The following is a 72,089-nucleotide window of genomic DNA, read 5'->3' on the forward strand; positions in this document are numbered from 1 at the left end:
TGCTTGAGCTACAGCTGGGGTAATAATATCCAAGTCCTTTGGAAGCACATAGAGACGTTATTCAAAATTTGTTATGCGCTATACGAGAAATGACTATTCTTATTATTATATAAAAGCGGATTATTATTCATTTCAGACATTGCTTTCCTCTCTCACATCACTCTTTAAACCAAAGCCCTAATTATCATTATAAGCAATACCTGCTTATTATTTCCATGAGCATAATAAAAATTGAAAATTCTTGATTTTCTGATCTGTCATCCCGGGGGGCCACTTACATTGACGAGTGGATACCATGCGCGACCAAAAAAACACGTAAAAAGGATGTCTTTTTCACGATAGGGCACGTTACGTACGTAACGTGATAAGGGTGTCAAAAACACAAAAATAATGAAAAAAGGGTATATATTTCGCTAGGAAAATTACGTGTTTAGGGTCGAATTTGCGGGGATGATAAAACAAAATTAAAATGTTTTCTAAAGGATATCCTTTTTGCCCCAACACTTCGTGTTTAGAGTCCGATTTGCGCGAGGTGTAGAAGGTGGGGTCGTACTTAATAACGTAAAGCTGACGACCGAAAGACCCCTAACAATAAAACATTCATGTACTTGTTTAGGGGTTCATTTCAGGGAATATTTGCCAAGAGTATAGTTTTGTTTCCAATCCTTGTTAAGGATAGGGTTTCACACGCCAATACTTGTTGTTAAAGGGTGCATTTTCAGAATATGGAAATTACGTGTTAAGGGTGCTTTCGAGACCCCATGGTCGCGCATGGTATCCACTCGTGAATGGAAGTGGCCCCCCCGGGTCTGTCACACACACACACATAGAGGGCAGACCCATGTGCAACTTGCCAACACTATTCAGAATGCACGCATGAACTACATCTGGAAAATTACTTACTGCGTTACCACAAGAGTAAAGCATTGGTCATTTTTAGGGTAATATCCTGTCATTGGCCATGTCAGTTTGCTCATTCAGTAGGTATCTTAATACTTCTAGCACTTTTTGCGGTTTAGATGTGGTTTCGGGACAGGTCGGGTCAAGTAGGTAATTCAATGTTGATGATTCGGAAATAACCGGAAAATGCCCTTCCACACAAAAACGAGCATTCACAGACAACAGTCGTTCTGAAAGGGAGAATGAAGTATCAACATTCTACATACAGTGAGGTTGGTCAAGGAACATGGCAGAAGAAATTGACAAGATCAAAGGGAATATCTACAGAGACCCCCACTTTCCATATTCTAAAATGTAAATTCTTTTTTCTTTGGCGTTCTTGAAAGGGTATTCTGGGCTGAAATATCAATATTCACTGAGAAAAATGCTGAAATTTCATCAAAATCTGAAGAAAAACAACAACAAAGTTATTGATTTTTTTAAAAATACTATTTTGTAAAAAGTTATATGCATGCCTTCATGAATATTCATTAGGTTTGCTGATGATGTCATGTCCCTACTTTCCTTTTTCCTTTGTAATTACCTGAAATCATCATTTCTTCATACATGTGTGTATGCTGTGTGTCAACAAAATAAATTGCAGCAATGATTAGCATGCTCAAACATGGTAACAATGTGAAAAAAATTTGTGCATCATCATTGGACATCTTTTGATACTCAGGTAAATCGAGAGTAATTTATAGAGGAAATATGCAGAAACCACGAGTTCAACCCAGTTTCATAACAATCCTTGTGAATTTGGGTCTTTTTGTCTACATTGGGATATAAACAATTTTTTCATTTTGTCTACACAGAGAAAAATAAACAAATTCTACTTTCAGTTGGATATAGCCGACAGATTTTCGGTGAATGCCGCTTTTCAAAATGGGAAATTGCCCAGGTACTCCTCTAGAAGCGGTGTGCCAAGGTTTAGAAAGTAGGATCTACATGTAGGGAGCAATTATAGGTAGGAGTATAATTGAAGACAAGTAGTGCGAACTTTGACCAAAACTAATCCTATTTGTCATATTTTCTCTCTCTTTCCGTCCCCCTCTCTCTCTCTCTCTGTTATTTCGCAGGCTTGCTCTTAACTAAATTCATTCAAATACACAAAATTCATCTCACTAATATAAGCAGAGCCTTTTGGCAATACTGAATACTGATGAGTGGAAATTTCAGCTGTAATTTTAGTTTTGCTAATTTTGAATAACCACCATTACATGAAAATCCCCAACTTTTTATTTCAGCAACCACCAGAATCTTTAAATAATAACCCTTACAAGTAGATATGCTGAAAACAATTTGTAGAATTATCTGAATGTTAAAATATTGGTGTAATAGATTACTCATTACTTTTTTTTTTGAGGGGGGGGGGGGAGGGTATCATCCTCTTAACAAATCCCCATTTCATTCCTCTCTCTTTCTCTTATATCAAAATTAATTTTTCTCACATTTGTTTCCTCCAAATATTTCTTACCCAACGTTAAAATACTGCCCACTATCAGACAAGGCGGAATTGGTAAAACCCTTTGTTGATTTTCTTTTGCTCATTACCATACAAGAAGAAAGAGACAGATTCAAAATACATCCCCCCCCCCCCCCCCGGATATCGCTCACATCAACACGGAAATGCAGGAATAGAAAAAGACAAAATTAAACAAAAGCAACTAAATTTAGGTGAGTTTTCGCATGAACTTCCCCTTAACCGTAGCGATGAGGAATAAAGGTATTTAAATAGGGCACAGCCATCCTCGCAATCCAACAGAGATCTAGAATAGATAAAGCAGTGTATCCTTGGAAATAATGTTGAAGATAAAGCAAGATAAAATACCCTTTTCTTCTAGCATTAACAGTCTTTAAAACAAAGTCCTTCTGAATCTCGGATTCAAAGGAATATACTACATGTAACAAATCTCTTTGTTAATAGTTTACTCAGCTAACCTCTCAATTTTGTTAGAAAAAAACATCGATTCATCAAATCTTTTCTTTTTCATGCCAACCAAAAGAAAAATCAAAACCTTAAGTGGTGAAATTTTTAGGATAAAGGATTTAAAATCAGCAAATGCACTCTGCCTATTCTATGCAAACTCAAGAAGGAAAAACCTTTGAAGATTTTATCATTACAAATAAAATTGCAAATGCATTGAAATCTGTTTCCATAAGAAATCCAATTTTAGGGAAAAGGAATTCTATTCATGTATCAGTACACAGGTGCAGAAGGGATTAAATGAAATCCTTTAGATGTTTTCTAAGTTAAGCAGAGGTTATAATACTATTTCATCATATAAATGTATGATGTGATATTGATAGCGTATATGGTTTCAATGCAATGAATACCCTGAATTAATGTCATATTATCTGGAAAATCCAGTAAGGTTATTACCATATTTTAGTTTGAAACTTTTTAAGAGTTTATTATTCAATCCAAGCTCTCAGGCAAAACGGAAAAGACACGTTTCCATTTTCTTAATGCAAATAAATTAAGCTTAGGGAGTGCATGCAATAATATAAATCCATAAACCGCTTTACAGAAACAAAATTATAAATTGATAGTCGAAAAAATAATTTCCTTGTACATCATCGAGGTGACTGCGTGTAGGAGGGAATATTTTCTATTTAAAAGGGACAATCTTTTTCTTAGATTCTGTCCAAATTACTTTTGGTATAAATCTAACTAAATTGAGAGTTACAGGGGTTTTTTTTTGCAATAAGTTATAAAGGTTCTTTTTCATTGACATTTCAACAAATTCAAATTGAATATTTACTGAATCAAATACGGTTACATGTGCTTTTTCAAGGATTCTTTTATAGAGTTAAAGTTGCTTTTTTGCATTAGGTTACAACATTATTTTTTATATATTTTATTGGCCTTTGTACTGAAGTAAAATAATTTACAATGACATTAATGTCCAAGCCAAATTATATTTTATACTGGATCGACAAGTGCTTTCCTTTGCAATTTTACTACGGCTATCATTGGAAATGTTTACTTTAAGGAACAACCCCCCACCCCTTATTTATCTCTAATCGTGGAATGTAAACCCTGTCCCCCTTACTTTCTTACGTTCATTCAGTCCTAATCGAGGGGCTTTTAATTCAATTTTAATAGGGCTATTTTTTATTTAAGGGCACCCCCCCATGTTTATCTCTAATGGTGGAATGTAAACCCTGTCCCACTTACCTTCTTACGATCATTCAGTCCTATTCGAGGGGCTTTTTATTCAATATTGATAGGGCTTTTTTATTTTAACTATTTTAGGGGAACCCCCCCCCTTATGCTTATCTCTAATGGGGGAATGTAAACCCTGTCCCACTTACCTTCTTACTATTATCCAGTCCTATTTGAGTATATCCATAGTAGTCCAAGATTCCTGGGTATGTACAGATAGCTCCATAGAAGGCCTTCTGAGTTAAGCGAGAACAAGAAATATTAATTTCAAGATTAAACGGTGAGCGATTTTGAACAGAAACAGAGGAGAAAAGCAGTGAATATCCAATCCCAGTAGCAACAACCTTTGCACAGAGAATATGGAGATATCGGAGCAGTGTTCTAGCTAAGGCTGCTTTAGAGTTGGTCGCTACGTGTATTTCACGGCAATACAAAGTTTTGTTCGGCCAAGAAGAAAGTGAATGAACTCCATGTAACTATCTGACATTGGCAAACATTTGAAAATAAACTAATATTCATCAAATATAGAAATGCTTCTCTTAAATTATGAATATAAAAAAAAGATTAAAGACAGAAATGAGTTCAATTACAATTCTTCTTTGCAAGGACTTGTTTTTTGAACACTTTTCTTTTTAAATCAGTTGTAGTCAGAAGCAGTGTTCTCATAATACGTGGTGGTCAGAAATTTTCTGTACCAGTTGGGCCTGACCAGTGCCGACCACTATCGACTATAGCTCCAACAATGTTTGGAAGCATTAGGCATCATTGGCTGCCAACATAAAACCTAGCAGAGTGAATCAGTCATAGGAACCTACATTAAACGTTTAGAACGATTCACATATCTTTATACATAAATCCACCTGCCTATAGAAGATGCAGTATCCAAGCATAGTATCCACAATCAAGTTGGTACAGTGGTCTAAAATCCTTTAAAAGCACTCATTTGCAAACAATCACAAGCAGCAGATTGTCCGTCAGAACTTTCACCAATAAGAACTTCATGTGGTACCCAAAGCAAGGTTTCCCTCGCTATGAAGCTCTCTAACGAAACCTCCTCGCATCAAAACAAGTTTCCTTCGCAAGTTCAAAGAAAGGCCAACTCCCAGACCTACTACTGACCTACACGACCTTTGACCTTATGTCTGCTGTCATCGAGGACAGTGAAGTCACCCTCATTTGGCACCAGATTCCCTCCCCTTGATGATAGTCTTTATTTTCAGACTTTATTTCATGGAGGATGGGTGATAGGACACAAAACAAATGTTTTAGTCTTGTGCCAAAAAACTTGCAATCAGAATTTTGCATCTAGTCTAACAAAACCAAAGTAGGCCTTACAACTTCATGAGCTTTAGACAGGTGAAAAAAAATTCTTTAAAAAATATCTGGAGCAACTTTTTAGCTCGCCCGCCAAAATTTGCTACATTGTGTAAAGCTTACAAAGGACCTGTAGTAAAATAATTAGGATACAGCAGCTGTGATTGATTGCAAAGTTGCGATTAATCTAAATTTACCTCAATGCTTTATTTCACAAGTTATTCCGCAAGCCGCAGATTCTGTACTGTATATAGTCTGTAAGATCAAGTCACCTTACTTTGAACTTTAAAATAGGGCTAAAATGCAATAATTCACCCAAGCACAATGAACGCATGACAGACTACGTGGTAGGACGATTCCCACATCAAATGTTCTAAAACTGGATCAATTCCCTGAACAATCGACAGATCTGGGTTAAAAATTACTCATTGTTGACTTTAATTGGAGGTTAACGCGCTCCATTTACTTTGAATAAATCCCTCAAGTGACCCACCTGTGTGGGGTATATGATCTACACCTCCTATACACAGTCCAAGTTTCTGAAAATTTGTAATTTTATTTCGCTCAACTTAAGAAATTGCAGTTGGCACTTGTCTAAAAAAAGTTTTAAAAACATGGTTAAAAGCGAGGTTGAAATAGATTTAACACAACTGTATTTTGAAATAAACTAGGGTTTAAAAAGTTGACCAGTTACAGCCCTAAACTATGACCCTGAACCGATTTCCTTAAACCAGTTTATTAAACCTAATTAGAAGATCGCTTTGCTTGCATTCTCATCACCATCAGTCTCCTGAACTGGTTTTCAGAACCACTTCTCGTAAAGCAGTCTTATACCAGAGCCACATTTGCTCTACGGCGGCCGTACAGCGAGTCAAAAACAACCGTTTCAACATTTTTTGTAATAGCTCGATTATGGCAGTTTGAATAAAACGGCTGTTTTTTTTTCATGTGCTGTACCTGTACGGCCACCGTAAAGCAAATTTGACTGAGGTATTATTGGTACGGGAATGCTCTAAGAAAGTCAAATGTTTCCCACAAAATTTGAAACTGCAGGATAATTTTTTTTCCCAAATTTTCCAGGGAGTTTTGATGGAATTTATGGAAACTTAAAAGGTCACATTTTCTACACAAATTCGCAAATTGCTTGTCAACCTCAGTGAATTTCTGCTGCATAAATTTCACAAACTAAACATGTAGTGTTGCCAATTTGAAGAATAAACAAGTGGAATGCCTCTGGCCGTCTCACCTGCATCACGCGGTTCAATATAGCAGCAGTGCTGACTTTGAATACTACTCTAACTCGCACAAGATGTTCAGTGATACATGGTTACTCTTATGTCCACTTTTTATGAACTAGACCAATAAACTTACAGAGATATGATGGTTATTCACCAAAAAACCCCAACATGGCCAAAGTTCATTGACCTTACATGACCTTTGACCATGATCATGTGACCTGAAACTCAAACAGGATATTCAGTGATACTTGATTACTCTTATGTACAAGTTTCATGAATCAGATCCATAAACTTTCAAAGTTATGATGGTAATTCAACAGATACACCCAATTCGGCCAAAGTTCATTGACCTTTGACCTTGGTCATGTGACCTGAAATGTGCACAGGATGTTCAGTGATACTTGATTACTCTAATGTCCAAGTTTAATGAACTAGCACAATAAACTTCCAAAGTTATGATGGTAATTCAACAGATACCCCCGATTCGGCCAAAGTTCATTGACCCTAATGACCTTTGACCTTAATCATGAGACCTGAAACTTGCACAAAATTTTCAGTGATGCTTGATTACTATTATGTCCAAGTTTCATGAATCAGATCCATAAATTTTCAAAGTTATGATGGGAATTCAACAGATATCTCCAATTCGGCCAAAGTTCATTGACCCTAAATGACCTTTGACCTTGGTCATGTGACGTGAAACTCATGCAGGATGTTCAGTGATACTTGATTAACCTTATGTCCAAGTTTCATGAACTAGGTCCATATATTTTCTAAGTTATGATGACATTTCAAAAACTTAACCACAGGTTAAGATTTCGATGTTGATTCCTCCAACATGGTCTAAGTTCATTGACCCTAAATGACCTTTGACCTTGGTCATGTGACATGAAACTCTAATAGGATGTTCAGTAATACTTGATTAACCTTATGGCCAAGTTTCATGAACTAGGTCCATATACTTTCTAAGTTATGATGTCATTTCAAAAACTTAACCTCAGGTTAAGATTTGATGTTGACGCCGCCGCCGCCGCCGTCGGAAAAGCGGCGCCTATAGTCTCACTTTGCTTCGCAGGTGAGACAAAAACCTGAGGATTATTTCATGAAGTTAACTTTCAAGTGATTTTTCTCCGACTAGGCCTATTGCTATAAGCTGTCAAGTTGCTTGCATCTGAGTGGTTCAGAGCAACTTTGTCAGTGAAAACTACTATTTGCCTCATCAAACACCCCCCTCCCCCTCCCCAAATAGAGATTCAAATAGCTCATTTCTCTGAATGGTTTTTACAGAGAGTGAACACTTACCTCTTTACTATAGTGGGTTGTTTGGCAATAAAAATAAAACAGACATTAAGACCTGATTTATTCCACAATAAATTCCATTAGATTCCAGCTCTGGAATGGGATCTGCAAAGAAAAAAAGTGAAAGAGAAAAACTCATAAGTGAAATGGTGGGGAATGGTACTTTATAGAATATATTGGGAGAGGTATTTTAGAAATGAATTCCATGAGATTCCAACTCTAGAATTTTAATTCTTTCATGGGGAAAGCAGTACGAAAAATCATGTGTTATCGTCACATGATTAAAGAAAATAGGCTACATGATCTATATCAATGTGTGTAACAATGTTTAAAAACAGATAACGTCCTAATATAATCATCTCAGAAGCATATCAGTGAACTCCAGAATGGAAACAAAAAAGGTTTCATGACATGTACATAATAGTTCACCAACACATAGTTATCATGCATTGCCATCATGAAGATAGATGATCAAGTTTAAAGAAAATACTTTGATAACTGAGAAGTTTAAGCAAATTGCAATTGCATGCAGTTATTATTGAGGTAATTATGTCAAGGAGTGGTAACTCTCATGGTCATGATGCTCTACAGCCAATCAAAATCAGGGATTCTATGTATAATACCATGTATGATAAAGCAAATGCCAGGAAACCTTCAAGTCACAACCAATCTTTCACTCATCTCTTCCTACCCTATCTTCCTTCAGATCCATCCTTCCCTTTATCACTGATCCTTGATTAATAGATAATCGCTTCAATCTTATGCCCATTTTTCCTATTCTATCCATCTTTCTTTTTACTATCCATCAATCCATCCCCTTCTTGCATCGACCACTGAGCTGGATGAATCAAATTGTCCTTCAAACTTTTCCCCTCTCTTCCTTTCTACCTCTTTCTTTTACAATCAACCCTTCCCTTCATCCTGCAACTGACCTAAAGAATCCGATATTTCCTTCAATATTTCACTCCATCTTTCTTCCAATTCTGTCCATCGCTCTTTCACTACCTATCCATCCCTTCTTCTCTCGACCACTGAGCTGGATAAACCAAACTGTCTTTCAACCTTATACTTACTTATCTTATAGCTTCCACCCTTCCCTTCAACCTGCACTCACTTACATGAAGAATCTGTAATTTCCTTTAATCTTTCACTTATCTTTCTTCCAATTTTATCCATCTCTCTTTCATTATCCATCCATCCCTTCTTCCCTCAACCACTGAGCTGGATAAATCAAACTGTCTTTCAACCTCATACTTACGTATCTTATAGCTTCCACCCTTCCCTTCAACCTACACCATTGATATGAAGAATCCGATATTTCCTTTAATCCTTCACTCATCTTTTCCCATTCTGTCTATCTCACCTTCCCCCTCCATCTATCCCCCCATCACTCCTTCCCTAACTTTGATCTGAACTCTTGTTTTTTCCTGCCAGCCACCTTCTCACTCGACTGCTCCTCACATCAGGCGCGCTCAAACGCTTCCTTCCTCAAAACATATTTTGCAAACCTGGAGGTCCGCGAAGGGGGAGCGCCCCACGAAAAGCAAGAGTCTAACCTTCTGTTTTATTCTGATTTCTCTCAATTTTGTTTTATATTGTCATATTATCCCTTTCTTCAGAGTTCTCCAGAGCGAAAAATAGAGATCAAAACTACAAGTACATTCTGGGGGTCTGTAAGGGGAGTGCCTGACCAAAATTAAGAGTCTAACTTTTTGTTTTTAATCTGTTTTACCTCTACATTTTGTTTCAAATTGTGACATTGTCCTTTTCTCCAGAATTCATTAATTGAACCATGACGGGCATTTAACATATTTTGCAAGCCTGGGGTCTGCAAGGTGGTGGGGGGAAGTGATGTTGATTTTGATGTTGATTCCCCAACATGGTCTAAGTTCATTGACCCTAAATGACCTTTGACCTTGGTCATGTGACATGAAACTCTAAAAGGATGTTCAGTAATACTTGATTAACCTTATGGCCAAGTTTCATGAACTAGGTCCATATACTTTCTAAGTTATGATGTCATTTCAAAAACTTAACCTTAGGTTAAGATTTCATGTTGCCGCCGCCGTCGGAAAAGCGGCGCCTATAGTCTCACTGCTATGCACGTGAGAAAAAAACCAAGTCAGTGAGGAGGGGTGTATTAAAGGGGGAGTGCCAGGCCAGGTTTCTTTTTTTTTTTTTTTGGGGGGGGGGCTACTTTTCATTTATTATTGCCTACATCTGCAACATTCCCAGGGCTCCCTTTTTTTTAGGTTTCCATGGATCTTTTGAGCATTTTGGGGGCTAAATCACCCCCCCGCCCCTGTGTAATTCTTTTTCCTTCAGGGAGTGCCCCATGAGTCTAGATACTGTTTACCATCTCATTTTTTTATTGGGATATTACCTTTTTCTACAAAGCTTTTAATATATCTCCCATGAAAATTTTATCATGAAGGGAACAAAACATCATATTTTGCAAGCCAGTTGAAAGGGGAGCACCCCATGAAAAATTAATAAGACTCTGTGAGTAGCATATTCCATTCTCTTATTGCGATCTCATCCCTTTTTCTTGAGTTCATGGGATTTCCTTAATTAAATTTTTACAACGAAGGAACAAGCCCGGGGGTCTTCAAGGGGGAGTACCCTATGAGAACAAAGGGATTTTCCGTGTCAAATTTTACAAGGGAATGGTCAATGGATGATGAAAATAGAGGATTAGTACATTTTATGCAATCTACTTTTTACGAGATTTCAGTAAAAACCTATGAAAGTGAACCTCCAGTTTAACTCTGCATCAGGATCATATGCATCACAGATTCATATCTATTTTTCTGTTTTTGTTGTTGTTTAGTTCAGTATATCTAATTCTGTTCTAGTCAAAGTAAGTCCTCCCAGATTTAACCAATGTCATTTTTATTTAATATATACAAGCACTGTGACCTTCTCCAGGTTCTACACGTACGTAGCAATTGTTCTATATAACAATTTTACATTAGAGTAAAAAAAAATGCATGTTATTTGAATGACATGTGTAGAAGTAAATACCACTTTCCTAAAGCACTTTTCAGTTGGAAGACCATGTAGTATATAAAACACATACAAATTATGATGTTAGTGGTATAATACTGCATTATCAATATTGACTAACTACCCATCTTAATTTAACCAACAAAAAAACAAACAAATGAGACAATTTCATAAATGTCGTTCCGGTCAAAGAATGTTTGAATAATTTTTTTAGTGAGTACAAAGGCACTTCCTATGAGGGAGTTATATTATGAAATTTCTCTTTCGCATGCTATACAAAAACCTGGTTTCAAGAAACAAATAAATGAATAAGACTGAAACTGAAGCTTTCAGAATAAATGTAGTTCGGGTCAAGCATTGTCTTTATGTGATTGGCAGAGCTACCCTGGCCAAAAACCTGCCTACATCATTATTGGTTGGGTAGTCTGGGCTCTAGTTTACCAATTTTCTGTGTCATCTTCCTTCTACTCGGAAAAAAACATAACCCATTGAACCCCGATACATGTATGAAAAAATGACAATGTGATTGTAAAAAGGTACACTTTAAGCAGAAAAAAACTAAATATAAAACAGTCACCCCCCACCCATTCACCTTCTACTCTTTACATCATGTCTATCTTTTTCCCCTCCCCTTCTATACCTTTATCCTCTTCTCTTCCCCTCTCCTCCTCCTCCTCCTGCCTCTTCATTTGCACTTCTCTCCCTCTTCCTCCCCCTCCACAGCCCCATCCATTCCTCACCCCCCCACTCTCCCTCCCCTCATCTCCTTCCTCCGTCTACCCCCTCCCATCATCTTCCCCTATTTTCCTTACGCCCCTACACAGCCCCCATCCTTCCCTCCTCCTTTCCTTCCTCTCTCTACACCCCACCCCCATCCCTCCTTTTTCTCCTCAACCCCCCCCCCCCACTCTCCTTCCCTCCTCCCCTCATCTCCTTCCTCCGTCTACACCCCTCCCATCATCTTCCCCTTTTCTCCTTAGTCCCCTACACAGCCCCCATCCCTCCCTCCTCCTTTCCTTTCTCTACACCCCACCCCCCATCTCTCCTTCTCCTCGCTCCCCCTCCCTCCTTCTCCTCACCCCCCCTCCTTCTCCTCACCCCCCCCCTCCCTCCTCCTTTCCTTCCTCCCTCTACACCCCACCCCCCATCCCTCCTTTTTCTCTTCACCCCCCCCCCCTCTCCCTCCCTCCTCCCCTAATCTCCTTCCTCCGTCTACCCCCTCCCATCATCTTCCCTATTCTCCTTACTCCCCTACACAGCCCCCATCCCTCCCTCCTCCTTTCCTTCCTACCTCTACACCCCACCCCCATCCCCCTTCTTCTCCTCACTCCCCTCCCTCCTCCTTTCCTTCCTCCCTCTACACCCCATCCCCCTTCTCACTCCCCCTCTCTCCTTTCCTTCCTCCCTCTACGCCCCACCCCCATCCCTCCTTTTTCTCCTCACCCCCCCACTCTCCCCCCCCTCCCCTTATCTCCTTCCTCCATCTACCCCCTCCCATCACCTTCCCCTATTTTCCTTACTCCCCCTCCCTCCTCCTCATCTTCACAAAGTTGTCCTTAATTCATCATCATCTACATGTACACTGTATATTTCTAGTAAAAAGACATTCGAAATTCAAACATTAATAAAACAATCCTATCATTTTCTGGTGCCCGGTTTCATAAAAACAATTGTCTTTAAATAATTAAAGTTGCCACTATTGTATAATCCTCAAGGAAATATTGATAGTAATTCATGGCTGCCGAGCCCTGTTAATGGCAAAGTTACAATAATTCTAACTCTTGAAACAGGCCCCTGGATCCACTTATGACATTTATGCGAACTGTGCCACCTGATAGGCCTAACCCATTACTCCATATTGGAGACGTCCCACATTTGATCAAAAACCTGATAAATGATATCACTGTGAATTGGCCTGTAAATATACAACCTCATTTCTGCATGTTGTGGGCGTCCCGCTTAAATATATATCACATGATCTAAACCTTGGCAAATTATATCATCAGGAGTTGGCTGATAATGCATGGCTGGAAAATGGAAACCAAGGGCCCATCTTACAAAGACTTATGATTGATCAATCGCAACTATGGAAAGACAGCAAAGTCAACATATAAAATGCATGTCTGTTCAAAAAAAATCTAGATATGAATGTATATCCATAAATTTATTGATTTCTTGACAATTTGGTGTGATCTCCTATTTTCAAAGGACATTTTGCAAATTTCCTGTAGAAAAAATTATAACACTGATGGATATCCATAGAGTTAGGATTGGAGTTGCGATTGATCCAATCAACCACAACTATGGTCGACCAGCAACGTCAACATCTAAAATGCAAATTTGTCCAAAATATTTTCTAGATATGATTTACATTCATACATTCATCATTCTCGTGAAGATTCAGTGTGATTCTCTTTGTTTACTATGGAGATTGAGCAAATTTCTTGTAGAAAAAAATTATGACGGTATGGATGGATTTCCATAGAGTTGAGATTGATTTGATCAATCGTAACTCTTTGTAAGACGGGACGCGGATACCCTATGTTTGATTATCATTGGTGGGTTCATACAGTACATTTCAAAAACAATTCCAGTTTTGGTAACGATCTCAAAATGACTTTTTACAAAATCTAATATAATGACCACCCAAGTGTCTGTTTGTATGAATAAAAAATGTGCCAAAGGATTCTGGAAGAAATTGTGTAATTGCTGAGAAATAAGCAAAATAAGCGCGGATTCGGTCACTTCATCGGGTCTTTATTCCAGCAAATAATAATACACTGTCCCATGTGTGCCTATCTGTGTTGGTGATCTTCAGTGTGAACATTTTTCAGCGTAGATTTCAAGATTTCACAAAGTTCAGTTTATGTAATTGTACCAGATCTAGATCCTCGATGATATTCTGACATTTAAGCCTGGTTTTACAGACTTTCTCATGAAATCAGTGTTTACTGCATCTACTGGCATTTCTCTTTAATTTGACAATCAGACATGAATCGGGAGAAAGAAATTCATGCAAATTTCTCTATCATAAAATTATCTCAGGATGAGGAAAAAGGAGGAAGGATGAAGGAAAGAAAGGAAAGGGAAGCTTGGTCATTTGTACCCAATTTTAATGAAATACAAATTATATATTTGCAATTTCAGCCCCTCCCCTAAAATGGAATACCCTGGCATTGCCAATTAAATTGTTGCATCGATTTTTCTAATTTAAAAAACAAATAAATTACTGGCATGACATGCAATGGTGTAATAAGGAACTATAACGTCAATGCAATATTCGCTCATTCATGAATATTTCGGTGAAAAAAAATTATTCTCTTTGTTAAAAAGATTATTCTTTTATAATCTAGACCTATATAAGGGCAGTGGATTGAAAGTCATCAAGCTACATGTATACTGCAAAACCTGTAGGATATTCATGACATTTAAAATAAGTATTCTAGCTTGGATGTAGACAAAATACAGCTTAGAATACAATGACATTTCTGATGTTTCATATGATCAGGGGAACCGAACTAGTTACCCCTATGCAAATGATCAGCAGTAATACTGACAAATATATAGCACATCCCCACTGCCAGCAAAACGATGATTACCCTAACCAGGAAAAAGGAGTGTTTATAAACTGTTAATAGGGTGTTAAAACTTACACCAGTTGGTTTCCCTAGAGGACCACACCTTGAGGCAATAAAATTACACCATAGAGATTGAACATAACACCAAACAATGTAAAATCAATTATCCAAAGTGTGTAATAACACAGAGTGTTCAATTAAAACCAATAAATTAACACCACAGTAAAATGACTAGTGTTGTGCTCTGTCAACTGTACACTTGGTGTACGCAGTTTTTGTTGTCAATGTTCAAGATTTGGCAGTGTGAACGGTGCAGGGTAGATCACTCCCAGTAAAATAGATTGTCTGAAGCTAGCAGACAGTCTAAGTCGAGCAGGGAATAAAGCGAGCGGCCAATTTCAATCTGGAGGCAAACATAGTCGATTGTTCATGCTCTACTTAACAGCCTCATACTGTGATGGCCTACAAGACAGCCGTTTTTTTTTACCATTTTTTTCTCTCTCTCTCTCTCTTGCCATGTTTCCTTTCTCTCTGAATAATGCAAAAGTTCAGATTCTTACTCCATAGCTTTTCTCTATACTGACAATATTTCTACATTGTTTCTTTTTTTTTCGTTCATATTTCTTTCATTACGGTATATTTTGTTTATTGTCCTTTCGTATATATATTCATATTTTGTTCAGTAATTGTAAAGTGCATATGGAACTATACTAGTTAATATGCGCTAAGTAAAATCCTTCTATCATTAATTTCTTCCCTCTGATTTTTGTGCCCCATCTTTGTTGTTACATCTTTTTTTAATTTTCCTATTCCCCCTCCCCTCCCCTGATCCTGTTATTTTCCTTCCTTTCTTTAATCATACATTCCCCTGTTTTATCTGCCATATTAGCACATGCATTTCCAATATACCGCATGGCACATCATATATGATCCCTCTTATTTTTTCCCCTTGATTACTTGCAACTTTTCCCCTTGAATACTTGCAACTTGCAAAGTTGCAAGTAATTCCTCCATACCCCTCCCCCTCCCTTTCTGTTGAAACTCTGTTGTACAATGTTTCTTTTCATAAAGCCAGTTTAAAATAAAACATTGTGCTATTCAATATTCATGAGGGTATATTATTTGGACATATTTCTCTCTGCACTCTAGATGTTTTTTTTTTTTGCTTCAAAATTCTCTCTTATTTTATAATCAATTTGAATACATCAGACATACATGTGTATTGACAGGCCATTCCAACTAAACAGTGACATTTTTCACTAAATCATTTCATGTGAATGTAGAATACAAAGATCAGTTGGTGTGTCTAAAAGCAGGCTGTTTCAGCTAAACCAATGCAATTGACCAAAAGGCATCAAGGTGGAGCGTCATGGCCCAGTGGATCAGTCTCCAGACTTTTAAACAGAGGGTCGTGGGTTCAAATCCCAGCCATGGCGTAATTTCCTTCAGCAAGGAATTCATCCACAGTGTGCTGCACTCGACCGAGGTGAGGTAAATGGGTACCGGCAGGGAGTAATTCTTCAAAAAGCTGTGTGCACCGAGAAGGTAGCCTAGCTTAGCCGGGTAATAATAGCAGGGCCCGCTGGGAGAACAGTTTTCGGAACTGAAGTGGCTACCCTGGGTAAATATACCTTTATTATTATTATTATAAGGTGTCAATTGAAAGAATAGGGGGTCTTCCTCCCTCCCTCCCATCACCCCCTCCCCATCTCATTTCCCCCATACTAAATTACTAAATGAATTTAATTACATTTACCTCCGTGTTGACATCACACTGTTGTATGCTGCATACCTGACCTAGATGCCATAAAATCTGGGTTTAAACCACTAGCATTATAAGGGGGGGTGTTTCACAAAGCTGTTCGTAAAATTACGCACAACTTTACACACGACTGGAACATGTTCTGAGGTCATAACTGAATTACACAGGGATATGACATAGCGCAAGAAAGGATCACCAGTCGCGCATCATGGAGTCATTCGTATCTTACGAACAGCTTTATGAAACACCCACCAGGAAGTACAAGGAGGTGGCAAGAAAGTACCCACTTGGTTCAACCTTTTTTTTCACTACACTCTCTTCCCGCTGGAGTCTACAAGCCTGTGTCTTTAATTTTTTTTCCCCCATGTGATAGTCAATAGCTCCCAAAGCCACCCTCACCCACCCCCACCCCCTCATTCAGAAAATTTCAATAAATTGCCCTTAAAAGGGAACATGGAATTCATGAACAGAAAATAGAAAACTAGCTAGCTATTTTAGAATAAGTGAAATAAAAAAGATACCCCTCCCCCTTGCAATAGAAAAAAAGTAACTTTATATTGGTCTTGTTGTCAGTCTGTTGCCCCTACCTCCCCCCCCCACCACTCTCCACCCCTCCCCCTCATACTAATACCTATTTCTCTCTCTTTCTCTCTCACACTCTCTCTCTCTATTTTTCAGTGTCTTTCTCATTCCCTCCCTCTTTATAACTCCATAAAATGATTTATCTCTCTACAATACAAAAGAATACCACCAAGAGGGAACATAAAAGCACACCAGACATTACGTCAGCGCCTTTTTTATCATGTTCCCTTTATTCCTATTTTCATGTCTGTCACAATAGAATAACCTTTTTCGAATGTGAAACACTGTTTTCTTGGATGCACTATCAGGCGACCTACATTCTAAAAAAAATATGTCAGCTGAATGAAAAATAGAATGAACAAAAAATGACCAAGAAGATTCCATATCAAATGATTCATCTAGTATCAACATTAAAGGACAAGTCCACCCCAACAAAAACTTGATTTGAATAAAAGGAGAAAAATTCAACAAGCATAAACACTGAACAAATCATCAAAATCGGATGTAAAATAAGAAACTTATGACATTTTAAAGTTTCGCTTCATTTCACAAAACAGTTATATGCACATCTCAGACAGTATGCAAATGAGGGAACTGATGACATCACTCAATATTTCTTTCTTTTGTGTCTTATTATATAAAATATGAAATATTTTGATTTTCTCGTCATTGTCATGTGAAATGAAGTTTCATTCCTCCCTGAACACGTGGAATTCCCTTATTTTAACATTTTGTGGTTCAGGCAAGGAGGTCCTAATAGTCAAATTCGTAAAAATTGAAATATTGTATAATTCAAACAATAAAAAACAAAAGAAATAGTGAGTGAGTGACATCATCGACTCTCTCATTTGGATGTAACTGGCTCGTTCATATAACCATTTTGTTAAAAATACGCGAAACTTGGAAATGTCATAACTTTCTTATTTTACATCCGATTTTGATGAAATTTTCAGCATAGTGCTTGTCTGATTTTTCTCTATGGATTCAAATCAACATTTTTCTGAGGTGGAATTGACCTTTAATGCAAATGAAGCTGAAATAAAATCAGCTTTTTAGTAATCTCTTGAAAATAAAATCCAAGGTCATCACAGGAAAAAAAAAATCATTACCATTTTTGGTATCTACTTATCACAACCCAATGCCTAAATCTGCAATACTGGATAAGTTTCTACATTACAGTAAATCTGGATTTTACAAGGCTCTTTTGACCTTTTTTGTTTGAGCTAGAATAAAAAATGTCTCTCTCTTAATAAAAGTTAAAAAATACAATTTATTGATTAAAGCATCATAAATTTCTTTTCCCTTCTCAATTGGTCGAGAACCGAAGGGGGGGGGGGGGGCTTCTCAGACGGGGTCCCTTCATTAACAGGTTATTTGTTATGATTTCTTCCCCAAGTAATTTAGATGTTCCTATGGATGAAACTTCCTTAGTACATATGTAGGTTTGAGTGCAAACTTTCAAGATGCAAAATACAAATAGAACCAACACAGATAGTCACATATGGGGCAATAGATTGCAGGATAGTCTTCTCTCAAGTCTTACCAAGCTCTATGCCAAACTTTTGTTCACCCTTGAAGCAAGTTCTGATCATTTCTGTCCAGTCAGACTCATTTCAAATTTCAAAGACCCCTATTTAATTTTTCTTTATTAGCTTTTACACCCGAAATTCTCTAAAAAAAAATCTTAGAATTCAAACAAGAATTTGAAACCTACCAGAGAGGCTGAACCAGAAAACAACAACAAAAAACTTGAACATGGCGCGATCGATCTCAGAGATTATGCTGACGGCTTGTAACATATGACCTATTGAGCATTGTTATAATGCAAGCTGGATCTACCCCTTGTGAGCCCCCTCAGACAGCGTTCTGAAGCCTGTTGTTCAAAGTTTACATGTCTGGCTTTAAAAATAGTACACGGTGTGCCAACAAAAGGGAGCCGTGAATATTTGATCACAGTAAAGATTGCAATGCAAGCCTGACATCAATCTGGCAAATGTAAATCTGGCCTTTAAAATTATAGGCTTTAGGGGTTGATCATGCCCCCCCCCCCCCCCCCTTTCCCTTTCCAATCAAAATGTACAGATTCACAATCAAATCAAAAAACCTTGAGAATAATACGTCAAGAAACTTGAATTGAATGAAAGTTCTATTCAACTGTGATATGAAGATGTTTGCTTTATAGGCTGGTTGTAAAAGCCTGCTTAATTGTTTTTTGGCCTTTCTCCCCCCCCCCCCAATTTATGACAAAAAATCAAGAGGAATATGCTATTCGGTCAGTATATGATTCTATTGACCATAACAAAGATCTACCCAGAGTGAATGCAGTTTCTGGAGTGATTGGATATATTTTTTTCATTTATTTTCAAGGGCTACTTTTCCCATCCTGTTTCAATCTGCAACATTGGAAAAGTTTTAATATTGCAGGGAATAAGGATTTTCCATGATTCTTTTGAGCATTTTTAGGGATTAAATTGCCCCCAAGCCCCCCCCCCAACCCCCATGTAATATTTCCCCTGAAATGGAGAGGTCACATAATTACAGAAACCCTGGAGTTGCATAGCCAATGAACATTCCAAAATAGAAATATTCTCCAAATGAAATGACCTTATCAACAATTAATCAAGAAGATAAAAATATAAATCATTAGGAAGATTGTCACCATTGAGGTTGTAATGTACTATTCTACAGCTATGTCTATTTTGGTTACCTACATGTATCTGGAATTACTGACTTTATCGCCACAGAATCATACTGTGGTCACAACTATCCAAGATTATTGTTATCCCATGTATAAAATTATTGTTCTCTTCTCCTTTCTTAATTTTCAACATATAGCATTTATTTTATTACTTTTATATGTCATTTTGTTATAGCAATTGTTATTGCATATATTTTGTATTTTACCTTGTACAGAATTTCGCAATTCAGCCTTTGGCTGCAATGAAGTTTTCTGAATAAACCATTTCAACAATTTCAATTTCAAAAAAATCTCCCATGTCTATTGAATAACAATTTCCAGAAAAAAAAAATAGTGATTGACTTTTCTAAAGTAAAATTTGATGTATGATTGGGATCATGATCTGATTTGCACCAGAAGGTTGTTACTGTAATAGATGGATTTATGCCTTTTAGGTTCTGAATAGATCATAATACAATAAAAACGTCAAATGTACCATATGGGACTAATGGATCTCAAATTTCAAGCCTGGGTTGCATGTCATGTACTGAAGCGAGTTTTCACTGACAACTGTTATAAGCTACTGAAATCCTTGCATCTCATTGGCTCAGCAAATATAATAAGTCGGTGAAAAACCTCTTCGCTGTTTGCTTCATGAAACAATCACCAGGTGAGCGTTTCATGGAGAACTTTTCACTGAATAATATGCTCTATGCCAATCGGATGCAAGGATTTCAGTAGTTCATAACGTCAGTGAAAACCATTTGACTATTTGCTTCAAGAAACACCTCTCCAGCTGAAGGTTTCACGAAGCAATGAAGTTGGCTATTTCATTGACTCATTTGCTCTGAACCAATCGGATGCAAGGATTTCAGTAGCTTATAACAGTTGTCAGTGAAAATCCCTTGATTATTTGCTTCGTGAAATGCACATCCCTGATCACCGAGCCGTGAGACCAGACATGACATCATGGCTATTAAATCTTGTGTCAAAATGCTAGACATGTTGGTAGCTAGACAAACACTACTGAAGGAACAGGGTCCAACTAATATCAATTTATTTTGAGCAAACATACAGAAGAGAAGAAAAACAAGGGGCATATTCACCGACAGTCTGCTGGTTTAATGGCTTGATGCTATTACGGGCCTCTTAAGGGGAGGAGTCTGCACAATGACGCTGAATTAATTTTATCGCAGCTGAGTTCTGATGCAATTTTGCACCAAACAGCATCTAAAATTAATGTGTCTACAGCAAAAAATATTAGAAATCATACATGTACTAAATTTTCAAGCAAACCCAGAGTACTCCTGCAAGGTTTTAAATTATAACCACTTTAACAATGAGAAAATTCAAGAAATTGAGAAAAATAAAATGTTATCTGTTATTAGACAGATCTGGACTCAAAATTTGATTTTAAAAAAGTATAAATGTCGCTGTTTGGATCATACAGTCGGGAATAAAAGACTTGGGTTGTGTTCAATGGTGAAAAATCAGGATCTAGACCAACACCTGCGCATACCATAGAGTAAGTCACATCAGGATGATCTAGCAGGAATTGACCGTTTTTTTTTGCCTTTCAATGATCAAGTTTTGACATTTTCCACCGGAACTCTACTAACTTCATCTCGGTGATGATCAGCCTCGGTTTGCTCTTTATTTATTTTGTTTTTTTCAATCACAATCACCGTTGCTTCGTCAGGCAAATTATGAAACTGAGCACGAGGGACTGAGCGGTGAAATTATAAGAGCCAATGAAAAAGGGCGAGAATGGGGACCACGGACGATTGGGAGGGCGACCCCACGCGCCGAGACTTTTTAAGCGATCTTTTTCCCAGACGAAGGGAAGAGAAGCCCCTACAACTGGCTCAGGACTTCTCCAGGGGAGTGACAGAAAGAGAGAGGGCAAGGGAGAGAGAGAGAACATGAATGCAACGTACATTCCAACATGTTCCGGCCGCATGTATGTTCACCGCGACCCCAAGCGACACGCACACTGATTTGCCTCATTTGCATATTACTAGGGACAGACACACACACACACAAGTCAGTCTCAAAGCTCTGTTGCTCTCTCTCCTAACCTAATGCCTTTACAGTGCCTGACTAGCTCGCTGTCTGGCTTTTACTATTGCAAGCACTCTCTTCCTCCTCAATTCGCGATTTTACTATTCTTTTTCTTTCCGAGGGTCCTACAGGCAGGCGGGTCACCGTGCCGAACGTTTGGCCGCCATTTTGAACACCACGTGGACAAATTCGCTAAAGGCCTATGATATGAAAGAGAATTCGTCTTTCAAAAATTACAAGCCATAAAATTTATCTTTCCAATAATTTTTTTTTTTAATGAACAGAATATAACAAGGAAACGTTCTAAAGTGTTATAAAATGATAAACGATAAAATGTGTTTCACGTTACTATTCTGACATGATTTCGATGGAAATGGGAGTTGTCTTCTTTTTCTTCTTTTAAAGAAGGGTATGGGATATTTTTTTAGTTTTGCTCTTTTTTTGGGGGGGGGGGGGTCTAGAAGACATAGAGGGGCACTTTTCATGCATTGGGGGGAGGGGCTGTGTCCCCCAAAATAATCAGAATTAGGAGCTATACTATCAAACCACACATTACACATTTCTTAGCCAACTTAATCATAGAATATTTTCAATGAACCCATTTCATAGGCAAAATTATACTGCGTTATCAAATTTAACGATTCCCTTTTTAGGATTATGTCATGTCTGCCCGGGAGTGCAATATGTCATGTTAAAGCCAACTTTACAAATTAATTTTGAATTATATACTTTTTAATGATAAACTCTGCATAAAATGTGTGGGTAATATTAGGGCAGACCATTCGGAGCTAAGTAATACTTGGTCTCTAATAATTATTTCCCGAACAGCATATATAGCTTGAATTATATACTTTTTAATGATAAACTCTTGATAAAAAGTGTGGGTTATAATAATTAGGGCAAAGCGTTACGAGCTTAGTAATACTTGGTCTCTAAGAATTATTTTCCTAACAGCATACACTTTGAAAAGGTACTCAGGGATAAGGTTGAAAAGAATTTGATATCAACGTTAAGAACTACCTGTGTCGTGGTGTTGGTGTCCTATTCTTGTCTCGTACGATTACAAGCCTCTCATAGCAGCCAATTCTGCTTTTTCTTTCTCTCCCTAGCTTTTAATAAAGCACCGTTATTGATGGTTTCAAATTTCCTCCAATGGAAGATATCATTGTATTGAAGTCAAGAAATGGTGGAGTAGAAAGTTACATCCCCTTCGCACGTTCTGGTAATAAAAGAGAAAAGGCCCGAATCGCCGACTGCATCTCGCGTCCCTATTCGAGCTCTTGCGAAAACTACTGTGGCACTTACAAACTCTGGGACGCATCCTACGGAAATAATCTCCTTGACAAAGATTGAGGAAAGAGGAAAATGACTACTTGATCCTTATCCAAACCATTCGCATAAAAATGACTTAACCGAAAAGATGCATAAATTTTAAATATCCGCTTTAAAAAGTTATAATTCCAAGCCAGAAAAAGAGGTAGGTTAAAAATGAAAAGAGCCAGATAATTGAAGCAGTTTATATATATATGTCTTTATATTCCTCTCAAAATATCCAAATAACGGTTCGCGTAGGAAAAATAGTCCGTTTTTCGCAAACATCGCCGCCAAGAGTTGAGACATTGACAACCTTTAGTCAGACTGAAGACATTCCGACACATGCGCAATAATGTTAACGTTCGGGAACTTTCAGACATGTTAATTTCTGATCGCCATCTTGGAATAATATGACTGCCACACCTTCCCGACAAAAGTGAGAGATACCGAGCGAAAGAAAGAAAAAAATAAATGGAATCACGTACATGAGCACATTAATGGTTTATCTAGGGGAAAAACATGCATAGAAAGGGCAGACAAGATTATAGAAAGGCCGTTTTTCAGAAAGCCTGAATTTAGGGCGCAAAACGGGGGAGAGAGCGCACGCCATGTGTGCGACGACAAGTCACGAGAGCAAAAACCCGCCATGCCATAAGGGCGTTGTTGCCCTGCGTCATGTCTACTGTCTTGTGTGCGTGAGCGCCATTTTCCTTTTCAACAAAGCTATGGCACACTGTCTGGCTCACACCCTAACCGACCCATGCACTATGCTTTATGGCGGGCGCCCAGAATGTTCCAACAGAAATTCACATTGCCTTCCAAAATCCCTGAACTTTGTCCCAATATAATCACGAGGAGGGAAAGAGGGAGGGGGAGATGTAAGGAAAAAATACAGCACATAATGTCAGACTAAACTCATTCATGTCACATATTCTGCTCACCTATGGGCCGGCTTTCGACGTATAAGGCGACCGAGCAAAAGAAATTTCCCAGACAGGACACAGTGTATAGGTAGGTCCATAGGTAAACGACACAATTCAGCATAGCCTGTAGTAGTCTCCATATAACATTGTATCCGACATGGCTGTGTGCTCGTTGGCCAGCATGCTTTCCTTGCAAGAGATTGTGAGAGAAAAGGGCTACCCCGCACTGCCACTCCGGCATGCTACACATGTGGCTCACACGGATAGAAAAGAAAAGGAGTCTGAATGAACAGTAAACTTAGAACATTCACAGAGAATTCATGTTACCTGACTTGCGATCGTCTCGACGGCAGCACGCGCCTTCCACCCCCAAAATGGGCGCCAATTTCCACGCCGGGCAAGAGGCAGAAACAACCGAGTTCCTTTCCCCCGACTGTGTGTACTGGAGCACTCATTGGGGAGAGACACGTAGAGAGGTTGAATAGAGAGAGAAAGAACGAAAGAATGAGGGGGGAAAAAGAGACTCGGCTAGATTGAGCAGCGAATGCTCTGAATGCTAATAGTTGACCTCAGGTCAGCAGACGTCTAACTCAAATCCGGGGGTCCACACTCCTAGACTGCGGGCCGGGTAGCTGCGAAGCAGCAATAACCTGGTAGAGCTGCGACCTGAATTTGAACATTACACCAACCAGAGGGGCATTTTAAGGTCCCTTCTCAGAGAAGGCTATCCTTCGAACCTGTCTTGTCCAGGCTGGTATAGCAAGATTATATTCAATCCCCTCTCTCTCGCTTTCTGTCATTCTTGTTCCTCTATCCCACAACACACACGCACTCAGCATATGTACAAGCAAGCTCTCAAACGAGGTGCAGCTACTAGCTTCTCACATACTCTACATACATGTACTATATACGCACAGTTTCAACACTCTGGAAATGCGACCGGGGACTTACAGTACGAGCGGAAAGGAGTACATATTGAACGTGTCTGGCTGGCTGTGTGCAAAAGTGCACTTGGATTTCAAATACAATCTATCTCACTCTCTACCTCTCTCTCTATTTCTCTGCCTCTCACACACACACACACACAAACACGCGCCACACACACCTAGTCAAATAATAGTCTAGCCAATCGTCTTTATTCGCTGCCTAGGCGAGACAATACGTATTTACAGTTCAATTCAGCCAGGTTCGATGTTCAAGCCGCACTCTGGGCACAGCCCAACCTCGGCCAAATGCACAGAAAACCATCCAGACACCTTTAGAATGGCAATAAACTCTTTACAATCCAACGAAATAGGCAATGCATTGACAGAATCTGAAAAAAAATATACATATAATAAATATGATGGATTGGTGAAGCTCAATAGAAATAAAATCAATAAAAGGCCTATCAATGCCATTACAGGAGGGATGTTTGTACAAGTTCAACAGAATAAAAACAAGCTGATGTCATAAAGGATAATAGTAGATGTAATCAACAAACTAGATGCACTAACTAAATTGAGTGTGTCATGCCTGAATATGTCATTGACGAGAGTTTATTAGCATCAGACTTGAGACTGAAGAGCGAGACTATTTTCCACTTGAACTAGGCAGTCTGGGCTGAGGGACTGTGCACATTGCAGTGAATGTATGCACATTGATTCAGGGATAAGGAGGCCTCCAATGCATTAAGCATTCTAGCCTTTCAACAATGCACCATAGTAGTCTCTATTCTCAGGCTTGTTACACCAGACACCCTGCATCTATCAATAAAATGCTCTGCATAATTTATACACTAGCTTCAATACAGGGACGCACACTGGACAACTCGGGTTAAGAGTGGTTGGAAGGCAAGACTAGTCTACCTATTTGCAAAGGAGTATCTTACAGCGCTTGTCTACAAATCCAGACTCGTGTGATTGGTTCATTCTGGGCTAGGCTAGACATGTACACGTAAATGTACATGTACATACAACATGCACAGAAAACATACATACATAAAAGAACAAAAACAAACAAAAATATTTTACAACAGAAATGTCTTGGCGAAATTGGATTAATGGACGTTAATAATACCATTGAAATAAATTGCTGCAGGCCTAAGACGTTGTGTGTTGTCATCATAAAAAATTATTTTTCCCTCTTTTTCATAAATGAATTATTTACTATCTACATGTAATATAAATCTGAACGTGTAAAATCCTAATGAATGAATCGACAATTAATGAAAACTTATCGGTGAAAATGCAGACATTGATGGAGAGAATTTTCACGAGTCTCTGCAATAATAAAATAAAATGAAACATCGCTAATAAAGACAGGATTAAAAAGAATCATAACAGTCCAAGGACTCATCAACGCCCCTTCCCAATACCCTTGGAAATTTTTGTGTGCTTTTTAATTTTTTCCCCCATTTGTACTGTAATTATTATTAAATAGCAAAGGACCCTTTACCTATGTAAATATTGATATCTCAGGCCCATAATGTTCATTGCCTTAATAACACATCACAGGGCTCAACACTATCTTTTATTTTTTTCTACTGGTCTAACCTGCTCATGTCAGACCAGTTAGATACCGGTACCCATTTTCCCCCCAATTTTTCACTGGTCTGGACCTAAAACATACTGGTCCCTGAAAAAAAAGACTTAGTTTGTTTTGTTGTCTTTTATTGCTTTATTGCCCCCCCACAAAAAAAAAAAACATACAAATAAACAGTGCACACACAAATCATAATATGAAAGCCACAAATTTTAGAGACATCTTTTAAAGCTTGTGTATAGTTTTGGTAAATCCACCAAAATGCACCTATCACTATTCCAATTCATTGCTAGCTAATATGAATGGATATGCCCTATAACAGTTATGATGTGGAGGATATGAAATGAAAATGTGTTTTACAGGATAAATTTTGCGATTTTACATGGAAATTTAACTTGATCGGGTCACCCGATCAAATTAAAATATCTGTGTGTTTTTGTCTTTCAATTAAATCCTATTCCAAATCATGAAATGGGCTGAAACTTTCAAGATATGTTCTTTGTCTGTAACTTTTGGATATCTAATCACTAAATTTATAAGATAAGTGCTTGAATGCCCATTTTTTTATTTAAAACAAGCATCGCCGAGAGAGGGCGCTATATATCCAAGATTTGAATATTTGAAATTTTCTCAGAGAAGTGCAGTTGGAAAAATATCTAACGGTCTCTACTCTTCAGTAAGACTGTCATATTATACAGATATTGACTAATGGGGTGTGTAATATAAACATTCTTTGGACCGCCGGATTTATATTTTCCCGAGGGGTTATATTTTCCCGAAGCGCGCAGCGCTGAGGGAAAATATGATCACGAGGGAAAATATTAATCTTTAAGGCGGTCCAAAGAATTTTTTTTTACACATCCCATCAGTCAATATCTGTTATATTAGATAGCCTTTAATGATGTAGATAAAAATGTCCTAACGATGCTTGCAGCCTGTTGTTTACGATAGTCACAGTGATTGATGGAACTGGTATAGATCTAGATGTAACTTTAGTCTACTACTACTCTAATGCAGTGAACGGCCCTTTTCTAATCAAATCAAGTTTGTTTTAGGCCTAGCCCTAGATCTAAGTTAGAGTCCAGTTCAGATACTTTAGTCTCACATATTTCATTTCCGTTTAGTTGGTAACATCTAATCCACAAGAGGGCGCCATACACGTAGAAAAATATATTCACGGACCGGTTGGTCAATATATTCATCGAAGGTGGACCGGCTGGGAAAATACACGGATTTCGATCATATCACGTGACGCGCAATTGACCAATCGCGCTTGGCTATCTAATATTCGGAGATGATATTCGATTATCAATCACATTATTGACCCTTTACCAAAGCTATACACAGGCTTTAAAACGCCAGAGCCACTTTCATCATTTGCAAAATACAAGAATATATTACTCGTGTCAGTTTGATATATTTTATACTGATCATGGCAGACCAGTATCTGGCTATTTCTGAAAGGTTACTGGTTCAACAGGAATTTTTACTGGTCTGGGACTGTCGGACCAGTGCCAGTGTTGCTCGCTGCATATTATATTATTTGCTTCCATACTCTACAGATTTAGTTATTATAAATGCATGTGAACTGAATCCTACAAATGAAAAAAAAAACATTTTCAATGTTCATTTCATAAAATAAGCTGCAATAAAAAAAATCCACTATTACTTGAGCACATCCATAAGGCGATTAACTGCTTTTAATCATCTCTTATATCACATTTTTTAACTTAAGAATGTAAAATCGTTCTTAATTATTCAAGGATCATTGTCGAAATACTTCACATCTAAAATGGGGCTTTACTTTTCACATAAATACACTGTTGTTAATATGTAGATTAGTTTCAAACAGGAAATACAAATATAGGAAACAAAATGGTTTTAATACAAGCTTTCAAATAAATAGCAGCTGAAGAAAAAGTTAGGTCTGAGGCCCTAGACTAGGGAAGGCCAGACATAATTCCAGGGTATTATGTTTGACCTTTCCACAGCCTTGCCCTGGTTTTGACACTGACCATCCACTCCACTGGACTGGTCAGTCAGTCTTATTTTCCAGACTCATTGGTCATCCAGCTCTGACCGTAATCAAAAGGCTGTACAGCTTGTCTATATTTGGGAGTCCTCTTGGGAGGCAGGAGCTATATGAGATGGGAAGGGTTTTGCAAATTGACCAATGGTCACTTATTGGTCATTTATCCTCTTGTCTGCTTAAAAAACTTTATTTCTAACCTTCTAAATCAGTGTCTTTTGCTCTGAAATGCGGAGGGAGTGACTTGGACAATGAGGAATTAATTGTTCTTTATTTCAGTTGGTGTAAAGTGACCATTTGAAACAGTGAACTGGTCAGTTTGTCATTTTGCCCTGGCCTATTTTAAAGTCGTATTGTTTTCATTTTCTATATTAATGAAAATTCTATGTTCATCTGTGTTCTATTTCTTGGGTGACATGTAGATTTCATATTGTAGAATGGTTATTTTGTCATTTTGCTATTTTGTTTATTTCCTATGACTTGTGTTTTCTTCAGGTGTTTTACATTTTACATCTAGACTTGAGTTCATTTGCATTTCTTTTAAATACTGCCCTTGCAGTCTGAACTTGGGTTATTTGAGTTTAATGATATTCAGTTGTCATTCATTCATTCCACTCTGAATGCCTTTCCTGTTTCTCTTTTGTCATCTTCATTCCTTCTCTATTCTCTTTTCAGGTGTTCCACTCACTCCATCCCTCATCTGACTCCTTAGTTTCTACTTCCATTATTACATAATCACCAGACATCTTTGTCATCTCATCTCATTCCTTATTGGTTTATCTTATGAATTGGGTTCTTACATTTTAGTTCGATCCTTCCATTTTCTTTAGTTTGATTGGTTGTTATTTCTAATTTAAATATTTATGTAAATTATAGAATGATTTGATTTTAGCTGAGGCAAAGCAGCCCAGATATTAAACAGTGCACTACCAGACTTCATCGGTTTAAGTTCTCTTCATTTGCGTCTTAGTTTCACTATTTCCTCTTTCAGTTTGATAATTGAGTTTGCTGACTTACAACTTTATTTTCAACTCCCAACATATAATTTCTCAAACTTACAATATATATAGTGAAAAAATCAGAAAAAAATTAGTTTCCATAAAGAATGCTGAATGCATAAGCTTTGTAACTAATGCTAAACTCTGCAAGTAACAGGTTCATAAATATCTTCCAAAGCTGTCCCATTTATTGGAACTTGTTTTGATTTTCACTATATTATTAACAATTCAAACATTGGGGGCTTGAATAATTGCATTTTCTGTGAAGTTCAGCCAAATATGAGTTCATCCTGAATTCCTTTTTTTTCCATATTATTCCCAAGTATAGGGACAGTGATTTTCCGCGATCGCGGAAAACGGACGGAATTCACGGAAAAGGCCTTTTGAAACGGAAAGTGGCATTTCAAACGGAAAATCACGGAAAACGTATTTTCCCTCAAAATACACAGAATAGCAACAGAAATTACTCCAAAATAACAACAAAATGAGAATATTAAATGGCCACAAAACCCCAGAAAACATGATCTCACTTCGCTACAATCATGTCAATTCACACATCGTGATTGCTCTCGACATCAGCACACTCGATAATACCCCGCGATCGTACCCGGCCGGCCGGGTTGAGCTTCACATCGCTTCAGATCGCTCAACTGCACGGTCGTGTGTTGCTGCCCTCTACGTTTGAAGATGTAACAGCACGATATCGTGGTCTTAAAATCCAAGATGGCGGATTGGCGAAAGTCGTTGACTGATGATAACGATGTCCAAAAAACCCCAAAATTATCGATGAAATTTAATTTCACCGTAAAATAATGCTAATTATGTGAAAGGTGAGGATGTATGCATGCTAAATCAGTTTGAAAAATCATTAAATACACCAGCATAGATCCGATTAGAACGGATTCTATTGTGTTGTTGGTACAGTAGCAGATACAAATTTTGGCCAGTGCGAGTGTATGCGCTTTGATTTTGCTATTAAATGTGTAAACGGAATTGTCACTTTTCCGTGTGTACAACGTCTATGGGGAAACGGAATTTCCGTTTTCTGACGTGCTGAAACGGAATTTGAGATTTTCTGAAACGGAAAAGGCCATTTTTTGAAACGGAAAATCACTGTCCCTACAAGTATAATGGAAAGTTTGGGACAACATTCAAGAAAGATGATTTGGGTGGACCCCCACCTCATCCCCACTCAATTCTTCGAAATCTAAATCGCATTCTCTTTCTCTCTTCCTCTGTGCATATCTCTCCCCCCCCCCTGTCCCTAAAATCTCTACAACTGCCTTTTCTCTTTCCTGCCCTCTCCCTGTCTGTAGGTGGTTTCAGACCGCCTCGAAGTTCGTCAGTTCCATGTATTCTCTGATCGGGAAATTTACCCCGATCAGAAAATACCAGGTATTTTGGCAATGTGAAAGCAAACTACGCGTAATTTCCCCGAAAGAAAATACCCACTAAATGTAGTAGGTACTTGGCAAAATTACGAGAACTTCCGCAGGGATTTTCCCAAGTTCGCAGGTATTTTGGCAATGTGAAAGCAATTTACGGGAACTTTAAACCCAGCGTGTCGTTGGGCACGGGAGCCGTGGGTGGCTGCTGGGCTAGTGATTTTGAATCTCGCGCCTTGCCTGCTAATCAGACCATACTGCGCATGTTTGTAACTTCAGTAACCTATCCCGAAAGGTATGTTTCGGGGCGGTGTGAATGCAGGAATAATTAATGGGTGTTTTTTAGCTGAAAAAAAGTTCTCGTAATTTGACGGGGATTCTTATGATCAAGGCGGTTTGAAACCACCTATTGTCCCCCCTCCCCAGTTCATCCTCCACTTCCCCAAGATCTCTTTGACCAAGATTTTCATGTAAGGTCACAGAACATGGCCGAAAGCCAATGCAGGGGTGCTTTCCTATGTCCCCTTCAATTATCTACCAAGAGAGACACATGACAAGTATATCACTGCTGAGCCATTCTGATTGGATGTAACACTGTTCGAGTAGGTGACAGGATCTGTCCAACTCCTATCGCTTTCCCATCTAAGTCAATTAGGCGGCACCAATCATAAGGCAGGCAATATTGATCTCTCAGCCACAGTGATCTTTCGGCCGCCAAATTTATACCTTGGCCAGCCTAGAGATCTTTAGGGCTGGCCATAACCATCTTCCAGTTGGCCATAATCATCTTTAGGCTACATGTGGCTGAAAGTCATCTTTGTGCCAGTTAAAATCATTGAACCGTCCCAAAATGATCTTGAGGCCAGTCATGAGGATCGTAAGGATGACCGTCGTGATCTTTAGGCGGAACCGTAGTAGGGACACCGACGGTGATTTTCTGCGATCGTGGAAACGGACTGAATTCACGGAAAGGGCCTTTTGAAACGGAAAGTGGCATTTCACACGGAAAATCACGGAAAAACATATTTTTCCTCAAATCCAAAATCTCAACAAAATATGAATCTTAAATGGCCACGAAACCCTAGAAAACACAATCTCACTTCGCTACAATCATGACAATTCACACATCGTGACTGCACTCGACTTCATCACACTAGATCGTACCCCTTGCCCGTACCCGGCCACGCCGCCAGGCTGGGCTTATCGAAAACATTCACATGCACACAGCCTTTGAACAACACGGTCGTGTGTTGCTGCCCTCTACATTCAAAGATAAAACAGCACGTTATAGAGGTCTAGAAATCCAAAATGGCCGATAAGCGAAAATCGTTGACTGATGAAAACGATGTCCTAAAAATCCAAAATTATTGATGAAATTTCATTTAACCGTAAAATAATGCTAATATTGTGAAAAGTGAGGATGTATTCATGTTAAAAGTGTTTGTCAAAATATTTTGTGTACCTGCATATATCTGATTAGAACGGATTCTGTTGCGTTGTTGGTACAGAGGCAGATACAAATTTTGACCAGCGCGAGTGTTGTGATGTTGCTATTCAATGGGTGAACGGAATTGTCAGTTTTTGCCGCTACACAAAGTCTATGGGGAAACGGAATTTCCGTTTTCTGAAATGCTGAAACGGAATTTAGGATTTTATGAAACGGAAAAGACAATTTTTTAAACAGAAAATCACTGTCCCTACCGTAGTAGTATTCACCCCAGTTAGCTAAAAAAAAAAAGATCTTCAGGTCAACTATGATCTTTCAGCCAGCCATTAAATCTTTAGGCAAACCATAATGACCTCTAGGCTGACAGGCCAGCAACAATGACCTCTAATATTATGCTTTTCACACTGCACTTCTTTTCCTTAACCCTGAGAAATTGGTGGGATAAGGGGGAGGGGGTCTTAGCCCCACCGATTTCCCGGGGTTAAGCTTAGCCCACTTCGTTTTCAGACTACGTTTTAGCAAAGTGGGCTAGCACGGTAAATAGTAAGTTACTAGTATGCTTTTCAAATTGCATTTCCTTAGCCTCATGCTATCCTTAACCCCGACTATCCTTAACCCCATACTATCTTTTTTTGGATTCACACTGTCTTTATTAACCCCATACTATTAATAGCAGGGGTTAACGCCTTAACCCCAGACTATCCCACAGCTCATGAATATTGATGATTTTACCATACAGAGCATGATTAACATGCAATTACGACTTCTGTGATTGGCTATTGCTTAGCCCCACTTTTCCTTAGCCCAGTTCCGTTTCACACTGCATCTCTTAGCCGGCTAACCCTGCTTTTTTGCTGGGCCAGATAGTACCATACTATTTACCGTGCTAGCCAACTTTGCCAGAACATAGTGTGAAAATGAAGTGGGCTAAGCTTAACCCCGGAAATTGGTGGGGCTAAGACACTAGCTAAGACCCCCTCCCCCCTTTAGCCCTACCAATTTCCTGGAGTTAAGGGAAAAAAGTGCAGTGTGAAAAGCATATATCTGGCCCTGCAAAAAAAGCAGGGTTAGCCGGCTTATTGTGGGTGTAGTGCAGGACAATGTGGGTAAATTTCTTGCTGAAGGAAAACCTGCCACGGCTTGGAATCGAACCAACGTCCTCCAGGTTGAAAGACAACAGTCTTAACCACTAGACCAAGACGCCCCCACATATTTCGGGGCAAAATCCAGCAAGCCCCCATGTAATTTTTCCCTGGGAAGTTAGGCCCTATGCTCCTTGTATATACTCGATATCAATGAAACAAACCCAAAACCCAAAGCAGGCCTGAAACAAAGCGCTGCATACATTGTACATGTACATGTATGTGGCAACAAAGTGAACTTTTCTCACAATATATAAAAATATTAAATTGCCATGAGAAAAAAATTCAAGTCATTTTGTTAGTATCACTTCCTTTTTATGTGTAAGAATACTTTCTAAACTACCACCAATTTGAGACATTCACATTGGTCTTTTGAAACTACCGTATTCATGATAACCATTCAAAAAATAAACAATGTAAATTGTTTTTTCTAATCTAACAAGGAAATTGTAAAAAGCATTACAGTACACCATAAGTCAATAGAAGAATGATATCATTTTCATAAAAATAATATTCCTGTTAATCAGTGACACAGACTTTCAGATATTTTCAAGCATCATGATGAAATTTTTCCTTAATCTAGAACTGTTACCCAATAACCTGGAAGGAGAATGAAACATTTAGGACAAGATAGCTTGTGTGAAAACAGAAAAATCAAAGAAACAGATCAACGAAAGTTTGAGAAGAATCAGACAAATAATGAGAAAATTATAAGCAATTGAATATTGCGATCACTCATGCTATGGAGATCCTCACATTGTCAATGCGACAAAGATGTGTGATGTCACTTGTGAACAACTCTCCCTATTAGCATTACATTAGTACATATTACGCTTAAATTGCCTCTTTTTTCACATCTATCAGTAGGTCATGTATTCTTTCTATAGAAGAGCATGTAATACAGATTTTTAAAGAATACATCACGGATAAAGAGTTTGTATCACCATAAGAAAACGCAAAAAGAGACATTTGGGGGGTATTCTATAGTCCATCAAAGGTAAAGTTGTTCACATGTGACATCACACATCCTTGTCACATTGCCAATGTGAGGATCTCCATAGCATTAGTGATTGCAATATTCAAACTCATAACTTTCTAATTGTTTGTCAGATTTTTCTCAAACTTTTGTTGATCTGTTCTTTAATTTTTCTGTTTAGACAAAATCCTACTTATTCCTAAGGTTTCATTCCCCTTTAAAATGATTGCATGCATGTGTGCAATGGGGGGGGGGCAACCTTTTCTTTTCATCAAAATGTCTTTAAACCCTTTTTACACAGGCTAAAATTTCCTTAACCCCATACTATAGGTGGGGCTAAATTGCCATTTAGCCCCACCTATAGTACGGGGTTAAGCTTAGCCCACTTTCTTTTTACACAGCATTTTTGCAAAGTGGGCTAACCCCACCTTTAGTACGGGATTATTTGGCCCTGCAAAAAAGCAGGGTTATCCCAGCAATTGCGGTGCTAAGAGCGATAGTACGGGGTTAAGATCGCTAGTGTAAAATGAAAGTGGGCTAAGCTTAACCCCGTACTATAGGTGGGGCTAAATGGCAATTTAGCCCCACCTATAGTACGGGTTAAGGAAATTTTAGCGTGTGTAAAATGTGTACGAGTGAAGTACTTGTACTACATGTAAATGTTCGACAAAAACCACTAGTCCGGGGTTAGCGAGTTTCGTGTGTGAAAAGCAAGCATTTCTTATCCGGGGTTAGCAATAACAATTTGGCATGTGTGAAAAGGAAAAAAATAGTACGGGGTTAAGGATAGTACGGGGTTAGCGATAGTCCGGGGCTAAGAAAATCCTGTGTAAAAAGGGAATTACACACTTACATGTACATAAAAAGTTATGGTCCCCCTGATAAATTTGTTCTTTCCATGTCAAACCCACAGATTTTTGGTTAAAGAAGTGATCATTTCCTTAATCATGCAGATTTCAGAACACTTCCTGAAATTTAGGCCCAAAATGTTGCAGAGAAACCCTGAGCTCCTCCGACAGCATTTTTCATAAGCATGTGCTTTATACATCCAACTATTGTTAACGTAATAGGATAGACACCTGCAACTGGCAGCGTGTTGATGAAAGCCTTTTGTTTTTCGTCTGCCCTTGTACTTTATATCTGTTCATGATAATTAATTGCCCATTCATCATCACTTGGCTCCGGTGATAATATTAAAAGAGGAAGACAATGATGAGAACACAAACTTGTCTACCGTCTGTTGCCAATTTAGGGATCTTAAATAGCCCTGACAATGTGCAGCGGGACAGGATAAAAATAAAACAATTACTGCTAACCCGACGTTACGATTTTTTGGAGTACTTGTCGGGTCATGTGATTCAACACTTAAAATGATATTATCAATGCCAAAAAGGCCCTGGAATCGTCTGAAAATATTTCAATATGGTAAGTTCTTCCTCTTCATTTAAAGGACAAGTCCACCCTAACAAAAACTTGATTTGAATAAAAAGGGAAAAATTCAACAAGCGTAACACTGAAAATTTCATCGAAATCGGATGTAAAATAATAAAGTTATGACATTCTAAAGTTTCGCTTCATTTCCCAAAAAAGTTATATGCACATCTCGATCGGTATGCAAATGAGGGAACTGATGACATCACTCACTCACAATTTCTTTTGTATTTTATTATATGAAATATATTGATTTTCTCGTCATTGTCATGTGAAATGAAGCTTCATTCCTCCCTGAACACGTGGGATTTCATTATTTCAATATTTTGTACTTCAGGCAAGGAGGTCCTAATCATCAAATTCGTAAAAATTGAAATATTGTATAATTTAAACAATAAAAAAACAAAAGAAATAGTGAGTGACATCATCGACTCTCTCATTTGGATGTAACTGGCTTGTTCATAAAACTATTTTGGTGAAAATAAGCGAAACTTTGAAAATGTCACAACTTTCTTATTTTACATCCGATTTCGATGAAATTTTCAGCATTGTGCTTATCTGATTTTTCTCTATTGATTCAAATCAACATTTTTCTGAGGTGGACTTGACCTTTAAGCACAGATCTACATTTCATTTTGACAAGGTGGCTTTTCTAATGTGTATTTGAAGTACTGTCTATGAATTATAATTATCAATGTTCATACATGTTGTTCATCTGTTAATGTCAGTTACATTATCAAATGTAAATATAAATGATTTTTTAAAATATTTTTCTGCTTGAAATAAACACAATTTTTCATTAAAACACTTGTAAAATGTTTATAAACAAAAAAGACAAACAAATAGTTTAACAAAACAGTGCCGACACTCACAAACACCATGGTAAAACACTGTACAAGAAAACAAAGAGGAAATCAAATAGACAACATGTATACAGCACAGTGTAAACACATTCGAATAGTCATGCATGACATGTAATTTGTACTACTGATGATAAAATATTACTTTCGGTTTAACACTTAACTTTAACCATTCAATATTCTGGTCTACATATTGTGCGGATGCATGGGGCCAGGGATGGGGGTGACTGAGAATTAATGACCAAGATTTTGTTCATTTCTATCTAATAAATTTTGCTCATTTCTATCTAATAAATAAAAATATGAGATGGAAATATGGAAAAGTGGAAGGAAAATTTTTTGTGTGTGTTAAGAGACGGCAAGCCCTCAGAGGTAGCTACAGCTACACACCTTGATGAAAAGCAAGTGAACATCACCATAAGATGTCAATTGGCATGGATATGTGTTCATCTGCCTATTCAACACAGTGGCCCATACATGTACATGAAACCACATGGTGTATCGATACATTCATTGCACTATGCTATACCAATAAATCACATCTCTCACAATATAACCATGAAACAGAACATCAACTGATTTTCCATCTATCTCTGCAGTCGACCCCTCTGCGGTTCGCACAGCTACACATTCAATATCGCCCATTCGGATTGAGGAAAAACAAAATGGCGGCCATAAGGCACTCTGAGTAGCCTGGCGGCAAAAGGTTTGCGGGCAAGAGTCATGTGGGGGGAAACAGGCCCCGAGACCATGGGTTCGTTCGCTCTCAGGCAACGTGGCTGGGTTTAATACATACCTATGATGAATATAAGAGGTGGATGCCCTTTACAACACAACACAACCAGTGAGTATTTCAAACGATCGTAAAGTCAGAATTTATTTGCAGCACATTGAAGGGGTGAACAATGGTTTAGCAATCCAGCATCACATCACCTCCCCAAGCTTTCAAATTCTTCTCACACATTGGCCCCATTCATGTGCCATGCCATGCGTCTTCTTTCTGTTTTTTTACACTGACTTACCTCAAAGCGAACTTTGACCCTTCACGTCCTCGTAGTAAATGGGAGCGGGGCTAGTCATGTGACCCGTTTGAGAGGCCCAGGGTTACCCTAAATGTACAGCTCATACAGGCTGCTTGCTGTCGTCTAGATTCTCTTCTTCGTGTGTTCCACGGCACATGGTGTGATTGTGACTGTTCTGAAAGTCGGCGTGCGATGGCATTGACAAGTTCGTTTCCTTGACCGACGCCTCGGTCCCGAGCACCGGCGACCTCTAAAAAAACTCCTTGTCGCTTTCCCATCGTCCTCCATTCAGCCTCCCTCTGATAAAAGCACCCCTCAGACGTTTTTTACGAGGAAATGCAGACGCATTAGTTCCCAGACACATTGTCAAAAGCCAGACCGCCATTCCAACCACACATGATCATCCCAAAGCATTCTGGGATTGTTATGTATTCATGAGATGGCAGGCGACGAGCGCACTGATTTTACGAGGTGTAGTCTGCGATTCGGTTCAGCTTCTCCATGGAAGTTTTCGAACGATTTCTGTGCGTGTCTTCGGTTGCGTTTTAAGGGCGGTCCTTGACTCTTTGACGAACAAGCTTCCACGTCAACACCTGTAAATATGGCGAGAAAGAAAAGATACATAAATTAGCTGAATGCCGCATCAGTACGACAAAAACAAATTACAATCGATTAATAATCAGCAAAATACATTTTTCACGTTTGCGGGGAAAAATTTTGCTTACCATATTTGATTAGCATTTTCATATAAAGAGAAAAGCATTCTACTATTAACTTCTGTACAGTATGCGCATTCCTGCAGGTAAGTGAAAATCCCCAACACAAGTAAGTCTCTAAGAACAGTCTCGAGAAATGTTAAGCAAATTGCTATGTGCTTCCAAAGAATTTGTTTTTATTTTGGAATTTCAAAAACGGTGTTTCCTTTCCAATCTCTCCTGACCTGCGTTGAACTGAACAAGGACCAACCCCACCCCCATCACTTAACATACCACACCACTCTCAATTATCAAGAATATCCCTTTTTCCCCAAAAATTATTCTAAAAATCCAATATCAAACAACAATCGGGAAAGAGAAAGAGCTCTTGCACTTATTTCTCTATATAAGAAGTTCCCTTGTCAATTACATGTACATGTACCCCCTTCACTTCAAAGGGCATCCATCTAAAAAAAAAAAAAAATTCTGGCAAAAATGGAATGTACATGTATGCACTTAATAACTTTAATTTTCAACGCAGCTTACAATGCATATTTCCCATGAAGTGAAGCGGGAAGGAGAATTGTGGAGAACAAAAGATTCTCAAATTTTTCTATTCTTGCATAAATCAATGGTTAACAAAAAAGTTACAAAATAACAATAGGGCCCGATCAGTACAAAATATTCTATATGTAGTTCAAACATACATGCAGCCATTACAGATGTTTTTCTTCATGTTTGTATAACTTCCCTTTAATTAATATTCAGTATCATGCATCCATGTACATGTAAAAGATAAAAATTACAAAGGACGAAATGCTAACCATGTAAAGTAAACAAAAGCACCACGAAGTCCCAATTCACTACAATGATAAAGCTTTCATGTTGCAGATTTAGGCCGCAAGTTCTGAAAAGCAGCACCATGAAATTTAAACTTTTGCTTGCCATATACTCACACTGCCCAACAAAACAAGGGGGTATGGTTAAATTCAACAGTAAAGATGAGCATTATATGTATTATGACAAGTGGTAGATAAAATGCTTGTGGGACTCTTTAAAAATTTGTGTATATAATCCAAAATAATAATATACAATTACTGTAAAACACTACGGAACAAAAATTGATCTACAAGTATGTGAATTCAAACCTGTCAACCTACATTTATGCCATCAAAGGGAAGCACAAAAGGTCGCCACTAGGGACAGATAGCCTTTATATACAGGTTCTTTTAACATATTCCTTTTAAATGGGAGACTTTTGATAGTGACAAGACACATGCTTCAACGTTTGCTCCAGTCTCAATATTTGTTTGTTTCATTTATCACCATGCATTGAAAGAAATATATTGACAGAATGTTACATTGGTAATAATAATACACAGTAGGAACTATTACAGCATAAACAAAAAAAATGTTTGAAGTGCAGAGTCCTTTAAATAACATCGTGCGTAAGTTACTCGTTGAAGTAAAACATGGCTCGAAATAAGCATTCATAAAACCAGAACAAAATATCTCAGAGGGCACAGGGTTACTTTAATAGAGGGAGGAGTGTCATAAGAGTTTTTGGTTCAGAATAATGAAAAGATGATTAGGGTTTATTTACTTTTGAAGGTTAGGCATGCAAGTTTTCAATCAGAGCAATTGTCGCCGGAGCATATGTCATGGAACCATTTTGATGGCCACTAAAGAGAGGTGTTCACTATAGACAGATGGCTGATTTTTGTATAGAGTGAAGCTAAACGCATCAATATTGTAGTGCCTTAAGGCCTACTTTTTCAATTCCTTGGCCTTGGCCTCGAGGCTTTGGGCCTGACTACAAACACTGGAATGCTCACACATGCCCAGGCTACAGTAATAAGCTAGAGCTAGTTTCTTTCATAGCGCCACCTTGTGACAATGGAGTGTATGCTTGTTCACAAGGAGGACATACATGATATAGCAGACTCCTGTGAAGAAATACCGCACCATAATCATTGAAAATCTTGCTCCATGCTACATGTTTGTGATCTACTGTGTGCATGTAACTTCCATAGTTTCATTTCATGGCTTTGAAGTTTGAAAGTCAAAACTTCAAATTTAAATGTGGAGCGCTTAAAGTGATTGGTTAACATTGGTTTGACTTTCAAAAAATCTGAGCTAGAAGGTTACACTTGTCACCTGTGTCTGTGATATGTTACAAAAATGAAGCCCAGAAAAAATTGCGTTCGAAAATCATTATTTAGTGCTTCAAAAATTGAAATATAACGTGACCGGAAACACCATCTATATTTCATCCCATACACTTATGTGTACTATTAAGGTGTCTATAAGACGCCTATTTACAAAATCGAGGTTTGCCTTGTAGTTTTAGCTTTTCATTCTCAATAATGGTTGTTTTCAGGGTTTATTAGTTCTAATACATGCACTTGTACACATGTTTCATCTTGGTTTGAGAATTTTTTAAATCGGCTGCTCACAAAGTTAAAGAATACCTTTAATGTGAAAGTGGAGCATTGTTCCGACACTTGATTCTGTGAAACAGAGGTTCGTAAAGAATGTAAAGATTAAGAATCTTAATCGTAATTTTTCCTTTTTCCAGGTCACCCAACATAATGTAGGCCTATATATTTACTGCTACCAACTTTCCTTTTGAAAAAACAAAAATATTAACAATGACATGACATATAACTGATTTGATGACTTGGTTTGTGATTAAAAAAAATGAATAAAATGAATTCAATATTTGAAAAGCAGGCGCCCCACCAACTTTTGTTGTAGGCCTAAATGTTGTATGTGTAAAGTAATTTTAACTCTCATTCTGAGAGCTACAACAAATCAATCATGATGGACATACCGATTATCTTCTACATACATGTAGGTATCCTTCTAAAGTCTAATTCGTACCAGCGAAATAGATGGTCATGCCCCTCCCCCCCCCCTCCATAAAATCTTGAACCTGCTTTAATTGTTCTCAACTGGAGTGGAAAGAGCATCCTTAATTTGAAATGGCTCAAGTGTCAAGAAATCGTCTGGACATGGTTGTGGATATGAGGGACTAAGGGGTAAAATTGTCTGGTCATAAGTGATTGCAGGCTGAGTAGCTACAAAGAAGCGAGGCCCATATTTGGGGTTGCCATTTTTTTTTTTAAAAAAGGTTGCCATAAATCTGCAATGTAAAAGAGATCCCTACTGGATATATGAAGAATTATTTTTTCCATTTTTTCATTTTTTCACAGCATTTAGGATTTCATATTTTTGCTGATATTAATGATATTAATTGTGCTTTGACAAGCTTGCGTCATGTGCATCTATCGCTACAGAGATCTCCTCTAGTTGATTGAAAGAAATATATTTAAAGCCTCCATATAGTATGTACTACTACATTGTACATGTATTTCTTCAAAAAAATGAAATATTCATAGGCCCTTTCATGTATATTTTATTCACATAAAATGTGAAAGTAACACAATTTTTCTTTATTTTTTATGCTTAATATAACTCAATTATTTTTGTTTAATCTTTCAACATTGAATATGACTGCTATATTCACTTCAGATATGTGAAATGTGATCATACATGTAGTTTTCCTTTGCTCTTTAGATGCTATCACACGGCCTAACAGCTGAGATGTTTGGAACAAACAATTGGCCATACTGTACCTCTAAACCACTTGTTCACTGCAACCATCCTGCCTGTGGGGAATCTACAGGTAGGACTATGGTATGCCGATGCTGTACATAGCACACACTTTGAAAAATCATTAAAATATCACTTTTGTCACCAAAATTACTCATTTCCATACAGTTGCAATTTTTTTTTTCATTAGTAACTTGGGAATAATTTTTGTATTCACCAGAGCGCTAAAAAACTTGAATTTTGGGCATATTTTTGTGTACGCCCTCTTTTGGTGGAAAGTTATTTGGCAATAAATTTTTCATTTTTCAATCTCTAATTTTAATTAAGAAAACTAAAATTCAAAGAATTAGATTTGCATAAGTGCCAAGTTATATGAATAGCTGTAATGAAAACTGACATTGTAAGAAAATCAAGCATTTGTCCCATATAAAAAGAGAAATTAAGCCAAACATTGCCACCATTATTTTGCCACACATGGGGATATAACTGAGAACAAGGTTATATCATAACCTTGTTCATTGAATGAGTGCTCTAAACTTGATTTTTCATGCACAGTGCATGTGACTGCTAGTGAAAGGAAGCATTATTTTGGAAATTCCAGAGTCTAATGACAGGTTTTAACCTGTTGGAGACTTGTGATTTTGCTGCATGTACATAACACATTTCCACATTTGCTGTGGGCCGAGTCTCAAAGGGTTAAAGTGAATAAAAAATGATTTCATAAAGTATTTTAAAGCAAGGTACATGCATCTTTTGTCTCGTAGTATTAGTAATTTGTTGTAATTGTTCTTATTGTTTATATTCATCATGAAATCAATAGAGCAATTATAAGAAAAGGGTCAACTGCACCATATCATACAAGATGAATGTATAGACAGACTTAACTCTTTGAGATAAATTTAAAAAAATCAGATGATAAGTAACCACATTTGATAAATTCAAAATAATTCAGATGAAAAGTAACCACATTTGATAAATTCAAAAAAATTCAGATGAAAAGTAACCAAATTTGATAAATTCAAAAAAATTCAGATGAAAAGTAACCACATTAGATAAATTCAAAAAAATTCAGATGAAAAGTAACCACATTTGATAAATTTAAAAAAATCAGATGAAAAGTAACCACATTTGATAAATTCAAAAAAATTCAGATGAAAAGTAACCACATTTGATAAATTCAAAAAAATTCAGATGAAGAGTAACCACATTAGATAAATTCAAAAAAATTCAGATGAAAAGTAACCACATTTAACTACATAGGTGTATTATTGCTTGGAATATTGAAAGACCACACTTGCTTTAAAAGGGGAAGTTCACCCTGAAGAAAAGTTTGTTGTAAAAATAGCATAAAAAATAATAAGAAATATTGGTGAAGATTTAAGGAAAATCTGTTAAGGATTAAGTTATTAGAAATTCAAGTTTTGGATTTGTGACATCATGAATGAGAAGCTGCCCCATATGTTATTGTAATATAAAATGCATGAATTTCATATTGTTAATGGTTACTGATGACTTATTTTTGTTTGACATTCATGAACAGGTCAGAAGTGATTTGTCTATTGATAAACAAAAGGTACAGTAAAAACCATATTCAATTTTCTGAGAATATGACATTTCATTCATTTTTTAGCAATTCAAAGTATGTAGGAATACTGCTCGCATATGACGTCACAAATCAAATAATCAAAATTCTAATAACTATGTAATTCTTTGATTGATTTTATCTCAAACCTTCAGAAATATTTCTTATTATTTTTCTGCTATTTTTAAAATTAATTTTTTTGTCAGGGTAAATTTCCCCTTTAATTTCTCAGCAATTGACACACTTTCTTCCAGAATCATTTGGCACACACACTTTTTTCCAAACATCATTTCATTTGGTTATCACTTCAATTCTGTTCAACCCATTTTTCGCTTAAAGTGATTGGTTAACATTGGTTTGACTTTTAAAAACTCTGAGCTAGAAGGTCACACTTGTCTCCTGTGTCTGTGATGTGTTCCAAAAATGAAGCCCATAAAAAATTGCTTTCAAAAATGATTATTTATTGCTTCAAAAATTGAAATATAAAGTGACCGGAAACACCATCTTAATTTCATCCCATACACTTATGTGTACTATTTAGGTGTCTATAAGAGGCCTATTTACAAAATCGGGGTTTGCCTTGTAGTTTTAGCTTTTCATTCTCAATAATGGTTGTTTTCAGTGTTTATTAGTTCTAATACATGCACTTGTACACATGTTTAATCTTGGTTTGAGAATTTTTTAAATCGGCTGCTCACAAAGTTAAACAATACCTTTAAAAATTATGAGTTATTTATAGCCAAGGCCACTACAGGCCATGGCTGTGGAAGTCATATCAACTGGACTCAATGTCTATAATAATAGATTAACTGTGCCCCACCCCCCCCCCCCCCCCCCTCAATTTAAAACCTATCAGATGTATAATATTCAACATGACCGAATCACTTTCAAACAGTTTCTTCAATAATCCACGCACATTATGGGACCTCTACTTTTATCTTTGACAAAACGTGAGAGAAGAGACAATAAGATCCAGACACAATAAAAGCAATGTTTTGGAACGGAGACTGATAGAGTGATACTATCAAAAGTATGTTGAAAGTTTACAAATGACTGGTGATCCTTTCTTGTGGGATGTGATACAGACCTGCCAAACTTCTACAAAAAAAGTATTCTTAGAAGGAAAAAAATATATTTTTTGACAAAAAAATAGTATTTATAAAAATTTGTCTCAACGGTACAATCACAAACCTGCTGTAGTGAGATCAGTGAAATAACATGTGAAATGACTCTACTTGAAAAGTTGATAATTCACCCTTTTAAACATGTGCTTGTAGGAAAGAATTTACTTGCTCTTTAATACTGGCCCGACAGTGATTTTTCGTGAAAAATAAATGAATAAAGCAATAACACTGGTAATAACTCCAACATGGCAATAGAATTAAAGTTTTAAAGAGCTAAATGAAAGTAGTTGCAGTAAAACACTGATTTTGTGAGAAAGTCTGTAAAACCAAGGTTAAGTATTACTACATCATCGTGGATCTAGATCTGGTACAGTGACATAAACTGAACTTTGTGAAATCGTAAAATCTAAGCTGAAAAATGATCACACTGAAGATCACCAACACAGATAGGCACACGTGGGACAGTATATTATTATTGCTGGAATAAAGACCCAACGGAAGTGCCCGAATTCGCGCTTATTTCTCAGCAAATTACACAATTTCTGCAAACCAGAATCCTTTGGCACATATTTTTTATTCTTACAGACACTTGGGTGGTCATTATATTGGATTCTGTAAAAAGTCATTTTGAGATCGTTACTACAACTGGCATTTATCTTTCACTAAAAAAGACTAAGATTTCACCGATGAGCAATGGTGAATATCATTTCACACAAGAAAGGAACACCAGTCGTCCATAAGGGAAATGGCCCCTGGGTTTCAAATCCATCACATTCTTTTATTGCAATGTCTGACTGGCATGTCCAAGTCTTTCAGATCATTAAATTTCGAAAAGTGAACATGAAACTTGTAAAGGTCTATTGTGGAATACCCAAACAGTCATTCTGCTTTCTAGAAAGAAAATAAACCTGCTTTTGCTAAAAAAGCACAACTTCTTACAATTTTGAATTATTCACAATCAAGTATCCCTTTCTAAGACTTACAGGATCTTGACAAGAGATGGCGCCAAACAGGATTTGAGAAGTCTGACAGAATCAGACATGTTTGGTAGTTCCAACGACTTGTGAGTTGACAATTAACAGAAATATATGTGTGGGTCTGACATCATAACAAATATAACTGTGAGCATTCCATGAAGCAAATAGACTGATTTTCACAGACTAATTTTATAGATGTAAGCCAATGTGAACTACTTAAGGATTTCCATAACTTCTAACAATTGTCGGTGAAAATCATTACAAATTTCAAGAAATGCTTGTTTAGGGGGTTCTTCTCATTTTCACCTCCAACTTTGCAGATGTACTTTTCCTTCCCAACGTTACGTGTATGGAGGGCTACTTGAAGATCTGGGTTCCCTGTGATAATATTAATCAACTTATTTGGGAAACTGTTTAAAAGTAATAATTCCTAATTGATTCATATGATGAGGCAGGTAGGCTTTCAATTAAGAAAAAGAAATAACAGTTTAATTGGCACATTTTATTGTGAATATTAGACAAAGATTTGAAACTGCCTTTTATTAATGAGGGGACAGCCAATCACATTAAATCACTGAGCTTTATTGAAGTATTTTTTTTTGTTCTTTTACAGTATACTGTGTTCTAGCATTCTGTTCATTCAAGCAATTTTACTCCAAAGAGTGTATGTCCATGAGCTTCAGTCTGTCTGTTTTAATGCTATTTTCTCATAATGGAACATAATTATAACATTGCTGTATCCGTGTTTTCAAAAAGAAATGAACAAATCAGATCAAATAATCATTACAATATGGATCATCAGAAGGTGGAAAATTCAGACTCCCAAAGTTTGATGAAACTGTCTGGATGATAAAATACAAAGAAATGAAATAATCCTCCAGCAATAACAGTTTGGCTCCTAGACGGGAAGGAATATCGTTCCCTAATAAAGACTTGATGTGTTTAAAATTTCTCTAAATATGACAAGTTTTGATACACATCCAGTCGCAGTGTCCGATGATTTCCCCTCTTTCCTATCTTGAATATACCCTGCACAAATAAATACCACATACCATGCCATGGTATTGACTTACAGAGGAATGTAGTATAGAAAAAGTGCAGCACTAAACTCAATATAAGCAGAGGACAAAGAAATGAAAGCTTCCATTCGAGTCAGTACAAAAAATACCATCAAAAGAAAAGCTGGATATTCCTCTTGTTAGTGCTGACTTCCTTGAACTTGTAATTATATCAGAAAAAGATAACAATCTGTGACCCAACTTTTGAATAAAAACATAATTAAAAAAAAATTTGAGTGGATCTAGATTAGCTTCAAGTTCAGGCTCTTTTATTTTGGTTATCTCATAATTCATAAAAGCTTTCCCATTCTTTCACATTTCTCTACCCTTAAAATTCAGATTTTGATATAAAAATATAAAGTCCTGCAAAAATAAACATATTTTCTTTTTTGTCCAATAAAATATATACAGATAAAGAATCCCCTAAAACATATCTTTTCAACTCCATCAGGAGAATTCCAGCGTAGTTCATCAAACACAAATGGCAAATTTCCCTACTTGTTCTAGGCCAATCAGATGCAAGAATTTCAATAGCTTGTAACAATTATCAATGACCATCACTTTGTTGAAACTTTACATAAAAATAGGGGGTAAATTTCACAAAATGTCCTTGAAATCGACTGCAATAGGGGGTTACTTACATTTGTGGTAACGGTCATACGCGTCCCCCTCTGTGGCTGAGTGACCCCACCGGTGCTCATCTCGGTGAAATGCAAATGAGAGTCGATGATGTCACTTTTTTTCTTTTTTTTTTATTGTTTGAAACTTTGAATTATACAATATTTAAAGTTTAAGAATTTGACAATTAGGACCTCCTTGCCTGAACCGCAAAATGTTAAAGGCATATGGAATCCCACATGTTTAGGGAGGAATGAAACTATGTTTCACATGACAATGACAAGATAATAAAATATTTCATATTTTATTTCATATTTTATATAGAAATAGTGAGTGGGTGATTGTCATCTGTCCTCTCATTTGCATACCAAACAGGATGTGCATAGACCCTAGGCCCTATACCATTTTGTGAAATTATTAATTAGGCCTAAGCAACTTTAAAGAATAAATGCCTAACTTTCTTATTTTACATCTGATTTTGATGAAATTTTCAGTGTTATTATGCTTGTTTGAATTTTCTGTTTCCATTCAAACCAGCTTTTTGTTGGGGTGGACTTGTCCTATAAATAGGCCTAACATTAGATCTAGATCCTACCACTTTTGTAACCAAAAATAGGGTAGGCATACTCATTTCGATACTGTTGCAATTTTCATATGCTCGTAATTTATTCGTAATACTAATGGAAACTGACAGTGACATTGTCGAAAAATCAAGCATTTGTAGATCTAGAATCTACATGTAGATCCTAGTCCTGTTAGACTGAAGTAAGAAGAGTACTAAGACTCAAGTACAGAGATAGCAACGTAACTAGGTCTCGGCAGGTTAGTTTTACGCGGAACTTTCGATCACATTATTAGGCCTAGCGCTAGCCAGACCTACCCGGTGATCAAGTCTACTTGTTCCTTGAGGAAGACTGATAGGTTCTCGAGAACTCGACTCCAATCATATTCTTGACTGCCTGACTGAGTGATGAGGGATGATGATGTAACACAGGTTCTAGCTCGATATCCAACTTTAAACACAAGGCGAATAATGAACGCTGGAAATGATTATTCCAACAATAAATCCCATGAAAATTGTTTCTTTCGTGAAGTTTCGTTCCAAATCCCTCAACAAAAAACTGCCATCGCAAACGTACAAGCTCCGTCGTCGACATAGAGTACCACAACAACCACGTGTCTTCTTGACACATTCGTTGCTTCACACACAAACCGCATCACACGTTGAACATTATAATGTGTGCATGAAATCTTCCGCGCGTTTACATACTCGACTCCAAGACAAGATCAGCCAATGTAGGGCGCGGGCTTTTCAAGGTCGAGTCGGCAACTCCCTTTTATGTTGCGCAATCCAGACAGACACGGGGTCAAAAGTATTACATTCAACCTTTCGGGGTTATGTTGACATTCATTCGACCTAGTTAATTAGATTGATGTTTTTGATCGTGCTCGACGAATTAAAATTTCGAAAATCTTTTGACTACACGAAATCAGCACAAATTATTCCTTTGTTTTATTGAAATAATAAAAAATACGGCTCATCCGTTCATAGATTTACGTTATTTGTTTTAATTTAAATCTTTTTTTCTCAAACACGAGTCGCTCGAGATATTGGTGACTGCTGATGTAATTGAATGAGTAGGTCTAACTTAGTTGATTTTAATATTCCATCATTTCGTTATTAAAATATTCTTCTCTCACTTTATTTAGTATACCTGAAGTTCTTATAGAAGCGTTAGCATGGTTAGTCTTTATCCTCACTCTCATTATAGCCATGAGAAAACTAGGCTATTAATTCATTAATTTCATTTTGAAACATCTAACAATGGCGGTCTTCTGCGCTCATTATTTGCGTTTATATATTGGGCCTATGAATTATTTATGTATACTAGTATGAAAATTCGACGACCTTTATGATAAATCTGGTTTAATAATTAATTTCATGTTTTCATAGTTTTATGCGTTTATATGTATTTGATCAGGATCATACTTTACATTGCGATTTTTTTTATCTTTGCAGTTTTTATTCGTCATAAGAATAATCAAAATATACAAAACATATCGTTGCACTTCAATAAAAAACATTGTATAAGTATATACAACATAATCTTAATTTACAAGAAAATTGCGATTACACCGTTTCGGCTATATTAGGCCTATGAATTACTTATGTAGGCCTATACTAGTATGAAAATCAGAAGACCTTTATGATAAATCTGGTTCAATAATTTATTACATGTTTTCATAGTTTACTAGAATATCAATTTGTTATTGGACAGTTCTATCTAAAATATATGCACGCTTCCATCCCGGGCTTCCATTAGTTATTTTCATTACATATTTCACTGTTTTTAAATCTTTCTCATTTTAGCCACTGGCTGCGATGAAATGATAATAAAATCTTCAAATTAATTAACCTTCAATTTGATATATGTAACCATATCACCTGAACGCAGGAAATTAACAACATGCAGATTTCCAGTTTCATTGTGGTTCGTAACTTCACTGTGCACTTTATATTCGTGAGCATTTCGAGCTCAAGAGCTTATCAAGATAGGAATAAAAAAAAAACTTTATAAGTTATTCCATTTTCGAGGCATATTTTCTTTTTATTTCCTTTGATCAGCTTTGTTTATTCCAATCTACAAGTACATACTTCAAATGCCGACCAGCGATCTAAATACATATTTTTAGTTTCATTCGCTGAAGATCCACTCCACTACTAGACGAAACCAACATGTAGAAAATGCAGACATCTTGATAAGTGCTTGATGTTTTAAGTTTTAAAGGGAAGTAATAAAAAAATGTAAAGGGGTGAAATATATTCAAAATATAGGCCAATATAATAACATACCAGCTCCTAAAATAAAATAAAAAACTTGGTTATCATGATGAACCATTAAAAAATGAAATCCAAGCATTTTATATTATATAACATTTGACACAGCTGCTCGTTTATGACGTCACAAATCAAAAATATGAAATTCTAATATCTTTCCTATTCTCTGAAGGATTTACTCAAAACTTCCAATATTTCTATTATCATTTCTAGTACTTTAGAATATTCATGTGCACTTTTCGTCAGTGTCAAATTCCCCTTTAATTGGCGGGTGTGATATTCTTTTAATATTACATAGGTCATGTAGATTCGAATCAGTGATAGGTCAATACGCCATCACGTGGTCATGTAGATTCGAATCAGTGATAGGTCAATACGCCATCACGTGGTCTATCGTTTTAATAAATAACATTTCAACTCCCCTCCGAAGCTATATTTTTCCCTCGGGATAATATTTTCCCTCAGCGCTGCGCGCTTCGGGCAAAATATATTCCCTTGGGAAAAATATAACTCCGTCGGGGAGAGGAAATGTTATATTCAAACTCTAGGTAGGCAATATCTGTATAATATCTCGTGCGCTCTCGAAAACCATGTGACAAAAACACGTGATCAGACACCTAATCAGAAACTTTTCCTGTCCCAAAAGAATTTCACAAATGAGGTATTAAAAAAACTTCATTAAATGAAAGAAATCTTATGGGATTCTTGAAAATATGAAGAGCTCAACAATAGAACAATCTATATCGTTGTTTTATAGAGATTAAACAAAAATGAGACACATTAGGCTATATCGAATAGTCTGCAAGCACAATACTATGTCTGGAGTGAAGACTAGAACGCTAAACTGTACTGGGCGTTGTGGCGTGCGCCTGTAATCCAAGCTGTGGGGAAGTTACAAATTGATGTAGAGGTCCGAGGTTCGAGCCCTGGTCACGTCTTTCGGATGGTGACGTTAAAGGTCGATCCCAGACGTAAATAATCATATCTGATTGATACACGTCTGACAATACTCAAAATACACACACACACACTGTGTAGCCACAGTAGTGAATCTAGTCTCACTACTTCAGACTCCGCATTATGTATGTACAATGCAAATTCCGAAAACCAAGGGTCTGAGCCTACAGACAAATATTGAACTGTCTGCAAAATACACAGGAATAGCTGTCTTTTCTGGGATATATAATTAAAAATTAGAGGAATATAAATTTCACTTTAAAAAATGCTGTAAATGTATGAAAATTTAATTCGTAATACACTGTCTGAATCGCAGTCTGGACAGAACACAATGGGTGATGCCAAGTTCAGTGTTGACCTATTGGTGTTGGTGTTAGGTCAACACGAGTATAACACCAAACATATTTGAAGATAGTCCCGAAAAGTCGCTCACTAGTTTGTGAGGTGTCAATAATGTGATCTGGATCAGTTTTACAAGCTCAGAATATGCTTTGGAGTTAGGGGAAGCAATCCAAATTCCAACGCCAACACCGGATGCCAACGCTTGAAATCACCCATTGTCCCAAAGTGTGTTCAGTGTTCACAGTGTGGAACACAGTGTGAAATCACCATCACAAATTTGAGCATTTAAACAGTGTGAATGGCATATTCACATAGTCCACCATGTGAACACGCTGTGAACGGTCACGCTACTGTCGAGGTGTCCACGGTGTGAACATATCTTCGCATTTCAATTTGTTGAATTTGAGCATTTTAACAGTGTGAATAATATTTCAACTTTGCAAACACACTGTGATCACACGTTGTGATACTGTTCTATCAGATGGGCACCCCAGGCCCCCGTTTTACAAAGAGTTACGATTGATCCAATCAACCACAACTATGGAAAGCCAACAACGTCAACATCTACAATACACGTTTGTTTTGAATATTTTCTAGACATAATATTCATACTTTTCGTGCTTCTCTTCGCTTACAAAAGACATTGTGCAAGTCATTATGACATTGATGGATTTCCATATATACTTGAGGTTGATCGGATCAATCGTAACTCTTTGTAAGACGGGGCCCAGTTTTCAGTCTTAGGTATTGGTGAGTGGAGCAAAGTCAATAGTGTAGTTGGTTTACTTTCAATTAGTTTAATGCCAATTCGTCCAATTACAGACTCGTCTATTATCATTTGGTCTACCGTCAGTTCGCCCACTATCCACACGGTCTAATTGCCAGTTCGTCCAATAACCAGTTAGTCCAAAAACTCATTTAGTCCATGTACCATTTCGTCCAATTGGAGTCTTGGACTACGCGTTATTCGGGCGAAATGAATGAAAATAAAATGGATATTAGACCAACTGGTTACGAAACGAAATGATCATAGACGGACTGGTGATTAGACGAAGTGATTAGACGAAGTTCAGGGGAACAGCCAATGTACTGAGACTGAAGTTTTTGGTCTATCCGCAAAGATTTTAATGAATATGACCTCAGAATGATTACGGATAAGATGGCGTATGTCACACTCAATGGCAGAACAGCAATGAAAATTAATAAAAAAACAATTTCAATACAGCTGACAATAATGACATATGACACAAAAGAAATGACAGACTTCATATAGAAATCGGCAAAAAACTCAACTGCGTATAGGCCTATAGTACGTTTGTCCCATAATAAATTTACGAGAAGGGGCATAGATTGGCAATTCTTTATTTGTAACCATCAAAGTCAACATTAACATGATAATACTTACATGCCTGAGCTCACTATTCCGAACATACATCCTTCCATGGGGAAAACAAAAATCATTGCAACTTTGTTGTTCATGCAGACTGCACATAAAAGGTATATATTTCATTAGAAAAAAATGCAAGTGATCGCGATGTAATGGATAACTTGAGGGTGGTCAATTATCTGATGACGAATGTGAAATATGTAACGTATTTCCCCGCGCAAAGTGTTTCACCTGTTTGTTAATAGCTGCTTAAAGCCACGCAAGACAGTAATTCTAATACAAGGAATGAGTTTCCTCATATTCTGTAGGTCCTGTGTGCATGTCTAGACACTTGCATATTGATTGAGAACAGAAGAGTTAGTTCAATACCGTCTCACGGCCGGACTCTCTCACCTATTGTCGGATCGTTCAATAAGGCCATTATTCGGGGATCTTCATTATCGAGCGATAATGACGGTTAGACAATAGGTCCACGACTTCTGTACAAGCACCTGGACCCATACCGTAGTCACCTGGAAGGCTGGATAACGTAATAAAACTGTCCATCCCCCACTGAGTAACATAGCACAGCTTTTCTACTACTGCATGGAAGCATGTACGATTCGACCAGGGAACTCCTAACTCCCTGATTCGACTATGGAGACAGGTTTCTCACAAATGGACCCGAATCTGTCCCCCCCCCCCACCCTTGATGGGTCACTTTGCTTTGGTCAGCTGTAGAGTGGTCAGCATGCATTACCATCGTACATTCACGCTAACCACGGGGTCACTGCGGTCTAACGGAACGCCGTTAGAAAAACATGCACCCGGCTTTTCGAGACGGTATTGCGTAATACTGTCTGAGAGGGCACCGTTATCACTTGTCATTAATCCCCTATACAGTTACATGCAAAGTGGTCAGTGTGTGCATAGAGTGTGTGTGTCTCTCTATCGCCAGTACAGTGTACATAGAACCAGTCTGTGTGTGAACTTTGTTATTTGCTTTCTTCTTCAACACGCTATTTCTATGCAGACAATGGGCCGTAGTCCGACGTGTATACAATGGATGTGCATTTATGTTCAAAATCCATTCTTCCCCCTTTCATCAGTCCCCTAAAATGACACAAAAAGAAACAAGATTGCCAATCTACTGAGAACGAAGTTTAGAACTGATTAGTAATACATGATTGTTTTTGAGGGACCCCGAAACGTATGCCTCAGTCAAAAAAATATACCATTTTATTTCAACAAGTCAATGTAACTTCACAAAGTTATATTTCCTTCGTTATTATTTTCCCGCGTATTTTGAAGACACCCCCACCCCTATCCAAACTTTAGAACCAATTATCATTATAGGAGGAGCCATCGTTGCCTACTAAGTTTGTCTCGTATCTTGAAATGTCAAGCATTATGATAGTTTTCACTTCACAAAGTTCCTTCGTTATTTTTTTCCCGCATATTTTAATACACCCCCATTCCAAATTTTAGAACACACATTCATTACGCCATATGGGGAGGGACCATTATTGCCTGCTTTAAACCATTCTGCGAATCTGTGTGTGTAGATTATAGACCTAATAATAGAAGTGCATGCAAAAAATACAGTAATTATTGCAGACCACATTTCATTACGAATCGAAACACCTCATTGAATATTTGAAAAATGAACATTCATGTAAAATAATTAGTTCAGGCGAGAGAAGAGTCTCATTTCTTATCCCTTTCCCGCAAGTTCAGTAAAAATAATGACAAGTGGAATGCCTCTGGCCGTCTCACCTGCACTACGCGGTTCAATATAGCAGCAGTGCTGACTTTGAATACTACTCTAACTCGCACAAGATGTTCAGTGATACATGGTTACTCTTACGTCCACTTTTTATGAACTAGACCAATAAACTTACAGAGATATGATGGTTATTCAACAAAAAACCCCAACATGGCCAAAGTTCATTGACCTTACATGACCTGTGACCTTGATCATGTGACCTGAAACTCGCACAGGATGTTCAGTGATACTTGATTACTCTTATGTACAAGTTTCATGAATCAGATCCATAAACTTTCAAAGTTATGATGGTAATTCAACAGATACACCCAGTTCAGCCAAAGTTCATTGACCTTTGACCTTGGTCATGTGACCTGAAACGCGCACAGGATGTTCAGTGATACTTGATTACTCTTATGTACAAGTTTCATGAATCAGATCCATAAACTTTCAAAGTTATGATGGTAATTCAACAGATACACCCAGTTCAGCCAAAGTTCATTGACCTTTGACCTTGGTCATGTGACCTGAAACGCGCACAGGATGTTCAAAGATACTTGATTACTATAATATCCAAGTTTAATGAACTAGACCAATAAACTTTCAAAGTTATGATGGGAATTCAACAGATATCCGCAATTCGGCCAAAGTTCATTGACCCTAAATGACCTTTGACCTTGGTCATGTGACGTGAAACTCGTGCAGGATGTTCAGTGATACTTGATTAACCTTATGTCCAAGTTTCATGAACTAGGTCCATATATTTTCTAAGTTATGATGACATTTCAAAAACTTAACCTCAGGTTAAGATTTCGATGTTGATCCCTCCAACATGGTCTAAGTTCATTGACCCTAAATGACCTTTGACCTTGGTCATGTGACATGAAACTCTAATAGGATGTTCAGTAATACTTGATTAACCTTATGGCTAAGTTTTATTAACTAGGTCCATATACTTTCTAAGTTATGACGTCATTTCAAAAACTTAACCTCAGGTTAAGATTTGATGTTGACGCCGCCGCCGCCGTCGGAAAAGCGGCGCCTATAGTCTCACTCTGCTTCGCAGGTGAGACAAAAACCATTCTGAAAATAGTGCACAAAACCAACTGATAATATAGGCCGACATGTATGCATAGAGCATGTTATTTATTATCAACTTGTTCCTTTTTTGTGTAACTATTAACGTTCCGTCGACGATGGGATTGATACATAGGATAGGCCTATGTATCAATAAAATTATTTCAGATTTTAATAGTAAGCCTATACCAGTTAACCAATTAGGCCCTATAGAAAAAAATATTTTATAAAATGTTTAAAAATGTGGATAAATTTATTTTTTTTAAGTGGAACGCATTTGTCAGTCTCGCCTGATTCGCCTCCATTACGCGACTCAATATAACAGCAGTTCTGACTTTAAAGGTCAAGTCCACCTCAGAAAAATGTTGATTTGAATCAATAGAGAAAAATCAGACAAGCATAATGCTGAAATTTTCATCAAAATCGGATGTAAAATAAGAAAGTTGTGACATTTTAAAGTTTCGCTTATTTTTCACAAAATAGTTATATGCACAATTTAGTCACATGCAAATGAGAGAATTGATGATGTCCCTCACTCACCATTTCTTTTGTTTTTTATTGTTTGAATCATACAATATTTCATTTTTTACAGATTTGACAATAAAGATCAATTTGACTGAAACATATAATGTTAAACAAAAGTAATTCCATATGTTCAGGGCGAAATAAAAATTTGTTTCACAGGAAAATGAGAAAATTAGAATATTTCGTATAATAAAATACAAAAGAAATAGCGTGTGATATCATCAGGGGTCCGTTGCAGAAAGAGCTGCGTTTAAACGCAAGTCAAAAAAATCAATCGCAAGTCAAAATGCGCGCTGTTGATTGGTTGAAAATTAAGTTACACATGATTTTTAGAGTTTCGTTTGATTGCAACTCTTTCTGCAACGGGCCCCAGTTCCCTCATTGCATACCGACCAGGATGTGAACATAACTATTTTGTGAAATTAAGCGAAACTTAGAATTGCCATAACTTTCTTATTTTCCATCCGATTTCGATGAAATTGTCAGTGTTGTGCTTGTTGGATTTTTCTCTTTCTATTCAAATCCACTTTTGGTTGGGGTGGACTTGTCCTTTAAGAATAGAATGTTAATTTAAAAAAAAACAATCGATTGATAATAAAACATTGCTCATTGACCCTTAGTGACCTTTGACCTTGATCACGCGACCTGCAACTCCCGCGATATGTTCAATGATACTTGATTACTCGTATACTTAAAGTTTCATGAACTAGATCCATAAACTTTCAAAGTTATGATGGCAATGTAACAAAATCCCACAACCTAGCCGAAGCTCGCTGACCCTAAATGACCTTTGACCTTAGTCATGTGACCTGAAGCTCGCACTATGTTCAGTGACAATTGTTTGCTCTTATCATGTCTAACTTTCGTTAACTATATCCATCAACTTTCAAAGTTATGATGGCAATGCAACAAGATCCCACAACCTAGCCAAAGCTCGCTGACCATAAATGACCTTTGACCTTAGTCATGTGACCTGAAGCTCGCGCAGGATGTTCAGTGACACTTGCATGCTCTTATTATGTATAACTTTCATGAACTATAGATCCATAAACTTTCAAAGTTATGATGGCAATTCAACAAATACCCCCAGCATGGCCAAAATTCGTTGACAATAAAATGACTTTGACCTTGTCATGTAACCTGAAACTCGCACATGATATTCAGTGTGATACTTGATAGCTCTTATATCTATGTTTTATGAACCAGATCCTTAAAGTTTTGAGTTATGATGACATTTCAACAAATAACACCAACATGGCAAAGGTTCGTTGACAATAAATCACCTTTGACCTTGGTCATGTGACCTAAAACTCGCAAAGGATGTTCAGTGATACATCGTTGCCCTTATGATGACATTTCGAAAACTTAGCCTTGGTTAAGATTTCGATGTTGATTCCCCCAACAAGATGGTCTTAGTTCTTTGACCTTGGTTATGTGACCTGAAACTCGGGCAGGATGTTCAGTAATACTTGATCACCCTTCTGTTTAAGTTTCATGAGCTAGGTTCAATGTCTATAACTTTCAGTTAAAGACATTTTAAAAACTTAACCTTTGCTAAGATTTCAATGTTGACGCCGCCGTCTGAAAGCCTTCAATTACGTTGAACTTTTTCAAAGCGTAAACTTTTTAATGATAATAAGCACTAAAGAAAATTGTACGTTATTCGTTCATTTGCTTTGCTATATTTTAATTCACGAGTTTTTGTAAATTAGCCCTTTCGGCATGTGCTGGTAGTTTTTTTTATCGATTCATTCAAATTATCAACGTTACAATATAGGTCTACAATAATCTTAAGTGAGGCCTTTTGAAAAAAAAAAATATTAGTTGAAAGTGATCTTTTCAAGGACAGCTAATCAAGAAGTTGTACTAGCCTCATTATTATAATTATTGTCTGTGATGATGAGTTGTTGTTTTTTGCCCATGGTCTTTTTCCATAGTCGATTTAGGTCATCATAAAATGAAACTTCTGTTTGTTTCCCATTCCCACAACTTCATTCATTCCCCCTCGTCTCATTATAATGTCTGGTTTTCTATGTATTTCGACAAGAAACGATCAAGGCACACACCAATTTAGACTGCAAAAAATATTGAGTAAAATTTTAACCAGCACGAGGGTAATTATTTGTCCAACCAATTTGGGCCAGTACATGTATATACACAATGCGGGAAACATTATTGTCCAGTAACATGAGTAAGGTTAAAAAATAAGCAGTTCTTACTTTAGAATGGGCAAAATTTTCATCATACTGGATGAATAAAAATGCTCAAAAAGGGAAAGGCCCAATGTTCATGATGTTGGTTGGACACAGGAAGCATTTTTACCCAATATTTTTAGAGTGTAATGGAAAATAATTGAGACATCTGGAACTGAATTGAATGATAAAAATAATGATTCGGAACTCGGGAGATAATTTTTCTTCCTGATAAAGGAAGACTCCAAGTTGCCCTTTCTACAGTCCTATACGAAAAATGAAAACATTACAGAGAGCTAGATATCTTCGGAGGTAAAATTCAAAGCTTCACAAAAAGAAGAAAATGATATTCAACGGCCTTTCTTTATCGTAATATTCAAATGTCAGGTTATATACTTTAGTATTATATCATACAAAGTTTAAAGGGGAATCCAACCTTGGTCATAAAATGTGGTGGGAGAGTGGAAAAAAGTAAACAGAATGGCACAAGTTTGAAAGAAATCGGACGAACAATAATAAAGTTATGGTTCTTCTAACATAATAATCATAAAAATCATAAAAATCACTCTTAGAAGTTCCTGCCATCAACACCCAGTCTTATGGTTCCCGATCTTTTTGTTCACCATCCCCTCAACTTTGGAACATCCCACCTCAGAGCATAAAAAAAGCAGACTCAACTGACAAATTCAAATCTATGTTAAAAACTCACCTTTTTGTTAAATAGATCGTCCTTAGCATATGCTGCTTCAACTGTCTACTTTCAACTGTCAACATGTATAATTAAATTTTAGCTCAAATTTCTTGTCTTCCTATTTATTTTCCTTAAGCGTTTAGAGACATTTTTGTGATAAGCGCTATATAAATGATGTTAAATATTATTATTTATTACACCCTACGACCATGAAACTCTCAAATTGGCAACTGCGTGACAAGACGTGGCAGGGACAACTTTCCATTTTTCTTGGACCAATTAATTATTCCCATGTGGAAATTTACCTGAAAATACGGTTTTATGTCCTCGTTTTGTTTAATCGTGACTCTTGTTAGACATGTTAATTCAATCAATGTAACTATTGTTTGATAAATTGTCAAAATTGTTCATTTTATTTGATTGTCATCCTTTGTTTGAGTTTGAAATCAATTAAATAAACTTGAAACTTGAAAGAATAATACAATTTGAAGTAAAAAACATGCAAATATGAAATTTTAACCAATTTTTATGTATTGGAGTAAATGGAGAATATTGGAGATCCCTTATGACCACTATACCATTGGGCCAACATTCAGTCTCCATTGGTGTAGATTACCAACTTCTAAAAAATCATAACTTTCTTATCAATTGTTTGTCCGATATTGATCAAACTTTCACCATATACTTGTGTACTTTAAAACAACACAGCAAAAACTGTGGTGTTAACCGGTGCACATAGAGGACCACACCAGTTATTTTACACCGGTGTTAAATTGGTGGTGTTAGTTTTACACCTATAGGTGTTATTACAACACCTATGGTTGTTACATTTACACTCTTTGGTGTTATGTTCAATCTCTAGGGTGTTATTTTAACACCTCAGGGTGTGGTCCTCTATTTAACACCAATTGGTGTCAGTTATAACACCACAGTTTTTACAGTGAAATCATAAGGGTTTCGCATTTAATTTAGGCCTATATAGTAACCAAGTTGGTAAATATCTAAATCAATTTCGTTTTTACTGTAAAATGCAGGCATGAGACACAAACCCACTTTTTAGTCTATGGTCCTGCACTCATCACACAGACGAGTTTCGGAGGATGTGTAAATCAGAATCGTGTCAGAATCAACAAAGCGACTCGATTTTGGCGCTTTATTTACGAACTGAGTCAAGAATAGCAAAAAAAGAGAGAATAAGTTGAATGCTCATACAAGAAACGGAGCGTCCAAACCATTTGTGACATACGCCCTATCATTATAAAGCCAAACGTCAAAATGGTTACCAAGTGTTTTTTTTTCTGAAATGATTTTTACTTTTTTTTATTATTGATTTTACTTGAGTTAGACCTCCAAAATGATAAACAATTTAGTGAATTAAAGGGTTCCTTTGTGGATCTTTAAATCTCCATGGTTCAACTAACAAAAAATTAAATAAAATAATAAAAATAAATGATTGGAGCATAAAGTTTCAAGTAAATTTCGTATTTAAATCAATTCTTGTACTTCTCAGCAGTCATCGACGTACGATTGAAAAATAATAACCTATTACGCATTGATATCAGACTAACCGCACAAAAAGAATATCGAAACTAAGAACCACCACTATACCATGTTGGCGCCAAAATCGAAAACCTTCCGTACTTGATTCTCATTCGTTCAATAATGCAAGGATCACGTTTTGAAACGTGTCGATTCTTCTCGTGTACTTTTTGTGTGCAAATCTGTAATTTCAATGCATCTTTTACAATTCGTCATTTTTCTGTCATCTAGAAATATGTTGTTTGGTTTGTGCAGGACTACTGTGCAGTTCATTTTCCAAAGACTCCTCTGTATAAATATATAGGCCTACAATAGCACAGGTACATTTAACCATAAACCATGGTATATCCCAATATGAGAAGGTAGTAGATTATCATGATTATGGAGAATATATAAGAAAGGTTTTCTACTTAAATAATATATATATATATATATATATATATATATATTTAAAATTGATTTTCTTTTTAAAAAAATCTTATAAAGATATGTTATTTTAAATAATATTATAATCAAACTGTGAGTCTACAATTTTGCATGACATGCATTTAATTTTACCAAGAAGCCTCCTATGGATACCTACAGGCTTCAACTACATTTTACCACAGACTTTTGTACCTCCAAGATTTAACCATGGTGCAAGGTGACCTGGTCTATATCCCCCAAATCTATGGCGGCAACCATGGAGAAGTAGTAAATAATGTTCCATTTGAAGGAACACTATAAATTTGATGATCTTGGTTTTTTTTTCAATTTTGATATTAGGTCTATGGATCCTCTTTACCTACTTATTTATTTTCGATGTTCTTCTGTCCCTGCGTGGCCCTTTTGCAAGCGTCTTACTTAAATCAATTCTTGTACTTCTCAGCAGTCTTCGACGTACGATAGAAAAACAATAACCTAGATACGCATTGATATCAGACTAACCGCACAAAAAGAATATCGAAACTTAGAAAGACACTAAAAAACAAAAAAAACACTAATATGAGAAACGACTTCTTTTAAAAAACAACTTCACTTGAGATTGAATTCAAAGTATATGAATTACTTCAAAGCAGAATTTCTAAAATCCTATCTCTTCTTCGTCTCCCTTTCTCCTTCTCCCCTTCTATCTTTCTCCTTCTCAACCTACTCCTCTTCCTCCCCTTCACTTCTAACTTCTTTTTCCTTCTTCTACTCATCCTCCTCCTTACCCTCCTTCTTCTTTTACTTCTTCTGCTCTTTCACTTTCTTCTTCTACATTTGTACTTTTATACATTTATACTTTAATAATATTATACTTTTACACTTATATACTCTTTTAATGTCATACTTACTCTTTCATACACGTTTATTCACATTTTATACTTCTATATTTCCATATACGTTTGGACACTGTTGTGTTAGTATCTGGCTGTATTTCCTTGATCTGTCGAGCTCGTTACTAGTATTCGATACCAACACTTCATAAAATCATATGACACTTTAATGTGTATATACTTTAAGACTTGCTCCCATCAACCCAAATAGTCAGTCTGGAGCTTGCTGAAACTGAAAGAAAAGCCGACCATACTAGGCTAAGACTAGATTTAGTGTACATTGTCTCGATCTATTATCTGACAAAAAGGAGAGGACGTTTAAAAGCCTAGTACAATAAAATACTCTAAGGTTATAATATACGTAGATTCATTTGTAGTATTCTAGTAAAGCACTCTTTGCTTGAAAAAAGGGCAAGGTGAAATGCGCCAACAAATATCTGTAGCCCCCCCCCCCCCCTCCCCAGATCTAATTAGAGGTGTATAGATCTAGATCTATTATATTGGACAATGTTATGTCTAATCAACAGGATTGAAGTTAGATCTCAAGCCGAGAAATGTGAGGGATGGTATCCAAATCTAATTCGCAAAGCCTGAAGTCTTTAATATGAAGAGCAAACAAAAATGACGGGGTACAAAATATATTGCATCTATGGAAGATTAACGTTAGACCCCTATCTATCAGACTATATTTTATGTTCACTGTGCGCGCAAAACGTACCAATAACCGAGCAGCATTGTTGAACGGGGAACAGATGAAGATTTGATATCCGAAGAAAATCCAACATTTGATGTCAATCGGCGCAGAATCCAGGAGAAATATTCCCTTACCGCACACTACGTCATGAAATACATCCAACGGAGATATGAAGAAAAATATAACATTTGCAGTAATTCAACTCTGGCTTTACCGGCTGTCTTTCCAACGATCAGGCACATCTCCGTGCGTTGAAATTTCTAGCTGAACCCAGTTAGCATTGAGCAGCACACTTTAATCCTGGAGGAGGGGGTCTGGGGAGACTCGAGAAGGGGGGCTGAAATACACCAACCGGTACTTCTGGGAGCTCTCTCTGTGCATTACCTCGTTCGCTCAAGCCTCCGCCAGCGGTACGGGGTGCGTGCCTCAAATGTAGGCCGCTGCTACAACACGTAAAACCGTACGGGGTCAGCTTCGCTGCAGTGTACATTAACTGCAATGCACAACCAGACTGCATAATGCTTGTCGAGGGAGAATTGACAATTCTATAGCACATTTTACAATGCAATTTTATCTTAATTTTACTTTTTGATTAGTTTTTACTAAATATTCTTTCAATTCATAGTAAGATAAGAAAGGTGGCGTCTGCGATCGTTCTTATTTAGGCAAATTTTAAAGATTTTTTTACGAAAATGTTTGCCAGACAAGCCAATTCTCCCAACCTCCTGCTACTTCTGTATGCAGCGATCCGCCGTGAATCGCGGCTTGTGATTGGCTAAGGCTTATCATCTGCACACAGTTATGTTTTTAACGGTACCATTCGTTAGCCAGCTAGGAAACCGTCTCGGCACAATATTCTACCCGCGATTTATGAATATGTGGTCTTTCAAAACAACGAAAGTTATTAGTTAAAATACCCGTATTACTATTTCAAAGATTTGATTTCTTCTATAAATACTACTGCATCTTAGTGTTATCAAGTTTAATTAGGTAACCTAAATAGTAGGCCTGATGAATAAATCAATGTTGATGAATTATAATGAATAAGATGGATTTCAAAGCAAGCTTAAATTTAAAGATAAAAGGCAATTTTATGTGAATTCATAATTTCTAAATTATTTGGAATCAATTTCTTATCAATTAAGTTCATTAAGAAAGATTTAACCTAAACCTATACTGTATACATGCATAAAGGCTTAGCCAAGTAGGGGCCTATAACTAGTGAGTGGGGGACATTATCGACTCTATCATTAGAATATCAATGAGTTGTGCATATAAATGTTTTGTGTAAAATAAGCGAAACTTGAAAATGTCTTAACTTTTTTTTTATTTCACATCCGATTTCGATGAAATTTTCAGCGTTATTGCTTGTCTGATGTTTCTCTATCGATTTAAATCAACAATTTTCTGGGGTGGACTTGACCTTTAACAACCAAGAAACAGGAAATAAACTTATCATTTTGTTGCAATGTATATAGGCCTAATCACAATTTCCTTTTGTATTTGTATTTGTATTTTATTTATTTAATCACGGTTAAAAAGCCTGCTTTCAGCTAGAAGCTGCTTTTCAGCAAGGCCAAGGCCAAAACTGGACCACTAAGGGCATACATTCAACAATTCAAAATTATTCATTCATTGGTCTTATATACATACATATATATATATATATATATATATGGAAAATATCAAGCACTGCATATATATATATATATATATATATATATATATGCAGTGCTTGATATTTTCCATAGGCCTGTAACCCCTATTTTTTATTGTCTTGTTTCTTGTTTGTTATCATTATTTGCAGAAATAAGCCTATCAAAAGCATATTAGGCTTCACTCATAATATATATTAAAGGCCCTCCTTTTTAATCCCTAATATTATATGCTATTTTGTTATTTAGATTTATAGATGCTGCAAACTCTATAGTTATTGTTGTAGCTCCTGTAGGTGGTTTAGATGGTGGAGCGTTGTGGCCCAGTTGATTAGTCTTCGGACTTTGAAACAGAGGGTCGTGGGTTCGAATCCCAGCCATGGGCGTAATTTCCTTCAGCAAGAAACTGATCCACAATGTGCTGCACTCAACCCAGGTGAGGTAAATGGGTACCGTTAGGAAGTAATTCCTGAAGAAGCTGTGCGCGCTATGAACGCCTAGCTTAGCCGGGTAATATGAGCGCCTTGAGCACCTAACAAGGTGGATATGTGCGCAATATAAATATCATATATTATTTAAGTTAAGTTTATTATTTTATTGAAAAGCGCATAGATAATTAAGTATTAATTATCTATGCGCTTAATAAATCTAATATTATTAGTAGTAGAAGTAGTAAACTTGTGGAATGCCTCTGGCAGTCTCGTCTGCAATAGGCCATTCAATATAGCAGCAGTGCTGACTTTGAAAACAACTATTAAATAGTTATTTATGAAAAAACACAATTCATATGATAATGAAATACTATGTTCATTGACCCTAAATGACCTTTGACCTTGGTCATGTGACCTAAAACTCACAAAGAATGTTCAGTGATACTTGATTACTCTTATGTCAAAGTTTCATGAACCAGATTCATAAACTTTCAAAGTTACGATGAAATTTTAAAAAACTTAACATTCGGTTAGGATTTTGATGTTGATTCCCCCAACATAGTTTAAGTTCATTGACCCTAAATGACCTTTGACCCTGGTCTTGTGACATCATACTCTGCCAAGATTTTCAGTGATACTTGATATGATAACCGTTATGTCCAAGTTTCATGAACTAGGCCCATATGCTTAAGTTATGATGACATTTCAAAAACTTAACCTTCGGTTAAGATTTGATGTTGACTTGATATGATAACCGTTATATCCAAGTTTCATTAACTAGGCCCATATGCTTAAGTTATGATGACATTTCAAAAACTTAACCTTCGGTTAAGATTTGATGTTGACGACACCTCCGCCGCCGTCGCCGTCGGAAAAGCGGCGCCTATAATAGTATCGCTTTGCTATGCAGGCGAGACATAAACAATACAGGACCATGTAAGCATCTGTACTTATTAATAATGATAATGATAAAAATAGTGATGATGATAATAATAATAAGGATATTGATAATGATGATGATACTTCATAAATGTAATAATGTTAAAAAGTGATCTATTAAAAAGCTGATGACGATAGACCTAATAGCAGTATTAATAATGCTGATAGCATAAATAATTACGATAATATCAGCAATGATCATCAAAATACATTAAATAAACTTTTATTTAAAAAGTGAAGTTAAATCATTTTATATTGACTTAACTTTTTTTTCTAAGCACCTTTTTTTTTCTTTATAAGCTCTCAAATCGAAATTTCTCAATTTATGATGTTTTCATTTAAGGCTTGTCATTAATAGGGACTGATGTTTGGGGGGGGGATTGATTCCATTCGGGCTACATCTTCCCCCCCCCCCTCCCCAAAAAACAATAGAAATCAAAACAGTAATGATAATAATAATAATGAAATAATAAATAATTATTTATATGAATTAATTATTTTTTGAAGATATATTAATAAATGAATAGGCTAAATAAATAAATAAATAAATAAATAAACAATAAGTAAATATATAAATAAAAAATAGCAAAAATAAATTACAATCGTATTTGTTATTCATCTCGTATCCACCGACAAAAATAATAACAATAATAAAAAAAATTGTCGAAGCAACAGGCAGGTCATTAGCCCCATTTGGAAAAGGCATTCATCATGAAAATAACATTATCAAAAACAAGATATATATTGTTTTATTATCACGAGTTCAATACAACCGGTTTTTATTCATAAACTATTGGAACAAGAATTAAACTAAAAAGGGTTTATTCATCCAGTTCCATAAAAAATTGGGAAAATTTGAGAAATTAATTAGTCCCTCCAAACAAATTGCATTCGTTCAGTACGTTCTTACGGGGTGACCCTTGCCCTACATCTTACCTCTAGAAGTGGAGTAAGAAATTGACCTCTAAATGCTAATTGGCTCGAATTATCTTCTGCTATGCTCTCTCTCTCAATTAAACATGCATTCACCATACACACAGAGAAAATGTATGGCGTCATACACAATACACCATCGCCCCTGGCACACACACGTAATATAACGCCATGTTTGAATTTAATAGATGCACGACGCACAAGAATGAATTATTGATCGAGCGACCGGCTGGCCAAGAGTGACCAGTGGTCGTCTGCAGACAGCTATAGAGTGCGGCATTTCCCGCCAGTGCACGCATCCCCATCAATTATGTTTAATGCGATTAAATTTGGTGATAAGTCAATTGATGTGTTGCGATGACAAAATATATATGTATTACATATTATTATACACATTCTTTTAATTATGTACCACTTATTTTCCATACACAAACTAAATCATAAAATAATGGGGGAAAAACTGTGGGGACACGGATGACTATTCTAGATCTTACTTAAAAAACAAAGCCATCAATTACGCAATGTGTCAAACATATCTAAGCCTATACAAAATGAATAAATTTTCGGAAATCAGAATGATGCTCATATTCCCACCAGGGGGAGGGGGAGGGGCATTGCACGAGAAATTGATAATTATTGTTGAGAAATAGACATTTGAATACATTTGAAGGTTGAGGACTTGAGGTAGTTTAAAACAATTGATGAGATGTTTTCTCCCCCCCCCCCCCCCGCCCTTTCCATTTTTGTCTTCTTGAAGCCATTAATGCATGTAGGCTGTATAATATGGCACGTCGATTATACCAGGGATATGCACAAACATAACCTCTATGCCTATATCAGGGATATGCCTCGTAAAAAGAAAAACAATGATAATGATCTTTCTTTTTTCTTTCTTCTTTTTCTCTCTCTTAAAAATTTTCAAAGATTTTTTGTCATTTTATTATTTGTATACCGTATCGAAACTGAGCCCTCTTTATATTTACCTTTTTTTTACCATATTTACCTTTCTTACTACATTTTCTCTTGTTAATCGCATTTACAGAGAGGCCGCGGGATCGTAATGGGCTCACTTTTTCAGCTACCATATAAAAATGTGCAAATGATCATCAAATTGTGAATTTATGTTCAGCACCCCCCCCCCCCCCCCCCCCTTCAAAAAACCCGTTTCGTTGCCCTAACACTTAATGCTACCTTGCTTGGGAATAGATAATATTAAATAATAAAGGTAAATCTACCTAGGAAAGCCACTTCAGTTACTGTTCTCCCATGCAGCGGGGACCCTGCTATATTATTGGATGATGATTTTATTTTTTTTTGCTATCATCGTATTTCATTACTGACCATAATTATTTCTTATTATGATTCAATTGAATTCATTCATTGTGAAATTATTGTTGCCGAGAATGAACATAGATAGTTGGTCATCCCACAATAGCCGCAGTATATACTAGTATGCAACATAATTTATACATGAATTACAGCCGAACTTCCGTATACTTTTCCACGTTAACCTGCGGGCAAAGGATGTGGGGAAAACGTGGAAATTTGACCATTCTTTCTCCTGCAATTAATAGTTTATTGATCTTTACCATTATAATATTTATCCACATTAAGAGAGAAAAAAAAGAAAAGAAACCGGTCTCCCTGACATTATTATTCTTTCTTAGAAATCGGGAAAGGACTCATATCTATCTTACTCTCAATTCCTCCCTGTTTACTAAGACATGAGTGGGGGCGATGGCCCTGTCTCCCCTTGCCCTTTTCCACGCGCTTATTTTATCATGTTTACCATCCTACTGATAAGCAGATGCTCCATGCGAAATATGGCTCTCGGGGACAGACATTTTTAGAAAAATACCAATTAATATAGATTATATTACTACCACTGAATACCATCTCTACGTCATTCCAAACTACAACGCAGTTACATAAAACTTACGAAGTCGCCATTTCTTGTACGAAGACATAAAAATCAACTCTTCGCTGGTGACCTATCTTGTCTGTCAACAATACTATGACGTCATTAAGCAACTCATTGTGACGCTGAAGTATTACGATGACGTCACAATACATGAACCCTGATCATTATATGCTTTGCATCACATCTTACTTACTAAAAAGGGAAGTTTTTAATCATCTTAAAACCGTTGAGTTTCTTTTTAAATCGTTTTGCCAAGACGATATCATCAGACAAGAATGACAAGTTTTTATCAAAGGGGGATAGTCTTAATCGTTAATATTTTATTGCCGTGTCTCAGAAACTCCAACAACTTTCCCCATAAGGCAGAGTTTTCTCAAAATATATATTTTAAAAAGTACTCATTGAAATAGCAAACGACAGAATATATTCCAATATTTCAGCTCAATTCTGATGCAGTTATAGTATGTTGGTATATAGCGACGACAGAGAGGAATAAATCGGGGAAAAGGGGGAAGGGGGTGACGAAGAGGAAGAAGGAGGAGGAGGAGAAGAAGAAGAGGAGGAAGAAGGAGAAGAAGAAGAGGAAGAAGAAGAAGGAGGAGGAGAAGAAGAAGAAGAAGAGGAAGAAGAAGAAGGAGGAGGAGAAGAAGGAGGAGGAGAAGAAGAAGAAGAAGGAGGAGGAGAAGAAGAATGAGGAGGAGGAGAAGAAGAAGGAGGAGGAGGAGGAGAAGAAGAAGAAGAGGAGGAAGGAGGAGGAGGAGAAGAAGAAGAAGGAGAAGAAGGAGGAGAAGAAGAAGAAGGAGGAGGAGAAGAAGGAGGAGGAGAAGAAGGAGAAGAAGAGGAAGGAGATGGAGGAGGAGAAGAAGAGGAAGAAGAAGGAAGAGAAGAAGAAGAAGGAGGAGGAGAAGAAGAAGGAGGAGGAGGAGAAGAAGGAGAAGAAGAGGAAGAAGAAGAAGAAGAAGGAGGAGGAGAAGAAGAAGATGGAGGGTAACAAGAAGGGAAAAAGGTTGTTTGCCCTTCCCTTAATCCACCTTCTAAACGTCTTTCAATCCCTCAGGTTCAACTACCCTCTTAGAAGCTATTTTTGTTTTTCTTCATCTTATCATTGACTCAGAATCTTTGTTTAGATCAGATACACTCATCATCGATTACATCACTTCGTTTAGTCATCCTTAATCATCATCGAGTCTTCTTCTCAACATTCTGTAACTCCCATTATCATGATTATTCGTCTTCATCTTCATTTTCTCCTTCTCCCTCCTCCTCCTCCTCCTTCTTCTTCTTCTCCTCCTCCTTTTTTCTTCTTCTTCTCCTACTTCTTCCTTTTCTCCTTCTTCTTCTTCTTCTCCTCCTCCTTCTTCTTCTTATTATTATTATTCTTCCTCCTCTTCTTCTCCTCATTCCTCTACTTCTTCTTCCTCTTCTTGTGTGTATTCTTCTCTTCTTCTTTTTCTTCTTCTTCTTCTGTTTATTCTTCTCTTCTTCTTTCGTCTTCTCTGCATGTGACTCCTTGTATCCCTTCTTTCTTTTTCCCCTTGTTTTCTTTTTACTACTCCCATCCCCTTTTCGTGTTTTATGTCTTTCCGTCTTGTCATTAATCTCAATCATCTTCGCCAACGTAAAAACATTAACTGCTTAATATCTAATTATTTTCCGCCGTTTGTTATTTCAATAAGCATTTATTTCTTACATAGATAACTCTGCCTCAGTCATGCATGGAGAACGATCAGGAGTATGCCGATCCACGACAATAACATTTGAATCATTCATATTCCTCTTCTTTGGAAATTCGTAAATTGTCTCTGTTGTCATTACAAAATGATTTTACGGTTATAAAAAAAACAACGGTTTTAAGATGATAAAAAAACTTTTTAGCTAGTTCTAGAGATCCAAGAATATATGTGATGCAAAATAAACGTATAATTATGATCTACTTCTTCTTTTCTATTTTTTCCTTGTACAATCGAGGAGTTGGGAGGTATATCATACTGTATTATGTATTACATTTTTGATTGGGACATGGATTTTTTTGTCTCTTCTTCAATATAAAAATACATGAATAAACCCATCCTGTTTGTTTTACTTATTTATTTATTTATTCATTCATTCATTTATCTATTTATATATTTTTTATTTATTTTCATAAGGGGTAGCTTCATGAAAATGAAAATACATTGAGTTTTATCATTTTCCCCATTATCATCATCTTACTACTGCTATTATGTTATCATTTTTTGTCACAACTATTGATGATTTGAAATCAATTTGATGATTTGAATTTTCACTATGACCGGCAAAACTCTTTTTTTTTTACATTTACATAGCTTCTTGAAGCAAATGTTTAGAAAATAATGAGCTTTATTTGTCAGTAAAAATTGGGGTAAAAAGGAAAATATTTGAACAATTATAAATTGATCTTATGATGATAGATCCATGAACCCTTCTTTATATAACCGCGAAATGACCATCGTATGTCAACGTAGAATTAATAGTGATGTATGATATCGATCCGTCGAACTATATTGATGATGGCAACCTGAAAGCGAGCCATTGTGACGTCACGTCGGTGATGTAATTTGACCGGCTGAACTTTGGAAAAGAAAATGAAAATCAATACTCGTTATCTATTCCGAGCAGCTGATGTCTGGTCCTCTGACGGAGCGGTGAAATGCTGGATGGGGAGGTAGTCGGGGGTGGGGCGTGTTGGAGTATGACAGGCAGCAATTTGACAGTCCCTACAAACATGACATACATAATTATGTGGGAACTATATTGGAAGGGCGCCCCCAACGTAAAAAAAACTCAAGATGGGGAGGAAAGAGAAGAAGCAATGAGCATGAAGAGCAAGTGGTGATGGGGCAAGAGAGGAAAGGGGGAGAATGAGAGGGGAAGGAGTGAGAAAGGGGGGGGGGAGATGAAGCAAAATGGTCAGGGGAGGTGTATCATCCTCTGAGCATTTTGATTCCATGTCAGCTGTTGTCACAGCGATCAATTATATAAAAGCCAAAATGCTTACCCCAATCATCATATGAGGCATATGTCTTCATATTTGTCCTAATAATTAAAAGGACCCCATTCATTGCAGAAACGAATCTCGAAGCGACCAAGTTGGTCGGGCCGGGCTTTTGGGTTAGTTTGATCTTGGACCTACCACTCTGAGTTCATGGTTTGATCGAAAGGAAATGAACTGGTGCACATTGTAGAAGGTAGATGTTTGTGAAAATCTGCATTAAAGAGATTGACTCGATATGAATAAGATAAGTTAATGCATAAATGAATGAATAAATGAATAATAAATAAATAGATAATTGAATAAATAGATGAATAAATAAACAATTTACTAATAAATAAATAAATGACTAAATAAAATAAATAAATTAACTAATAAATAAATAAATAAATGCCCAGGACCAGACAACCATGACTTCGGTAAATGGTTAGATACACCTGAAATAGCCACGGATTTTATGACTATTCAAAAAGGTTTTGAACTGTTGAAGTCAAGTGGGGATTTCGCCCTCTACGTCCTATTATTTATATATTTTCGATCCTATCCTCTGTCTAATACATTCTCCTTTGTT

General features: G+C 36.9%; 1 long non-coding RNA gene across 1 annotated transcript; it reads right to left on the minus strand.

Moving 5' to 3' along the window:
- Positions 1 to 4,047: 4,047 nt before the first annotated feature.
- Positions 4,048 to 37,805, minus strand: LOC121419811. Its single transcript, XR_005970629.1, has 3 exons — positions 37,676 to 37,805; positions 7,963 to 8,064; positions 4,048 to 4,344 (listed from the first exon to the last, which is right to left on the minus strand). It is a non-coding gene; the product is annotated as an uncharacterized LOC121419811 (long non-coding RNA).
- Between the last annotated feature and the right edge of the window lie 34,284 nt (positions 37,806 to 72,089).

Source organism: Lytechinus variegatus, chromosome 8 (assembly GCF_018143015.1).
Source record: "Lytechinus variegatus isolate NC3 chromosome 8, Lvar_3.0, whole genome shotgun sequence".
Classification (NCBI taxonomy): Eukaryota; Metazoa; Echinodermata; class Echinoidea; order Temnopleuroida; family Toxopneustidae; genus Lytechinus; species Lytechinus variegatus.